The sequence below is a fragment of the Silene latifolia genome, chromosome 8 (assembly GCF_048544455.1).
Source record: "Silene latifolia isolate original U9 population chromosome 8, ASM4854445v1, whole genome shotgun sequence".
In the NCBI taxonomy this organism is placed as follows: domain Eukaryota; kingdom Viridiplantae; phylum Streptophyta; class Magnoliopsida; order Caryophyllales; family Caryophyllaceae; genus Silene; species Silene latifolia.
The window spans coordinates 6,808,199-6,880,102 of NC_133533.1; the positions used below are offsets into that span (position 1 = coordinate 6,808,199).

At 36.6% G+C, this 71,904-nt stretch overlaps 7 protein-coding genes, 1 long non-coding RNA gene and 1 other non-coding gene across 10 annotated transcripts; 5 read left to right on the forward strand and 4 right to left on the reverse strand.

The window, feature by feature from the left end:
* Window positions 1-906: 906 nt before the first annotated feature.
* On the forward strand, window positions 907-1,013 carry LOC141597693 (small nucleolar RNA R71). Its single transcript, XR_012522914.1, has one exon. It is a non-coding gene; the product is annotated as a small nucleolar RNA R71 (small nucleolar RNA).
* Window positions 1,014-6,710: 5,697 nt separating this feature from the next.
* On the forward strand, window positions 6,711-8,316 carry LOC141594041 (uncharacterized). Its single transcript, XR_012521986.1, has 2 exons — window positions 6,711-7,913; window positions 8,066-8,316. It is a non-coding gene; the product is annotated as an uncharacterized LOC141594041 (long non-coding RNA).
* Window positions 8,317-11,782: 3,466 nt separating this feature from the next.
* On the forward strand, window positions 11,783-12,172 carry LOC141594530 (protein S40-2-like). Its single transcript, XM_074414541.1, has one exon. It carries the CDS (start codon window positions 11,783-11,785, stop codon window positions 12,170-12,172), a length of 390 nt encoding a protein of 129 aa, XP_074270642.1.
* A 10,064-nt stretch (window positions 12,173-22,236) lies between these two features.
* Window positions 22,237-23,233, reverse strand: LOC141594042 (protein S40-2-like). Its single transcript, XM_074414255.1, has one exon. It carries the CDS (start codon window positions 23,038-23,040, stop codon window positions 22,567-22,569), a length of 474 nt encoding a protein of 157 aa, XP_074270356.1. The 5' UTR covers window positions 23,041-23,233; the 3' UTR covers window positions 22,237-22,566.
* Window positions 23,234-23,916: 683 nt separating this feature from the next.
* LOC141596200 (exonuclease 1) lies at window positions 23,917-31,470 on the reverse strand. Of its 2 annotated transcripts, XR_012522407.1 has the most exons (15): window positions 31,225-31,470; window positions 29,306-29,425; window positions 28,518-28,641; window positions 28,202-28,339; window positions 27,639-27,848; window positions 27,376-27,553; window positions 27,223-27,293; window positions 26,910-27,024; window positions 26,508-26,704; window positions 26,349-26,403; window positions 25,824-26,248; window positions 25,686-25,737; window positions 24,454-24,676; window positions 24,189-24,337; window positions 23,917-24,098 (listed from the first exon to the last, which is right to left on the reverse strand). XR_012522407.1 is itself a non-coding variant. In XM_074416302.1 (14 exons), exons 1-14 carry the CDS (start codon window positions 31,383-31,385, stop codon window positions 24,253-24,255), a joined length of 2,154 nt encoding a protein of 717 aa, XP_074272403.1. In that variant the 5' UTR covers window positions 31,386-31,470; the 3' UTR covers window positions 23,917-24,252. The 2 variants fall into 2 exon arrangements, 1 of the variants encoding a protein (XP_074272403.1); XM_074416302.1 differs by having other exon boundaries at window positions 23,917-24,337.
* Window positions 31,471-32,702: 1,232 nt separating this feature from the next.
* On the reverse strand, window positions 32,703-33,778 carry LOC141594531 (transcription factor GTE1-like). Its single transcript, XM_074414542.1, has 2 exons — window positions 33,125-33,778; window positions 32,703-33,009 (listed from the first exon to the last, which is right to left on the reverse strand). Exons 1-2 carry the CDS (start codon window positions 33,776-33,778, stop codon window positions 32,959-32,961), a joined length of 705 nt encoding a protein of 234 aa, XP_074270643.1. The 3' UTR covers window positions 32,703-32,958.
* A 5,131-nt stretch (window positions 33,779-38,909) lies between these two features.
* LOC141596205 (eukaryotic translation initiation factor 4E-2-like) lies at window positions 38,910-43,967 on the reverse strand. The gene is made up of 5 exons (XM_074416309.1): window positions 43,523-43,967; window positions 41,073-41,238; window positions 40,858-40,983; window positions 39,510-39,575; window positions 38,910-39,123 (listed from the first exon to the last, which is right to left on the reverse strand). The coding sequence occupies exons 1-5, from the start codon at window positions 43,819-43,821 to the stop codon at window positions 39,073-39,075; spliced, it is 708 nt and encodes a 235-aa protein (XP_074272410.1). The 5' UTR covers window positions 43,822-43,967; the 3' UTR covers window positions 38,910-39,072.
* A 2,165-nt stretch (window positions 43,968-46,132) lies between these two features.
* LOC141596204 (protein SRG1-like) lies at window positions 46,133-53,903 on the forward strand. Its single transcript, XM_074416308.1, has 4 exons — window positions 46,133-46,476; window positions 48,447-48,694; window positions 49,523-49,841; window positions 53,470-53,903. Exons 1-4 carry the CDS (start codon window positions 46,210-46,212, stop codon window positions 53,734-53,736), a joined length of 1,101 nt encoding a protein of 366 aa, XP_074272409.1. The 5' UTR covers window positions 46,133-46,209; the 3' UTR covers window positions 53,737-53,903.
* A 12,068-nt stretch (window positions 53,904-65,971) lies between these two features.
* Window positions 65,972-69,090, forward strand: LOC141596201 (protein SRG1-like). The gene is made up of 4 exons (XM_074416303.1): window positions 65,972-66,341; window positions 66,704-66,951; window positions 67,833-68,151; window positions 68,724-69,090. Exons 1-4 carry the CDS (start codon window positions 66,081-66,083, stop codon window positions 68,979-68,981), a joined length of 1,086 nt encoding a protein of 361 aa, XP_074272404.1. The 5' UTR covers window positions 65,972-66,080; the 3' UTR covers window positions 68,982-69,090.
* The last annotated feature ends 2,814 nt before the right edge of the window (window positions 69,091-71,904 follow it).

Sequence of the window (71,904 nt, forward strand, 5' to 3'; positions counted from 1 at the left end):
GAGGCTTGAAGTTGGCTCATTTGAGTAGCCAATTGGGAGATTTGGTTGTCCGTCATTCGTTGAGAGGCTTGCATTTGGGTTCTAAGTTGGTTGATGGATGTGGTTGTCTCTTCTTGTTTTTGGGTGGTATGGTTGATGAATTGTGTTTGATGATTCATCATTTGTTCCATCATGAGTTCCATGTTTGACTTTGGTTGGGTGGGTTGTTGGAACGGTTGGAAATTTTGTTGGAAAGGTTGGGTGGTTTGTTGGAATGGTTGGGTGGTTGGTGGGTTAAGTGATTGAAATTGTTGTCTAGGTTGGAAGGTTCTTCCTTGGAAACCCGGTGGACCTTGATTGAATGTTGTGTTTTGTTTTTGAGTTTGGAAGTTTGGTTGTTGTGACTTTTGTTGGAAGGTTGGGTTTTGGACATTTTGAGAGCCATAAGAGAAGTTTGGGTGGGCTCTCAATCCGGGGTGATATTGGTTGTTGTTAAACGCTTGCTTGGCCGGACTAGACTCCCATATCCCGTTCACTTGCTCCATACAATTGCCATCTCCAACCACCAAAGGACACTCATTGGGTGGGTGTCCTTGGTCTCCACAAAGCTCACAACTATAGACTTGGTTCCTCATAGAAGAATTGCTAGATGTCTTGCTTGAGCTCATCAAGGCTACTTGTTGCTTAAGCTCTTCTATCATCTCTTTCACTTCCACATTGTTGGCCGATTCGACCGTTGACTTCCCCTTTCTCTTGTGCCTATCATTGTTCCAATGAAAGGTGCGAGAAGCCATTTCTTCGATAAGCTCTTTCGCCGTCTTGTGATCTATCTTATCCAAAGCTCCCTTCCCCGAGCCGGAATCAAGGTTCATCTTCATATCATTGTTTAACCCTTCATAGAAATTGTTGATGAGCTCATCATCTCCAATACCGTGGTGAGGACATAGCCTTTGGAGGCCCTTGTACCTCTCCCATGCTTCATAAAGGGTCTCATCTTCTTGTTGGGTGAACCCTTGGAGCTCACTCTTGATTCTTGCGGTTCGTTGGGGTGGGAAATACTTGTTGAGAAAAGCCTTAGAGACATCATCCCAAGTCCGAAGAGAGTCGGGTTCACAACTTTTAAGCCATTCCTTGGCACTTCCCCTCAAAGAGTAAGGGAAAAGCCTAAGACGTACGGCATCTTCCGTGACTCCATTGGCCTTGAACATGTCACAACTATCCAAGAACTCGTTGAGATGCTCGTTGGGGTTTTCGGTGGCTCCCCCTCCGAATTGATTCCCTTGGACAAGTTGTAGCAAGGTGGCTTTCACATCAAAATTGTTGGCTTGAATGGGTGGCTTCACAATACTTGGATTCACCACCTTTTTCGGAGCCAAGTTATCTCTCATTGGAACCGCGGCCATTGTTACTTCCGTTTCCGGTGTTGCAAAAGGATTTTCGAAAGTTTCAAAGACCCGTGGTCCTTCTTGAAGGTTCTCAATTACTGGATTTTCTTGAGGAATCGGTGTTTCTATAAGCCCTCTTCTACGGAGTGAATTTAGTCTTCTCGCGGTTGCTTCGATCTCGTGGTCAATCGGTCTAATTGGTTGACCTCTTCGATTTCTTCTTCTCATGCAAGAAGTCCTACACACTCAAGAGAGAGATTAGTAACCAAAGACTTAGTCTAAACAAGAATGAAAACAATTAATATCTAGCCGAACTCCCCGGCAACGGCGCCAAAAACTTGATGGTATCAAGCTATACCTCGCAAGTGCACGATTTTATCGTTGTACACTATTAAGGGTCGATCCCACAAGGAGTTGAAAAGATTACTAATTGTTCTAATCCTATCGTTTAGCTAAGTCAACAATAAGGGATGAAGGTTATACTAGGGCAACTAACAACAAGGTAAATCAAATTAAATAAAGAAATAAGAGAAAGAGCTAGACAAAATAAATAGATGGAAATCAAATAATTTAAAAGCGTAAGACTCGGTTCTCCCCAAACAATTCGTAATTCCACACAATCAAATCTCTAGGCTAATCACAAGGGTAGTTAGGTGAGGAGGTGACGACTCTAATTCGCCTAAGACCCCCCCCTCTCGGGTTCGAAATAGGACACTAGTGCTACCCACCAACCCCCCTCTCGGGTTCGAAGGTCGGAATCCCTAACTCAATACCCGACTACCCCAAAAACATGCATTATTCCCAAGGTAGTCCAATATTTGCTAAGGTCATTAAGCCCCGTCAATTCCCGGGTCATCCCACTCCCTCTCTCGAGGGTCGATTTCAAACGCTAGATTAGAGGTGTTCTACCCCGGTTCTCCCTTTCGGTCTCAACCAAGGTCAACAATAGGGTCAAATCATGGGTATCCAAATCACAACCTAACCAACTCTCGTTGGTGGTCAAGGGTCGTAAGTCAACACTACCCAAAAGTCAACCCATAAACCAAGTCAATCCTCTAACCTACCCTCACCAATTTCCCCAAATAATTAGCCTTTAAGAAATTCAATTAATGGAATTACTCATGTTGGGTCAAACCGAGCCCTAGTGGAGGACTACTCACTAATCATGATCCTAATTGCAAAATAAACAATAAAGATGGAAACTTTGGTCACAAACATGGTGGGAAGATGAAATTCACTACTAAACATGCAACAATCTAACAATGGGTGAAAGGAAAGATGATTTAATCTAATAATGAGAGTGATTAAACCTAAAGACACAATCTTTAACCAAATCAACTCAAAGATTAAGTCTTTGAGGACAACTACCCAAGGATGAACAAAAGAAAGAGAAACAAGGGAAAGATCAACAATGAAAAGATGAACAATGATGAAATTAACAACAACAAACAAACAACACCAACAATCTTAACATAAACAATCAAACAAACATAAAAGAAGAACAAAATGTAAACAAATGAAAATAGGGAGAGAATTAATACCAACAAAATAGTGAAAGAGGAATTTGGATAGAAATAATAAAGAAGGAAATCCTTCAATCTTCTTACAAACCCAAATTCAATCACTAATTGATTGAAGAACTAGCTTAATTAGGGAATGATTAGTGAAATAATTAACAAGGTTTCAAACTTGGAAAAGGAAATAATTCAGATCTAGGGTTGTGTGTACAAAAGGGTTTAAGAGGGGGTATTTATAGGCTTGTACAAAATTAGGAAGAAAAGAGGAAGAAAAGCCCAAATCCCGTCTTCTTTGTGTTTTCTTAGGTCCACCCGGCACGGTGGTCTTACCGGTAAAAACGTGCAAGGTTTAAAAATAGCTGGCATTTGTGTTTTTGCGGTGGGCGATTCTTCGGCTGCCGCAAAACACACTCTTCAGACTTCTTCTTCTTCTTCATGGTGCGTAATCTTGGGTTGACCGGCTGCCGGTGCTCTACCGGCAAGCGAGGCCAAGCTTGTTTTTCACCAAAATCTTCAATTAATTCCATTTGTTGTGCTTTACCGGTGGACCGGTTCGGCCTGCCGAAAGCAAAGCACATTCCTCGCCTTTTCTTCAAAATCTTAAGTGATTCTCTGGGGTGTGTTTTGCCGGTGGCAGACCATTCACGGTCTCAAGCAAAACACACTCTTCACCATTTATTCCCCTCTTCTTCATGTAAAGGCAATGGGGTGCCTTTCTTGCCCCAGTTTCTCCATACTTAGGTCGTTTCCTACAAAAGGACACACGCGGTAACAAGTACGGGTATTGGGCACAATATGCAAGGAAAAACACCTGAAACCGACTCGATAAGAGTCGGTATGCATAAAAGAAAGAGGGAATTAGAGGTAAATTAATCGTATATCACTCGCCACTTCGAACGACTATGCGGGTATCTGTTATTAGGCTAGGATCTGTCTTGGGCCTTATTAGGTCATTCTGTATTAGGTCTTAAGGAGTGCTCCCTCCGTCCCGGTCATTTGTTGTCCTTTGATTTTGGCACAAAGACCAAGGAAATAGGAGGAGGCCAATTATTAAGTGACAAGTGGACTAAATTGGGTGTGAAGGATCAAATTGCTCTTCAAATGCATTCCTAAAATAGAAAGGACAACAATTGACTGAGACACTCTAAAAAGGAAAAGGACAACAAATGACCGGAACGGAGGGAGTATTATATAAACTCTTTAAGCCTCTTCATAGCATTCATGTTTATCATACCTTCTGAATCTGTACGTAATTTGAAAACTCCTTACACATTAATAACTTGATCTCTCCCTTCTGCCTTGTGGACATAGCTAACACATCGTTAGTGAATCACGTAAATCTGTGTGTTGCTTTTTTTATTGTTTTTATTTGTCTTTCTTGCTTCTGTTGTAACAAATAGTTTTTATATTTAGTTAGTTGTGAGAGTGCGGTACCGAGACTTGTTATTGTTATTCCGTGTACATACCTAAGAGAACATCTTGATTCATCAATGATTAATTTGCAAAAAAGACATTTAATTTCCCAATAAGATGTCTTGTCCTAACCTTTCTTATGGAATACTCCCTTGCTGTCAATTATAAATTGACAATTACTCAAAAATAATGCAAAGATTGCTTTCTAGTGCATGCAAGAGTACAAATCAAATTAATTAGTAGACTTATTATATATTTCTTGACGTAATATGATAACAATTGCACAAGTGCACAACATTTACTTTCTTCTTTTAACCCTATGTTTGCGGCAAACCCAGCTAGTCTTCTTTTGTTTTAGATCTTTTTTTAGCATAAGGTGCCCCACCAAGTAGCAAATCATATACTTAATTGAGCATTGTTAATACTTATAAGTAAACAACAATTATTGGCTTCGATTTGGATTTAGTAAGAGCCCAATGATGAACTTAGGGAAGCTAACAGAAGCGCTCGTATCTACTGACCAAGAAAAAGTCAAAATGCAAGAATCAACGTCATAAAATACTTGGAAAATTTTATGAGTATCTTAGAGAAGTTCATCTTAACATGTAATAACTTTTTCGACCATTATTTGGTTATATCTTTTTTACGAAATGTATAAGAATAACATTCTAAAACGTTATAAAAATTATAAAACTTATGAAGTACATTTGGTGTATTATATCATCTTACACCATAATTAATGAGAATGCACTATTTTTAATTCACTTAAACCATGTTTTGTCAAGCATCATGATGATGAAATGTATATACTGTCAATTCTAGTTTTTACATTGGTTGGAGAGTACGGTGACATAATACAATCTCACAATTTATCAGTTATTACATCAATAAATCAAAAATTGTTAAGAAATAAAAATATTATTGTATTATATAAGTATCTCTCTTGGCTAATCTTTATCATTTTCATAGTCATATTACTCATATCAATTAGTCTTGTTATAGACAGGTATATCCGTCTATTACTATAAACAGGTCAAATACAATGAAAATGGTGACATTTTTTGCCTCCACCGCCCTACTTATTGTTTGTCCTATTAAAAAAGTGGTATTGTATTTAACCCGTCTCATACTCATGAGAATTTGTGTACTCATATAGCCCGTTTTAAGTGAATGTATGTATCATATATAACATGTTACTCCAACTTAGCATTTAATTCGAAATAATATTCTCTGAACAAAGTTCCCAAAATAACTTGTAACTTATGCTAAATATCTACAAAGTCAGTATCTTTCCATTAATTGGATATTTGCATGGCTGTGTCCACATACATTTGTTTGTTGAGCACATAATTCCAAAGATACAACTTCTGGGCTCACTAACAAAATACAAACTAACAAAAGTAGCTCAAGTAGAAAAGATCTTAACTAATAAAAGATAGATATTTTTTTTTTTGGCAATATGCTAAATCGCGAGTATACGTGATAATCTGCAAATCACGTATACGAGATCAACCACCTTTTGTAAAGGATGGTAGGTTTGAAATCTAGAAAACATAGTCTTAGTCTAAATACCCATACGAGATTGCTCTTGATGGGTTTGAACTTGAGACTCTGGAAAATCTCACTCAAGTTTTAACCTAAAACTCCACCACCCTTTCGGATCAACTAGCAAGACTTGTAATTTGAGTTCTAAATAAGTTAGAACCCGAGCAATATTAAATGAGCTTATGTTGAGTCACACCTAATGGTTTGGCTCATCATATAATTACTCAAGACTAATTATAAGGCTAGTGTTGCTAATAATGATTTGGCACAACAAACTTTCCTAATCCCGATTAGGATTTTCCTTCCACTAGCAGAAAAATGTCATACAATTCCAAAAATAACCTATTATGAAGCAGTAAGTATGTAGATTAGACAACCAGTTGTATTAGTTGTATAGAAAAGAACCCGAGCATTATAATGTGTTTACGTGAGCTTAGACCTATAGATTATGAGCTTTGTTTAAAAGAATCTGAGTTCCATTATAAAAATATTGAACTTAAAAAATTATAATAAAACTCAAAATAATATATAAGCTCAATTCGATTTTAATTTTTGACATTAAAAAATGAAAATATAAATAAAAAATTATAAGAGCTCGAAAAAAATACACATAAGTGTTAATAATATGAAGTCAACAGACTTGCAAAGTCATACGAGCAACAAACTCTAGTATTTAGGCACATGCTTATTATCCTTTGTACTTGCTTTTATCCTTTGTACTTCAGTCAAATATTGTTGTAACCTATCCTAGTTTATAGGCTTTAGTTAGCATATGTTTAGCTAGTTCTTAGCTGTTAGTTTCTCTCTTTATATTGTATATATACCAACGTATGTACTCAGTTTTCATTATCAAATAATATACATTCAACCTTCTTCTTTACATGGTATCAAGATCCTTTTTCGATCCAACCAAACTACGCTTTCTTCAACCTTGCTCTCGTTCTCCTCATGGCATCCAACAACAACATGATCCCAAACACTCATGAACCCACCAAACCCCTTGTTTCCCTGTCATTCCCGACCTGCACAAAACTGACCGCACTCAATTACCGCACCTGGCAATTCCAAATAACCAGGCTCCTTCACGGCTACGAACTGTTTTCGTACCTTGATGGAACCACCCCTGCTCCGGCCCAAACCATTATCCCTGCCCCAACTGACGCCAAACCAAACCCGGACCCTATTCCCAACCCTGCCTACCACACATGGTTTCGTCAAGATCAACTAATCCTTGGCGCCTTAGCCGGGACTCTTGATGATTCCGTCTCCTCCATAATACTTGATGCCACTACCTCACACGAGGCCTGGCAAACTCTAGCTAAAACTTACGCCAACCCATCCCGTGGCCACATCCTTCAACTTAAGGACCGTCTCCGTCACACAACCCTAGGTGACAAAACCATATCCGAGTATATGCTCTCCATCAAGGCATGTACTACTCAACTTGCACACCTCGGGAAACCCATGGATTCCGAGGACATAACCACTCACATAATTAACGGTCTTGACCAAAAACGTTACAAGTCTGTTATAGATGCCGTCCGTGCTAGGGACGGACCCATTAGCTTCGAAGTTCTTCATGAAAAATTAATTCAGGAAGAACTCATCACCAAAAACCAACCACTGGACACCACTCCCTTCACCCCATCGGCCCATGCAGCCGTGACCCGTCCCTACCACAACAACCAGTCCCGCGCCTACAACCAACCCACTGCCCAACCACAACAAAACCGCCAACCCTATTACAATAACACTTACACCCGTGACAATCAACCCAAACCCTTTAAGGGTAAATGCCAATTTTGTCGATCCACTGGTCATGTTATAAGCAGCTGCCCCGACTTTAAACGTGAGTATCCCAACGTCACCTTTCCACCACCACCCACTCGGCAGAACCGTCCATATGCCCATACCGCCACCGTCTCGAACCCGTCACCCTCTTCTCACCTTATTGACAGTGGTGCTTCTCACCATGTCACTAATGATCTCCAAACTCTCTCCCTTCACCAACCCTATGACGGACCCGATGATTTGATAATTGGTGATGGTACATCTCTTCCAATAACTCATACTGGTTCTTACTCTATTTCTACTCCTACACATACACTTGTTTTTAATAACGTTCTTGTCGTTCCCACTATTTCCCAAAATTTAATTTCCGTATCTCAATTTTGCACTGATAATAATGCCATCGCTCTTTTCTCACATAATTCTTTTTGTTTTAAGGAAATTACGACGGGGGCGAATCTTCTTCAAGGGTCGTTCCTTGATGGCTCATACCTTTGGCATCCACCACCACGGCCTAAAGCTCACACGGCCGTCTCCTCCAACAGCAGCTTGTGGCACAACCGTCTAGGGCACCCCTCATTAGCTACTCTTAAGTTCTTAAATTCTCAGTTTAACTTTCGTCTTTCCAATTTTTCGCATTGTAATTCATGCTTAATCAATAAAAGTCACAAGCTCCCCTTTTCTGCTTCCACCTTGACATCACACGAACCACTGGATTTAATTTTTTCCGACGTTTGGTGCTCGCCTGTCCCGTCTTATGACTCATTTAAATATTACATCATATTTGTCGATCACTTCTCCCATTATTTTTGGTTATACCCGCTCAAACAAAAATCCGATTCATTAGTCACATTTAATCGTTTCAAAGCAATAATAGAAAACTACTTTAAAAAACCCATTAAACAATTCTACTCCGACAATGGAGGCGAATACAAAAAAATGACCCCCACGCTCCTTGACACGGGTATCAACCATCTCACTTCTCCACCTCACACACCCGAACACAACGGTTTTGCTGAGAGACGGCACCGTCACATAGTTGAAACCGGTCTCGCTCTCCTCACTCAAGCGCAAATGCCTCTCAAATATTGGTCTCTTGCGTTTTCTACAGCTGCATACCTGATAAATAGATTACCTTCATCCACCATTAATAACCAATCACCTTACAAAATTATCTTTCATCAGCATCCCAATTATCAAAAACTTCGTCCTTTCGGGTGCTTATGTTACCCTTGGCTTCGTCCATATACTCACCACAAACTTGAACCCAAATCTCACCCTTGCGTGTTTGTTGGATACTCCACCACCCAAAGCGCATACTTGTGTTTAGAACCTGTTTCCAATCGTCTCTATACCTCCAGGCATGTAAGCTCAGTTAGATTGATTAAGGTTATACAATACTCTTGTACAACCAGTTGTATAATAGTATTTGTGTATTATGAAGTGTTTATTGCATAACCTCAAATGAAGAGGTTACAAATTAAATAGCAATACAATTATTGGTGACAACATAGAACTACCTTGTCTTGTAATATACGGAGTATTACATATTGAATATTCTAAGCCTAGCCTTGGACTCATCCCTTTTAAGTATGTATCTTCTAATAAATCCAAATAAATGGTACATTAGCTTTATATATATGCTTCTTTTTTAAGTACGAGCTTGTTAAAGGTATATATTCCCTCCGATCAGTGGCGGAGCCAGGAATGTAAGTCAGCGGGGTGAAAATTTTTCAGTGGGGGCGAAACGGTAATATTATAAGGGAGCCTAAAAAAAATTCGAAAATTATAACCAAAAAATTCGAAATTTTCAAACACCAGCGGGGGCGACCGCCCCTGCTAGCCCCTCCCTGGCTCCACCAGGAGTACTTTTTATCCTTTAATTTCCGTTAAGCGATCAAGAGATCGCAGATCAAGTGTGTTTGTATTAGCGTAAGGTTGATTGACATGTCATACTACACTATCTTAGAGTTTCACATCATTTATAATTGTTCATCTAAATTACATGATTATTTCTCAATTTCGACCAGTTCACGTGTGAAATTAACGTTTCGTACTATGAGATAAGGATTACATTAATATTATATGATTTGAATTATTTTTTGAAGTTGGACCCTACTCCTAATTCAACCAATCCAAAACAATGTATTATCAAAGATGACCTTAACACTTAATTGCCAACAAGGACCCATGGACCATTAAGAACAAAACTTAGCTAGATATATGAGGACACAATAGATGACAAATGGCTCCTTCTAAGTAGCTCAACATCAATTTTTTTACTAGAAATAGTTGGAAGTAATTGGGAAGTGTCACACCAGAGACACATTGAAAGCACCAATAGAATATGCCAAATTGCCAAGTAATATGTGAAATGAAGCCAATACTACCCACATGAATAAACAAACAATCCGGGGTCCGCAAGTAATGGGTAGATTATGACACCCTCATAATAATAATGATAGTGTACTCATCACTCAACTATCCCATTTTACCCAATCAACCATCTTATCATGGATTTTATTCCTATTTTTTAACCATTTAAATAACAATAATACCCCTCCAATTCACAATATACCTCCCATTTTATTTTGGCACAAAAATTAAGGAAACACACTACTCCACCACATAATTAAATTTGGATCACACAAATACACTACCCCACCATACAATTAAATTTGGACCACACAAACACTTACCAAAAAAGGAAATAGGGAGGTTATTGTGAATAACCGAAAAAGGAAATAGGGAGGTTTATTGTGAATTGGAGGGAGTAATTATTAGAGTTATTTAACATTAATACTTGTTAAGCAACCATTTAAACTAAAAGTTTAACCTGATAGTTGGAGTATCAAGATCAAATTTATACTCTAATACCGCCCCTTTATACGAATGCCCTTTGGGCTTGAAATCTGGATGCTGATGGTTGGAGACCTAAGATCAGATTTATACTCTAACACGTCCCCCTTCACACAAATGCCCTTTGGACTTGAAGTGTGGATACAACTGCAAGACTCATCATATTTGATACTAATATTCCACTTTATACTTGAGGGGAGTGAGATTCGAACCCGTGACCTTTTGGTCACACAGGCTCTGATACTATGTCAAGAAACAATCTCAACAAAAAAACTTAAGCCAATGGTTGAAGTCCTAATATCAATTTTATAAACAATATTCCAAACTACTGACGGTCTTCTCAAAATACTCCACACTTTAATTTAACTCACAATAAACCATACAATTGACCCATCTTCTCATATTACACCGGATAACCGGCTACCTCTTTATCCCACTTATTCTCATTACTAACTTACCAATGACACACCCAACCCATATTTGTCAAATCTCCTCACCATAACCGCCACCGTCCACCACAATCACAACCACCAACACCCTATTTAATAAAGTTTATCTCATCTATCTAAATAATGGACTCTCCATTTTTGAATATATAACGTACATGTTTTTTGAGGTAATTCTACTTTAATTTTGTCAAAAATATTATCGTCCAAAAATTATAAAAATTATATCATTAAATTTTTTATGAAAAGAGCTTTTATATAAATATACATACATTTCATGATATTTTTGTTTATATTTTAAGATATACTCCCTCTCATCCAGACCAAAGGTTACTGTTGCTTTATCACACTTGTCGAGGCACGTTTTGTAACGTGCATATCTTTAGTTACACATTGTTAAAAATTATAAAAATTTGATATTCTTATAGCATTCATGACGATAAATCAAACAAGATCTCACATGACTATATTTTGTCTTATAGATTATGAATAATATCAAAGATTCTCTACGACCATGAATAGTAGCAAAACTGTAATTTTTGGTCTGGATGGGAGGGAGTATTGAAAATAAAATGGAATGTCTCGAAAAATGATAATGACTTATATAAAAAAAACAAAAGAAATTAATATTTAATCCGTCTTAACTATAAAACGAATACTTCTTCTGGAGAGAGACTAAGTACATTCACAAATTTGTGTTTAAATAATATGCTCATTAATATACTCAATAATATTCCCACCTATAAATACCCCATCTACTCCTCTTCATTTCTCACACATTTTCAACCCAAACCCACCAAGAAAAACTCCATAAAATCCTTAAACACAAAAACACATAAATTCAATTACAATGGAATTTCAAGAATCAGATATTATGTTCTCAAATGAATACTCATCTTCTAATCAAATTAACCCAATTGGGTATTATAACTCGGTTACGACCTCAAAACGAGGTCGTAACCGAGTTACTAAAAAGCAAAATGAAGGGCAAAGGAGCCCAACTGTTCCATTGAACATCCCTGGGAGCTCTTCTTCATCACCCTCTTCATCTTTTCGTTACGATGGTCACGGGTTCGATTCCTTTAGCGATGATTTTCTTGATGATAATGAATTAGTTCCACCTCATGTTATTGTGGATCGAAGATCAAGTGGTTCTAACATGAATGGTAAAGGGAAGAAGAAGAATTTAATTCATTTCAGGAATTCTGTTCTTAAATTGACTGGTTTTCTTGAATCTTAGCATTTAAGTTTTTTGGGATTTTTTTTTTTGGGTATTTATTATTAATTAATGTATTTTCCTGCAAAATGAGGAAAGGTTATTTTTTTTGTTTAGTATTTGTAGTTTATTGAAAGGTAAGACGGTCTCATAGAAGAATTTGTGTTACTGAAAACGGGATAAAGAAAATAGAAAAAAGAGAGATTGATATGTAATTGTATTTTGTTAGATTATATATACTCAAATACAAATGTTTAAGAGTACCAATTTGGGCGGATTTTCTTATTTTCCGTAATTTATTATTTATATACTTGTCCGTTTTAATTATTTGTTTACTTTTTATTGTTTGTGACAGATATTTTAATTGAAATAAATGACGAATAAGAAGCACTTCATTTTACTAATGTACAAAGTACAATCTATCTTATGAACATCTACCTAGTATAAAAGTTGGGTTCTTTCTTGGATTTCTATTGGTTGCTTAAATTCAGCAGTGGTGGGGCCCAACAAAATTTTGGTGAATTAATTACTCTCTCTCCACATTTGCTGATATTTTCGTGTTTAATTTCCGTCTTGAAGAATAGTTGTTATTTATTCCGTGTAAATATTCTACCGACTAAAAAAAATCTACATACAAAATCTATTTACAAAACAAAATTACAATAAATTTCTATGATAGCTTGACAAAAGATTAGAAATTACAAGTTATGTCGACCCCTACCAAAATTTCATGAATTAATCGCTCTCAGAAATAGAGAAATTCATATATTTGGTGTTAATCGGTCTAAATAACGTCTAATGATTAATTTCTTTGATATAAAAACGATATTTAAAATCTAAAATCGAAAAATTAAATAAAATTACATTATTACGAAATAAAATATTACAAATTACATAAATAAAATCTAAAAATCATAAAGTAAATTAGAGACAGATGAATACAAATTACAATCCGTTTTATTCATCAAATGTTGGACGACCTTTGCTTCCATTTTGTTTTGCTTGACATCAAGACGAGAAAAAAAAACACAATAATGTAAAAAATAATTAAAAAAAAACAAATAATTTAAACAAAAATGAAAAAATATAAAAGATCTCTGAGATCGGTATCATACCACTCATCATCGAGATTTAATGAAAACTCGGTAACAATAACTAAATGCCGCCATACCACTTTTTGTGGGGTGACATTTTAGTTAGCTGCCAATAGTAATCATACCTACCTCAAGACTAAAAAAACTGAGTTCATTCACCCCCATTCATCATCGATATCGAACCTTTATAAAATCTCAGAATGTCCACAACTGTAACACAATAAGAATCGGAATATTAATATTAATACTGTAGTTCATTGAAAATACATACAAAATAATGATATTAATTATTAACATTAATTATTAATTATATTTAAGTAAATTAATTAATTAAATTAAAATTACAGATTATCAAATAACTTCCCACACATCATACCACATTACCACTACTACATCCACAATCCACAATCTGCCATTATCAATTAACTCCCCCACACTACCCAAAACCCGTATTTAACTCCCTCCATATAATCATCAAACCTTTCAAGCCACTTATTTCCAAACAAACAACACATTAACAAAATACATTCAACAATGGAACAACCGACCCAAAAACGATTCTTTGAAATTCAAGAAGGAGACTTCAATGTATACATAAAAGCAAGGGTGATAAGGAAATGGAAAAAAGACGATTGGAACAATCAAGGAAAATGGTATTTTCATAAAGTTGAATTCTTATTGGTTGATGAAGAGAAAAATGTTATTCAAGGATTAATCACAAAATCACTTATTAAGAAATACGATGGAAGAATTCAAGAAGGGAAGACATACAAAATTGGTAGATTCCAAACAATTCGTAAAATAACAACTAATTAAAATTATAGTCAACATCAGCCAAAACTAAATTTATTAACATAATCGTCTCAGATTACTTAGTAAGAACATTCATATTGGTTCCAAAATAGAATTTATTAAAATAATGGTCTCAAATTAATTATGGTCTCAAATTAATTACAAGAGTAGAACTGATTCCGTAATTTAAACCCAGGAAAAATTCTAAATAATGCGCTGCAAAGGAAAAGACAAAAGTAAGCATCTCATAAGATTAAGTTTTAGATACATATCTTTCTATGCCTCGAAAATTATGTCAGAAGTAGATCTTTTTAGAATACTTGAGTCAATATCCCATAATATCATTATCATTATATATATATTTATAGGACAACCTGAAAAATCAATAAAAATAGTAATTAGATTGGCAAATTCCTTCAATTAAATTAGAGGGAACAAATTAAAAAAAAGATATGAAAATTAGTGTGACTTAACTTTTGTGAAAATATCCCAATCATCATTACTCCCTTTCATCTTTATGCTGTAGATGAGGCATTGAAATAAAAATACTTAGTATGGGTGAATCAGAATATTACATCAAATTTAAAAAAAATGAAATTCAACAATTGTTCAATGTAAATGACAGTAATTGTACTTATCTCAATAAGTGTAGACATACTCTGATTGCTTACCATTTGAAACAACCTAAGAGAAATAAAAACATAATCGTTAGAACAGAAGATTTAAAAATAATTAGACAAAATTGGGTCTGTTTTCAGATTCTTTAGGATTATGGTTTGGGTCAGTTTAAGTTTCAGTTCGCATATCTGGGTATTAAGTCGCTTGACTCGGGCATGGACTCGGGCATAGACTCGGTTGACTCGGGCATAGACTCGGGTTCAGACTCGGGTTCAGACTCGGGTTTAGACTCGGGTTTAGACTCGGGCTTCTTAGTCGGGTTGGTGATTTCAATATTTGGGGTTGAATTTCAACATTTGGGGTTGAATATCAACATTTGGGGTTGAATATCTGAGTTTCAAACCCAGAAATTAGTTATCAAATTGAGGTGAAGACAAGAACATTAACACAAAAATTATACAATGAACATGAAATAACAAATAAATCACATAAACTGAACATGCACAAAATTTTATTTGTTAATTCGAAAATGATAATCAAAAATCAATGATGACTTAACATCCTTGAGACGAAAAAAATCACAGAAATTCAATGTATACACAAATTTGAACAATTCGGATAAATTAACTTCCTTGAGACGAAAAAAATCAAAAATCATTATCAAACATGTCACAAAAATTAAGATCAACAAATTTGTCACAAATATAAACATCATAAACAAACCCTCATACAATATTCAATCATAATATTGAAATTAAAACGAAATATGGACAGATCTATGAAACCTTTAACAAAATTCAATCGAAAATTTGAAAAAACTATCAAGAAACATGATAAGTACAACAAAATCAACATGAAAAAAGGAATAGATAAACGAAAATGAAATTGACATACCGAATAAAGGGCAGAGACGACGGGAAAGCAACTGAGAAAGGCAGTAGACGACGGCAAAGAAACGATGATCACATGATTTTAATCGTTGATGATAAATCAGAGAGCGGCTCCATTTGAGGAGATTTATGAGAAATCAGAGAGAAGTGGAAGATGTGAGGTGAAAAATAGGGTAAGGGGTGATTATAGAGAGTGACGGCCGAAAAATAGGGTAAGGTGTAATGAGGGGTTGAACTGAGTATATATATAAGAGGATTTTAGTTAGGGTTTTATGGGATCGTGTAGATGGGCTGGTCATTATTTACACAGTTTAGGGTATTATTGGGCCGGCTCTTCTTACCAATATTGTTATTTATTGGGCTTTGTTTGTACTTAAAAAAAACAATGGGCCAACAAATTATCTGAAATTGGACCCGTCACTACACCTTGCACGGGACGTAGTAACAATCGTAATAACATATACGTCGAATATTCAATTGTGGATTTTTTAAATTGTCACGAGATTGCAAATTTAATCATGCTCATTTATATGGTTTCGTATCTAATTTTAGCGATTGTTACTACATCCCGTGCATTTTTTGCACGGGTATAACACTAGTTTTATTTTATTTTTTGCAAGTGTTAATTAAAAAACTGGATTTGAGTGTTCCAAATGAGTCAATATAGTTGTTGAATTGGTGATATTAGCTGAATTTTATTTTGCAAGTATTTAGATTGTTGTGAATTTTCCTTTTGTTATTGAATTGGTAATATTAGATTGATTATTATTTTTTAAATGAAACGAGTTATATTTTCTCTTTAAAAAGATGAGTAATATTTATCGTTGTCATAAGTGTGCTTCTTCTTCCCTTTACCATAATATTGACCACTCATGATCAACGAGCTCTGAACACCTGCAGACTTGACAAAGCCGACTTAATTTAAATTACTGATTTGTATTGACCCAATTGAAACGGGAGAACAACCTAACCTAAAAACGATCCGAATTGAAATGACTTAAAAACAACTAATTTTCAACAAAAATTTTATAATTATGACTCGAATTGACCTTAAACCACCCAATTGACCTAACCCGGGGATAATTCGACCCAAAAAAAGCGCGCGAAACATAGACCGACCTGAATAACCCATTTACCGGGTCAAAATACTCTTTTAAGTGGGTTGATAAATCATATACTTTCCATCTCTTCTCTCATCCAAAAATAATTGGGCCCACATGACATCATAGGAAGAAGAAAAAGACGTTTCAACATTGAAAATGAAGTATTAGCTGTATTTCTCGTTAACTTGTGCGATCGAACATGGAAATTGGAAACATTCACAATTTGTAGATGATCTCTAGGGGAATTTATCACATATTCTTGATTCTTGAAATAAATACGGAGAATTGGATAAACATATTCTTTTGAGGGGTTTCGAAAGGTTTTAGTTTCAAGACGATAATATACACTATGCAATGTCATCACGTGATTAAGGGCGAAATTAAGATTTCAAATTGAGAATGAAAATTGTGAGAGATTACTGATTAGTACAATAATCTGAAACGAAACAACACAAAATGCAATGTCCAACTTAAATATGCATGGTTTCAGATTAATTTTTAGATATACATTCGATTGATCTAAGGATATATAGTGTATTTTAGGTTGAATGAGAAATATATGCACTAACCCAAGATCGAATAGTCAATCGAAAATGCACATATATCGAAATGACTATTAGAAAGACCCGATATCCAAGTATACATAAGATCAAGTAGGAGAGGTGTCAAAAGGCCAGGTCGGGCGGGTGGGATCTCACATGGGTTTGGGTTGGCTTGATCATCCCTAACTGCCGGGGGGTTCTTAAGTAGTCGAATCAGGGTTAGACTAGCTTAAGTCAAGCCCTAACCTAACCCATTGACGAGTTGGGGCTTGGGGGTGAGTTGGACTTGACAGGTCTGGTCAAAATATGCTTATTTTTCAATTACTTTTTTTTTCCATCTCAAAAACTCAAGAATAAGGTGGGGGCGAGTTGGGATTTGGGCGGGCCGAGTAAGTGTAGGATTAAGGTTAGTCGGGTCCGATTGGGAGCCGCTCAAACAAGTTGAGAGAAAGGGTGACCCGAGAAAGCGGGTCGGGTCAACCCATAATATTGACCACTCTATGCCGACTAGTAATTTGGAAACTTGACAAAAGTCTACGTAGTAATCTTGGAGCTTGACTTTGTAACTAAAATGTCAAAAAAATATTAATTCAACTTAGCCAAGTCACCAGGCCACCAAATTTACAAGTGTTGAACAAATCAGTAAGAAGCCAAATTATTTTAATTCGACCTCACCTTTTTTGTAGTTACGCGTTGCCAAATCATGAATCATTGATGTAATAATTTATGTAAAAATTAAACCAAGTCAACTATTTGATAATCAAACAAAATAAACCAAAATGACAACAAAGCCACGTGTGTGACTTAAAATTGCTTAGACAAAACATAACGCATGCTTAAATGTGATGGTTCAATTGGATTGTAGGGAAGATTAGAGAACGTTACTACTCGTACAGTCGTACGTGACATGCAAGATAGCCACAAATTGGAATTTATCATTACTTTAGTGTTAAATTTTCATGGTTGTAAATAGAGTATGTATTAATTCAATCATCTTCTAGTTGCGTGAAATGATTGTAATTTATTTGTGGGTCCGTTTAATATATTTTATAACTTATAAGGTACCACTTTCTTTTTTCACGTTTGCCAACACGTGTTTTACGCGCTAAATATCGTTAGCTACGTATTTGCAAAAATTATAAAAGTTAGATATTTTTAATGTCTTTCAGTAAAGATTTAATCAAACAAGATCCCACATGAATATATTTCCACTTACGTATCGAGAGAAAATCGAAATTGAATACACAATTGTGAATAGTGTACAAAAATCATATTGGTAGAGTGGAGTTGAATGGAGGAAGTATTCAATAGAGTGACATAAAATTCAATTCTATGGATTAGTTTCTTGTAACAATGTCTATTTATATAACTTACGACTTAGGTTATTGCTCGTAAATGTGGAGTTTATTGTTTAGAACTTTGGATACAACTCTTAGGAGTCTCAAGCTGAATCCAATTTTATGGGGATTATTAGTGTTTGCTGTTTTTTAGATTACAAGGTTGTCACCTTGACAAAACTGGTGATTATGTGCACATTTTGCAGACTATTATCATGTATGATCGGGGATTATCAATCTGGTGTAGACTAGATAAAAATATAGTTATTACGTGCTCCCTTGTCATAAAACAAATGTCCATGATAAATCGGGAAATAAGACTAGAACTCGACAATAGTGCACGCCAACTCAACCTGACCCAGCTGGCACTTTTAGGCCCACATTTTCCAGCTTGTCAAACCCACGTGCCAGCCCTACCATCCGCCCTTCCCCTACCTGTGTCGGGCCAAGGCCAAAGATTTCCGGCTCAGCCTGCCTTCTCGGTAAAAAATCAAAATAAAAATAAATTAACCTTATATGGGTCGAGCCCGTGTCAGATAATATGGAGCACAGCACAGCTTGACCCAGCTATTCTTTAGTGTTGTGCTCGTGCTACTAACTAGCAGCTAGCCCGACCCAACCCGCACCAATCTGGCCCAATGTACAAGTGTACAACCCTAAATAAGACTAAGGCCATGTTCTTTTGACTTAATTTCAGCTTGTTTAAGTTCAGTTAAGCTCTATTCAGTTGAGTTCAGCTTCAGTTCAGTTCATCTATTCACAAATTAACTCGATCTTACTCTAGTTCATCAGCTCATCTATTCAGAAATTAACTCTTATTTCACTTCAGCTCCATTAAGTCCATTTCAGTTCAATCCATTAAGTTCAGTTCAGTTCAACTATTTTCAACCGAAAAGAACAGGGCCTAACTCATCTAACTATATATACAAATTATCTATAGTGCTATATGGACTAAAGTATAATATCAAATTAAAACCGTCTCATATAGTATATTTAGGGAAATGATAATGTCACTATACTTTTTTTGTTAATGCGACAACAATATAAGCTAAGGCTGACATTTTACTATTTACTGTTTCACAAATATGAGTGACATTAGTAGTTTCGCAGTGGCCTTATGCCTTCTCTATAATTATGTTTCTTTAAAAGCTAGAAACATAACTAAAATAAAGGTCAAAGGGGCTAAGACTTTGTTCATTTGAACTAGTTCATTTTACAATAATTCAGCTCAGTTCAATCGCATTCAATAATTAATTCAGTTTAGATCAGTTTAATTTAGTTCATTTAATTGATTCCAATCTAAAAAAAACTTGAAACAAGTTGTATATGTCGGTGGTTCAGGTGGAATCCAAGAGCTCTTATTATTATTATTATTATTATTATTATTATACTTTATTGCTATTATTAACTAATAAAGACTATCTCTATTATTGCTATTATTATTATTATTATTATTATTATTATACTTTATTTATATCTTATTTATTTTTTATATATGTTTTTTTAATTAGTTTATATCCGACTAATAATACTAACCGAACTATGGCTATACACGCGTATACTCGATTACTCGGTATATTTTTTTGGTGTCAATTGTCAAACAAAGTAAATATGATGAAATTGTCAACCAAGATCAAATAAATTCGATCAAAATCTCAGCTCAATAAGTCAAATATTTGATGATAAAGACATTATGTTTTACTCTAGTATTTAGTCCAAAATTGCCTATATATCTCTCAACTGAATTATTCAATAATACAGATTAATTCAAGTAGTATTTAATTAAATTAAATAGACTTACTGTAAAGTTTACTATTCCGTAATAGTCAAGGAACGAATCTTCATCAACCATTGTCAACATTGACACATATTAATCATTAATGCAGGCAATGTGGATAAGTAGCAGATATAGCAGCTTCATTACTTGGTAAATAATTCTTATCTAAGACGGTAATATCTGTTGTAATCGTAAAAAGGGGCATATGAGTATGTTTTATTCAAATGAAAGTGCATTTCTATACGACTATACGAGTTTATCTCTATTTCATTTTTGTCGAAACAAGTTTAGACACGGTAAGATAATTCGAGTTGAGTCAGTTTTACCTGATTTATATTACATAGACAATTTATATATTTCAAATAATATGATCCTGTTCTCTTCTTCGAAGAACATAGTACTTCGAAGAGAACTAAAATAATACTAGTGTTGATCAATAAAATATTGAGCAATTATATGTTGAATTCATTGATATTGATGTTGTGTCATAATCAGTGTCTTTGCCGACGTAGATGTATTTGTGATTTTATATTCGTTCTGTGACAAAAGAAAATGATACCATTATTAACGAGATCAGATTTATAGTTTTTGAATTTGTTTTTTTGTGCTTAAAAAAACAAGCAAACCGCTTATTGCTTTATTTATATCATTTTATATCATATAATTAAAAACTAGTTTAGATCTCGCGCAATGAATACGTCGGTATTTATAGAGTTACTAATATAGACCTCATGCAATATATGCACGGTATTTATAGAGTTTTACTTTTTAGTGTATTCTTTATAGAATTTAAATTGACAATTCACTTATTTTTCCTATTTCTCCTTAATTTATTTTGATTAAAGAAATAAATAAAAGTTTAAATCGTAAGAAGTAATAAAATGAGTATTTTTTTGATTTTTTTTGTTTTTTTACCTTGAAATTAATGATGTTAATTTACAAATATTTACCAATATAACATATTTTTTAGCTCCAACTTCTTGTCATAAAAAGTCAATAAATTTTTATCAATAAGCTCTTTAAAAAAAAGAATTTCTTATCCTAAAAAAATCGGAGATAAATTTGTGCAGAATGTGACATATTAAATGTTATAAATATTTAAATACAAAAGATTACATCCACTTATAACTTATCATTTCCACACATATAATATATGCTAAAAATATCAAACACTATTATAGAAAATATTTTTAGGCGGGAAAAGTTGGAGTTTCGCCTATTTATTTAGTAAATAGGAGATTCTTAAATAAACTCGATACAACACATCCTTATGTACCTTAATCGATCGTTCTAATTTCATTTCCAAAGATTTTTGGACTGATAGAGCGATATATCACGAAATGTATGTATTCAAAATTCTTAAATAAACTCGATACACACATTCTTATGTACCTTAATCAATCGTTCTGATTTCATTTACAAAGATTTTTGGACTAATAGAGTAGCGATATGTCACGAAATGTATTCAAGTTTCTCTCATATACTCCAATAGACTATCGACTAATGACATGTCAACAAAGTTTCCGAAACAATGTTTTAACTGTTACGTACAAGTAGAAGATTTCATCCAAAATAGGAACTAAGTTTTATGAGAGTCTGTGTCTCTGTCATATACGAAAAACATGTTAAATAGACTTCTTTTACCTAATTGACGAACACAATAGCTCGGCTTTTTATCCCAAAGTGTCAATGAAATATTGCTATAATAGATCAATTAGTCTTGTTGAAGACGAGTCGGAGCAAGTGACATGTAATGTCACTCACAAAACGAATAGGGGGACAAGGTGGGGGCACCTCCATGTGCTTCCCTCTCTCCTCTATTTGGGTCATTTGTGAGAGAAAATGGTATCCGTCACTCCAAAGTGACGGATACGTGCCGTCACAAATGAGATTTTGTGATAATAGATTGACAAACAATAGATACATAATATAAGAAATCTAATTAAAAATTACATTCATTATATTTTTCAAGTTGACTCAACATTTTCAATGGAAAAAAACCCATCTAGGAAAACCCTTGAAACTTGTAGGAGTACAAACTTATCCTTACACTTACATTTTTTTTTTTGCCTTATAACAAAATAAAAATAACTCTAAATAATAATGGAAAACATAATTTCCTCAAAAATTCCCATAAAAAATTATGATTAAATTAAATTTTACTAGTTATTTTTCTTTAAAGAAAATCTCCCAATACCCCGTCTATTACAGGAGCCATTGAGACACTAAAATAACGTTATTTCTGTAATGTAATGTTGTCAATCATCATCTCTCAAGAAAACCAGTTAATCTAAGAATCGAATTCCTAACTTCACACAAATTTCTACCTTTAAGAGGACTAAAAGACCTTGCCATTTCTCCATTAAACCTTCTTTCAACTATCAAATGAGGAGGTATTCTACTCCATTGATCTTCATTATCATCGGAATAATCCTCATCAAATAACTCAGAACACTCCACGTCATCATCGTCGTCGTATCGAAAAGAGTTGTTCCCTAGTGGTATATTAATAGGCAAAGATGAGCTAATACTCCTCCTTTGCCTTTGTACCTTTGGAATACTCTTCTTACTCTTCAACATTATCAAACTTGACCCATTTGATGATTTCTTGTACCCCGGCCCATTTCGACCGTTATTGTTATTGTTATTGTTATCGTTATCGTCACTACTCTCCGTACTTTGATCGGAGGAATAGTCCGAAAACATAAAATCGGATTCTTGAAACTCATCAAAATCCATAATGCTATATGGAATGTTTTTTTTTTCAATATAAACCAAAAAATGATTTTTTTTCTCGGGATTTTGAGTCTGGTCGATTTTTGACAGGTCTAGTAAGGAAAAAGGGTAGATGGGTATATATGATTATATGAATTATGGATAAATGATGGGGGTATATATAAGGTGGTAGAAATAAAAAAAGGGTAAGGTGGAAGAAAATGATTGGATAAAAGTAAGATAAAAGAGAGAATATTATTGATTGATAAGGAATCAATATTTATGCGTAGTGAGTACACTTTTGATTTTGTCTTTGGACGGCATTAAGTGTAGGGACATGGCAATTTACGTCTTCTTGTGGCCTACGGCTTCGTTGGATATCTTGCTTGGTGTTTATGGATTCCGTTAATCATTTTGATGTGTAGCTTGTATTGGATGGTTGGACAAAACTATAAAATTTGTCACAAAAGTATATAGATAACTAAGATAAGATTTGACAAATGGATTAATCGGGTCGAGTTACAATCGGGTTTGCAACTTTCAAGCATTCCAATTAGATCGGGGTGAGTCATTTCGGGTTTAGATCATTATCAAGTAATTTAGGGATAATGGTCAGTTTGCAACAATAAACATTTAGTCAGGTCAAACTCGTTTGGGCCAATTCGGGTCATGCTCGGGTCCTCGGTTCATGTGTCAGGTTCAGATCATTATCAAGTAATTTAGTTGATATTCCGTAATAAAAATCAACTTGTATTATCTTTGCGGATGGGTGTTGATGATTGCTATGGAGTAAGGAGTATGGCCTTGTCTCATCTTGTGACATTATGTTATCGAGCCGACGAAAAAAGAAATTTTGTTATTGAAAAAGTAGGGAAAATGTTGATGTGTGAAAAAATAACATTTTTTTTTTTGACAATTGGGCAAAAATTTATTAAATAAGAATGTGGACTGTTCAATATTCGTCCGATACAAGTGTTTTTCATCGTCAACAAAAACGATTACAATCATCTCAAGAGTTTGCATCAATGATGTGAACAAGTGAAGTACACCAAAAAGTACAGTTATGTCCAGGAATGAATCAACTGTCAGGCATGCAGTAAAAACAATGGCAGCTCGGTAAGTTCCAGGTCGATAGATACGACTTACGGTAAAAAGCTTGTGTATGTATTTACCTCTGAAAAACAGGAGGTGATGAGAGCCGAAATGACAGTTCTTTCTGCAAATGAAGTCGAGTTCTTATCGTCTCTTCCCTGGTGCTCTAGCGACCTTGCTAGTATTCGGCATATAGGAAAAGTTGGCTATATCAGCAGGAGCCACTGATCTGTGAAAAATTTGCATTGCAGCAGATCAAATGAAAACATGCGAGACTGTCTCATAAAAGACTCATTGACAGATTGATTTCTCAAGTGAAGATACCTGAAGTTGGAGAGTTATTACCTTAGAGGACATACGTTTTTAACGTCTTTTAATGGGGGTCGAAGTCCACTGGCACGAGAACCGGATGATGCAAATCTAAACGATGAAATAACAGACACAAATTTATCCATGGACTTCTCCGATATATCAGAGTATTGTCTCAAATGGGAAATTTTACACCCGAATTTTTCTTCTTCTGGCTTCACTTCTGTCAGCTTATCACTATCAGTTGAATTATCAGTTCCTAGACCAATAAACAACATAAAAGAATTAGATTAAGGATTGAAATGAGAAATTCATCACTTCAAAAAATCAATCCTTCAGAGAAAGTAACAAAGCGAAAAAGTCGAGAAGTTCAAATGCCGACAAGAACTGTCAAGCTGAACTAAAATCAACTCCTTATCAAATATCAAAATATCAACTCCTTTAACAGACCATTACACCTTAAAACTGTAAAGCTGAACTAAAATCTTCCATAAATTTCATTCAGAGAACAGTTTATCATGTTCTTTCACGATAAATTGCTTAGCCCATCACAATGACATTAATCAATAACTTGGTAGAGAAATCTGGTAAACGTTCAGTTTAAGCTACCTACAAGGCATGCAGTTCAGTTTGATTTCAACATCTGTCACATAAGAAATCGCTACCCTTTTTCTTTGTATGCTAAAATCAAACTTTGAACATGTAAGGCCTTGCTTGGTGGGTCTAATCTCCGATACAATGTGACAAGCAGTGGTGTCTAAATGAGAAGCTGCAAATGTTTACTATGTGACGTGCAACGGAGATTACATGGGCTTAAGTTGAACAATGGTCATTATCTGCAGTGAAGTGTCTAATACACTCACTATTTTTTTCCTCTCGCTTATATACGTTATTCTACAAGTACAAGATAAGATCCTATTTCGTAGTACGAGTCAACAACGGAGACACGACAAAAGTGAAGTGTCTAATCATCCACATCAAATTAGAAAATGAGGAACATTACACGCAGTATGACGATATTGCATATCGATCCCTTTTAAAAGCAGAAAAATATTGTTGGTTTATCAGAGAATACTTCAATAACACTATCTTACGATCAGCTTGAAAATGAGGTCCTTCATATAAAAGTCGAGGGCATTTTAGTGTGGATGTACAGAAGTTCGTTGAGCGAAGTCAGTAGGTGTTTAGTCATCGATATTAACACCAATGTGGCAAGATAGCAGCACAACTTAGTTTATCAGAAAGTTGAGAGGCAAACAGAAACATACTAGTTGCTTCTTGAAATCTCTCTGTCCGAGCAAGCTTGTTTTCTGCACGTTCCTGCAATATTAGAGTACGGAAATGATTACAAAAACAGAAATATGGTACTTATACAGCAGAGACGGAACAAAGAAAATGATGCCAACCTCTATGTAAATTTGATTAGGAAAGGCTTTTCTTTTCGTAATTCTGTCATCATTAAAGTCATTCCTTACTAAATCAGTCTCTGGCATTATCTTCTCATTTTCGGCAGCACCAGAAGAGTTTTCTTTGAATGAACTCCGGTTGTTTTCATCAGTCTCTAATGTTCTTCTCTGTTTATGCTTAAAGTAAGAACTTCTAACGACAACCTTCTTACTTCTACTTGATAGATCGTTGTCATCAGGTTTTTCCAGAAAATAAGAACTCTTCAAAGTGGCGCTCTCCCTTTTACAGGTAGGGCCATTTTCGTCTACTGTACTCTGTTGTAGAAAAGAATTTCTGAGATCATCATTAACCCCATTACGTAACACACTACATGGTTTCGGAATTGAACGACATGATTGCTCCAAAGCACTCCGGCTCCAACTTCCTGTGAACATAATACTTCATTAGTACATAGATTTGCATTCTTTTGAGTCATGAATAATCATGCAACTTAAACTACATTTCAAAGATTGTAAGAAACAAACCCTCCAATCGGGAATGTGAATCTTCAATCTTTTTCCCAGAAAGCTCAACTTCCATCTGTAGTGCATCAAGGCATGATCCAAATGAGTTTGCATCATAGCATGCACAAATTTTGCTGAACTTCCCGTCAATTAATAGAAAAACTTTCTCTATGAACTTACAGAGTCCTGAGAAGATTTCACATCACTTTGATACACTTCATCAGACGAAAATCCGGACAAACCATTTGTTCTGGGATCAAGCGAGTCTTGGTGAACTTGCTTTGGCATAGTTGGTGAGGATCCATTTGCCAAGTCCGAATTTGTAGGTGACGATCGAGGGGCACTGAACTTTCTCTTTGCTTCCAGAGAAGCAAAACCTTTTTTCAGTTAAGGAGGACTAAATGGAGCAACATTTAGTATAGCTCATACCACTCCAGTCACCAAATATCGCCTAAAACTCACGGGAATAGGTCCAAATAAAACATGAAATTACAAGGAAATGGCTGTACAACAGTAACAAGACGCAAAGATTGGGCTGAAAAGGTTCTTCAAAAATCATTATATTTATTTAGGCAAGGATACAGAAGTAATTTGTCAGAACATTTTTCTGGACAGGCAGATCGAGCTTCTTGCTGTTGCTCTCGGGCCTAAAGTCCTTAACTTGGTAAGACAAATCATCAGTTGAATTTTCTTTGCCCTGCAGTGGAAGGACAAATCCAACAACATTTTTTAAGGACTTGAACTAACCTATGTTACTTACACATTTCACTAGAAAGTTTTGCATAATTTTTTTTAGGTTTCCTTAAAAAGTGTACTTGATAGTTGATACACCCTCTTCCTCGATATTTTAACCGTATCCATAAACTCTACAATCCCTAGTTGAACGAAAACGTACCTGAAATGGCATTTTACTGATTGGATCAAGTTCCCCTTCGGCTATTGCTTTAGCTATATGACGCGGCAGTAATGTAAGATCTAGTTAAGGAAAATCTGATGTAATCTCTGCAACAAGATGCATGACAGTATGAATTAGCAAAGTGAAAAGGATATGGTCCTAAGAAATCCGAGTCCCCTTCAATGGCCTCTGAGATATTTGAGAGATGCACAATGTCCTCTTTATTTGTATCATAGACCCTCTGATGCCGGAAAGTCCACACCGCTTTCTTGAAAGATTCTTCATAAAGCGGAGGAACTATCATAGAACTATATTTCAAGTGTTTGATTACCTGACAGACGGACATTATCATCATCAACAAAATCCTAAATTGATTAGGTTTGGCTAACTGCGATGAAAATCCATGTCGTCTTTACCTTTTGATATGTTTTGTACTTGCTTATCAGAGCATGAGCTCTTTTTAGCCCCATGCCAGGTAGTGACGGTAAATAGTCACAGCCACTCAATATACACATTTCTAGTAACATGTCATTAGAAAATCCAACGAAACTCAGATCCCTGTTGTGTTCTAACTTCTGAAATTGAAACTCAACACCTTGTCCGTATTTGTCCATCTTGTAAATAATCTGCAGTCAACATAACAAGATAAGAGTAATATTAGATTTGTCGAAATGACATCTGAGAAACCGCAGGAAGGTTAGATGTATTTGACACAGCATAAAGGTAGTGCCCAAGTCTCTGACTCTGCTATTTTCTGAAAAAGCCGCATGTTTTTGTCTGAAAATGAAGTGTCAAAGTGTCATGCCCATGTCAAAGTGTCAATGTTGAGTACGGGTACATGAGGTTATACAAAAATGCCTAATCTTTTAGTATTATTTTTATTTACCACTTGATCTATTGCCCTGAATATCTGCATGCCTTGTAATTATCGTCCTTATTACGATGAACTACGATATAAGATACACATACTTGAACTTACCCTTGGGCAACCAAATGCAATGAGATCTGAGTCTTCCGTAATTACAGCATCAACCTGCCTAGTAGTTGCCAAGAAGGCCATTTGTGCATCTGCTTCATAAGGAGCCACTATGTATGAAATGCCTTCACGCTTCAATACCTAATGAGTGTAAGAGTGCATATTCAGCGAAAAGTATTCAGAGATAAAAGGTTAACCATATTTAGTTAGTCAGTAAGGCCACTGAAGCTTTGAATATTTTCAGGAACACATTAGTTTACTAGAAGAATTGTCTACCATCAATCAGCATTCCACAAGAAAAGAAAAGACCTTGACGGACCTGTATCAATTCAAATGCAATTGCTGGCGAAATATCAACAGCCTTTTGGTAACATTCATATGCAGCAGAAGAATTTCCACTAGACTCGTGTTGCATAGCACGTTCAAGATTCTCCTTCCTAGACCTGCGTAAAAAATTTACATGAAACAACTTAGCAACTACTCCGTATCTAAAAAGCAAAAAGATCACTTCAGCACATAACCAAAGTATGCACAAAGTATAAGGCATGACCACAAAGCAAACTGTCGCACATCAATTACTTTCTCGAAAAATTATAACTATACAAGGCACTTTTACAGAGCATGAAACGGGATTTGTATGTATATTAACCAAATTTTGAAAATGACATTGGACCACTTAATAATGACCACAGTAAAAGAAAAGACAATTCTATACAAGGCTCAAATCTCATCTGCATTCTGCTTGGAAAAAAAAGAAGGGAAATGTCACACAAATCTCATTTACCAAAGATATCATTAGACAAATATTGTTTACTAAAAAAATATTTTGAACAACGGTGTTATAATGCAAAAATTAGGATGCTCTCGAAGCTGTACAGTTGAAAAACATTTTTCTCAACTGCCGATTTTTAGGAGAAATAAAGCACCTTGTAACTATGCAGGAGGGGACTGAAGAATCATTTTCCACAATAAGGTCAGCTTAGGCAGCTAGTACATCACCAGTAAAGTCAAGACACAAGAAAACTACAAAAAGTTAATGACACAAGGTAACGTAATTGAAGCAACTATACAGGAAGGGCGGAAGCTAAGTTCAAGTGAATAGCAAACCTTGCACGCTTATTCTCCTGCTCAGTTTTCATCGGTAGAAAACCTCCATCAAAGATAAGGATAGGCTTTACACCATAATGACGCAATAAATTTACTCTGTGCATACAATAGTCGATGTGCCTGAGACAACGAAAAAACATTAGGACAATGAATAAGTTGAATCAGAAAGAAACAATGCTACAGCTTTAAGTAATAATAATTCTACTGAAATTTTAAGAGTTCTGTGTTTCCTAGTTCCTACCATAATACGAAGTATTGCACATAATTCTATCACACATCCCCATCTTACTTTTCATAGCAGCAAGCGCATGCATTCGAACAAGTTACAAAAAAAATATATTTCGAGAAGAGTGTGTAATTATGGTCAAGCAGGTTGCCTCCACTAGTATATATATTTTACATTACTGTGGTCAAGCAGGGTGCCTCCACTAGTATATTATACAGTCTAACAAACACAGGAATTATTACATAAACAAATAGCAAAGCGAAGATAATAATTTAGGTTTCCGCCACAAGCTTATGATACATTAAATTCCAGCTTAACTATGTGATAAATCCATACTGAAAACATATCAAGATTCAAGACTAGTGCTAGGACTGTCATTATCACACTTCTGCAATTTAAGTTGAAGAAATAACTTGATCAGCAAACGAAGATCAATTCAACAAAGCAAAAACAATGTTTTGTAGTCTATCCCCTCATCAAATCATATATGCATGAAGAAATGCCAGACTTCCTGTGCTCGAAAGACAAGCTATCTTGGATAACCTCCTTATCTGACTGACCTCCTTAGCCATAGCAACAAATTGGTGAAGGCCATACAATTACTGATTGGTACCACGAAGAGCCCAAACAGCCAACTCGGACTAAAAAAGGATTATCAACAATTAAGAACAGTATCTTAATAATCTACCATCTAGTTGAAGCACAAAGAAAATCTAAGTCTAACATACGAATTTGTCCAAGGAGGACCATCTCAAAATGTGGGAAAACAAAGATCATGTTGCCAAAAGAAATATCTAAGGAGCTCCAAAGTTGTTATGCCTACTGCATCTCCACATCAGGACTCGCTACTTTCAGCTGGAAGCTCCAAAAATCTCAGCTAATGAAGAAATTTACAACATCTGCAACACATAATAGAATAATACAGACACAGGACTTCCCCCCTGCTGCCCATAAACAAAATACTGCTGTGGTTTCTCCGTCTTTCATCCTCTCCCCAGACTCCCCTCCCCTCCCACCTTCATGCAAGTTATAAACCAGTGGATAGACGCACAACAAATTTAGCTAGCAAAATCGTGAGGGGTCATACCATACCTTAAGTTCAAATCCCGTCAATATAAAAAATGCCCTTGTCGCTTCCTTTACACCAAAAGGCAAACAAAGGTCCAAAACCGATTATTACCAGAACTACATTCTACAAAAACACAAATGCTTTGTGTATGGCGGCCTTACATTAACCCAATTAAAGCAGCCATCTATTCAACTTGTACTGATTCAAAACACCAAAAATTGATATTTTTCATCACAGATGACATACTCATATACCTGATACCACCGCACATTTTACAATGACATAAGAATAACACCAGAAATCGGCTATAGAACCCGATAAAAGTAACAATAACAACCTCCAAATTCCAAAACCCCGCCAAAAATTAAACCATTTCAGCACAACATTACACCTCTAATCAATCAGTAACAACAAATCATCAACAAAAACATCAAATAATTCACAATCAATCCTGCCACCAAATTAGCACAAACAACTAATCAAATACCTAATCAATTAACCAAATGCCTAACCCATTTCATTAATCAGATTTAATTCTCAAAAGGGTATCAACAGAATCAAACTTAATACCCAAAATCTAAACTTTAATCAAAATAAATTCCAGAAAAAATGTTGAAAATATACCTAGAAGTTGGGATTCCTTTACAAAGTTGAGTACTACAAGATAAAGCACCTTTATGTAACCAAGAATAAGTATCAACAGCAACACAACATCCTTTTAAATCTTTGACGTGTATTGGTGACATTATCGATTTTAATTGCGGTAATAAACCTTGAATCCCCATTGATTTTGATTTTGTTTTCTGGGTTTATTGATTGTAAAAATTGGGGAAGAAGAATGGGTTTTCTGGGTGGGGAATCGGGGGGATTGTGTTTCCCTCCTAGTCTCTTCGTATGTATGTTGTTTATTGGCGGGAAGGATTCGGAACGGAATGTCGGAATTAGAGTTGTTTACGGGTCATCTCGTTTAGTAGATCTAAATTGTACAATAAGTTGCAGATGAGTGACTTGTTAACCCATTTTAAAGTTGCTAAGAATACCGGAATTAGAGTTATTTTTTGGGTCGTCACGTCCATTCCATGAAATTACCAATATCTTGAATTAAATGCGGTTGACCAAACTATATTGGTATTGACTTAAAAAAAAGGTTGGTGCTAAATTTACCTCAAAATTTGATACGAGTAAATTATTTGGCGGAAATGTTAAATATGTTTCAAAACATACGTTACTAGTATAGAAGCAAGCGTAGTCACTAAATATGATGAATTATTTGGCCACAGTATACATTGTTTGCAAATCTCCAAAGGATTTTTTTTTTTTTTTTGACAACGGTAAAGAAAGTGTTTTACATCGTGGTGGTACGGCTCACTAAACCATACCTATAAACAACGGCATAAAACACGAAAATACTACTAATAACATAATCTAAAACAACAAGGTAAATGCATCGGTTGGCAATAATGTGTTTGTGGCATACGACGGCAGTCAGGCCACAGACTTGGACTTCAAAAACATCTTTTACACTCTTCGATAGACGAGCAACGATGGCCAGAGGAAGACATCCATCTTTGTTTGTCTTGATTGATGAAGTTTCGGAGAAATACCTACAACAAAACCTAATGAAGAGTCTCGGAGATTCATCTCCTTGGCTGTGACATACTTCCTCAGTATACCAAAGAGCCCCCATAATCTCGTCTATTATACATCTGGTGTCCTGTCCCCTTATCCATGGGTCTTGTAGGACGAATGGTACATTGCATGCGGTTTGTGTTGAGCCTTGTTCTCGGTGGTATCCAGAGAGGTTTATAGTAAGGGGGATTTTCAAGTGGTTTTTGCCACTGTTACCCAGTTTGTTACCTGCTTTTCAAAGCTATGAAGTCCGGGTCAGCGGGGGTTATGGTGATTTTGAACTCAAATCAAGAATAGCGCAACTTAATCACATTGCGAGTTAAGCTAAATGATATTGTACAATTTTTAAGAACATAGAACAAAACTGCAATATTTTCATTTCATGAAACAGACATCATTACATGCATTTATCCTTCTACTTCACCAATTAGTAGAGATTAAACCAGATCATAAATGTACAAATATGACCAAAACTATGTACAACAGCTTAATACGAGTTGCAATCGAGTTACATAACAAGCATGTCTCCGTCTCAAATCTCAATCAAGCATCTCCCCATCTTCCAAAACGATGTCTTGGATAAACAGATCGTCATCTTCTTCATAGCCCAATCGGTACTCTGGCTTGATGAACAGACCCAATCGCTCCAGTGGGTTTTTCGCTCTGCCTGATTTCGATTGAATCCAAAAACCATGAGACCCATTACTATTGCTGCTCCTCATCAACGCCTCAAGTTCTCATGGCGCCCAAATTATCATCAAGTGTAATTGATCGTTCCATCTGTCATAGACAAGCAACCGAGTTTAGATATAAGGTTGTTAAGCATTCATTACCAACCAACAAATAAAGTTTTATGTACTGAGAGTAACTTGTGAAGTAGTCAATATGTATTTACCTGTTCCAGAGAAGCGCGGGCATCGGCTCTCTCCTGTTCCCGCTGCTTTGTTACTTGATACTCTTCCGATTTCATTGCTGCTTCAACAATGCATGTACTTCCGTCACGGCTGTTTTGCTCGAGGATTGGCTCTTTAACCAGTTTTGGCTTTACGGGTAGCCAAAGGATGTCAAACACTCGACTTAGTTTCATAGCATACAAGTGCACCCAATTATCAGAAGGGTGATAAAGTGTAACGTTAGAGAATATCAGTCTCACATCAGCTGCAAACTCATCATCATCGAGGTACTTATTCTGTTGTAATTTCCGCTTGATGGTTGCAAAGTCCATGGGATGCTTAACCACTCGAAAATAGTCCCCGACCGCATCTGGATCCACTGGATGAAGGAAAGGCACACTCCATTTTTGCTTCATAAGTTTGGTAAGAATACCCTGGCAATGGTCCAACTTGGGCTTCTTTCTTAGTGAACATTCAGAAGAAACTTCAATTTTACGCTTCTTATGCTCGGGTTTTGGTGGTATGTCATCCGCAACTAAGGATGACTTCTGAAGGGATTTTACTTTGGGCGGTTTCAGTTCAGCTCTATGCTTCTTTAACAGCTTTTTAATGTTGTTCAGAGGGTCGGTCGTTCGACTTCTACATATTACCTCCATCGTTATCTGCCTGCAAAAATCGGAAGTCAGTAATCTATAAAACGGGTAACCTTAAAAGGCCATGTAGACAAAGCACGTAGGTGAAGAAAAAACCATGCGTGCATTACGAATGCCACATTGGCTTAGAAAAAAGCCACGCACACTCTTCCAATTGCCACGCACACACTCCACGCATATCAATTTATTTAACCATTATTTCTTTTATTTAATGAAATAACCTTTTAACTTTCCTTTCATCATTACTATATATACTCAGTAATTATGTACCATATTTTTTATTTTCCTTTCATTCATAAAATTGAGAGAATTAGTAATAGAATTTTTCATATATATAACTATTATATTCACCCTAATTTTCAATTTTATTCAAAAAAATCTATAAAATCTTATTAAAAGACTAATCTAAAAAATGTGACATGGCAAGTTTAATTGTGATGTGATAACTTTTAATGTGACATGACAAAAAAAAAGTGACATCAATTACCAATTTAAGAAAGTTAAAAAATGTAAGTTAAAAAAATTAAGGTATAAACACAAAAAATAAAGAAAAAAATATGGTAAACTATTGATCTCCTCTCATAATTTTTGTATTTATTTACCTTATTTATTTAGCCATTATTTCCTTTATTTAATCAACTGACCTTTTAACTTTCCTTTCATCATTACTATATATACTCAATAGTTATGTACCATATTTTTTATTTTCCTTTCATTCATAAAATTTGAGAGAATTAGTAATAGAATTTTTCATATATAAATATAACTATTATATTTACCCTAATTTTCAATTTAATTCAAAAAATAGCACCTAAAGTAAACATAGAAAAGTAAATTAATTGTTTCGTTTTTTAATGTTCTTATGTTTTGTATTAATTTGTTATTATTTTTTGTGTTTGTATTAATATTGCACGGGAATGAATTTCCAACTTTATTCAAAATTAAGGTATAAATTAAACACAAAAAAGAAAGAAAAAATATTGTACACTATTGATCTCCTCTCATAAATTTTGTTATAAATTCTGTTATTTATTTACCATATTTATTTAACCATTATTTCCTTTATTTAATGAAATGACCTTTTAACTTTCCTTTCATCATTAATATATATACTCAGTAGTTATGTACCATATTTTTTTATTTTCCTTTCATTCATAAAATTTGAGAGAATTAGTAATAGAATTTTCCATATATATAACTATTATATTCACCCTAATTTTCAATATTATTAAAAAAAAATAGCACCTAAATTATACATAGAAAAGTAAATTAATTTTTTCGTTTTTATTATTCTTATTATGTATTGTATTAATTTGTTATTGTTTTTTGTGTTTGTATTAATATTGCAGGAGAATGAATTTCCAACTTTATTCAAAAAATTGGTAGGTAATGTATAGCTAAAGAACTAAATTAATTATTTCGCTTTTTGTTTTTATTATATTTTGAATTAGTAAGAATATTATTAGTTATTTTTTGTGTTTATATTAATATTGCAGGAGAATGAATTTTCAATTTTATTCAAAAAATTGGTATGGTAGGCACAGTATGCATAGAAAACTAAATTAATTGTTTCACTTTATATTTTTATTATATTTTGAATTAATTAGAATTTTATTAGTTTTTTTTTTGTGTTTGTATTAATATTATAGTAGGATGTGGCTATGGATCTTCTTTATAGATTTTTACTTTGTTTCAATGACTTTCACTTTTGTCGGTTTTTCTTTTTTTCTATAATGGTGTATTTGAAATATCGAATGGTAGCAAAATTCTTTAATAAGTTGTTGACATGTTGTTACATTATTGTCCTTCACTCTTTCCTACACTTTAGTCTCCTTTGTAACACTTATGTTCTATTTTTATTTCGTCAAACAGGTTACAAATCAAACTGCTAGCCAAACTGTTAGAGTACGATGCACATATGTCAATTTGATCTTATCATAGTGTTATAATATGCATAATAAATGCTATGCATAATTAGTAATTAGATAGAAACCGATTCTTATTCTCCAATTCATTGTTCCAATTTAAATTCTTCCAGACCTTTAAATCATTTCTTTTGTTTTCCATCAAATATACTATTCTGTAACTCACAATATTTTTTGGATAAATAATTTTTTTGAATGATTTGTTTATATTTTATTTACTCATGAATTAGGAAAGGCTAATATTTCGTATGAAGTATAATAGTATTGTTTTGATTAGGGTAAATTGATAACTTATAACTACTATGATACCATTTTTTAAAACTTATACCTAAGATAACTTTTTTTTAAAACTTATACCTAAAATCCTATTTTTTTCTAAAATTAATACCAAATCTCAAAAAAATACATGAAATAACCATTTTACCCTTATTAAAATAGTTCACCCACCCTTTCTCCATCACCTTGACCCATTAACACCCAAATCCGCCATAACCAACACCACAAAATGGATCCTTCCCTACTGGCACCACCACCACCACCAGAGCCACCATCGACGCCTTATCATTGTCCTTCCGCCGGCAACCCCCTCTAACTCCATTCCCGTTGCGTCGAATACGCACATCCCCACAACCTTAACCCATTTCCAGCGCCTCCCCCCATGGTGAACACCCAATTTTGAATAATACACTAAACAAATCTGCCAATTTTGAATTTCATTGCAAAAAAATAATTAAAAAATCAACTTTGAAAATTCCATTTCTAAGTAAACGTGGCTTAAGACTAAAGACTAAAAGACTTAAGAATGGTGGTAGATTGATTTATGGTGAGAGAATGAGGAGAAGTAGCATAATAAGAGGTTAAATTAGGGTTAGGGATTTGGGGTTTTCGGCGTATGACGGGCTGACGGTGGTACAAAGGGGGGGCGTCGACGGGAAGATAACAGTGGGGCGGCAGTGCTGACACCCATGGTGGTGCCGGTGGGGGAGGAAGTATTGTGATGATGGTTATGGGTTTAATGGTGAGGAAAGGGTGGTAAGGTTTAATTAACAAGGGTAAAATGGTCAATTTATGTCGTTTTTTGAGATTTGGTATTGAGTTTAGAAAAAAGTTGGATTTTAGGTATAAGTTTTAAAAAAAAGTTATCTTAGGTATAAGTTTTGAAAAATGGTATTATATTAGGTATAAGTTATCAAATTACCCTTTTGATTATAATTCATGTCACATGAATTCGCATGTCATATTAAAAATATGCAACATTACATTTAAATATGCCACGTCACATTAAATTTTAATCTAGGTGGCTTTTTGGATCCTACGTGACTCTGTCTATGTGGCGTTTATTTGTCATTTTAGGTTAGCCTTTTAATTATATTTTATAGATTAAACAAATGATTGAGAGAGAGGACTACTCCATATAAGTTATCAAATTAAACACTTAAACACAATCAATTATTAACGATCCCGTGATTTGCACGGGCTCCAAAACTAGTTATACATTATAACTATCGCTAAACTTTTGATACTATGATTAAATTAGGGAATTTCAAATACTCCCTTTCAAGAAATAAATTATTTACGTTTCATTAGAGTATGTACCTACTCGATCCTAACAAAAGAACAACAACGTAAACCAAATAAATCACCCAAAACCTAACTTAAAACTGAAATAAGCAACAACAATAAACAAAATTAAACAGAACAAAATTAAATTAAATTAAATTAAATAATAACAACAAAAGCTAATGGGAGCTTGGATGAAGTATGAACTTCTTGATTAGGGTTTCGAGAGATGAATTACGAAGTGTAAAATTGAGAAATAATACTGGAAGATACTCTAATACTCCTTTCGTGAAACAAATTCTTTACGTTTCATTAGAATACCTACTCGATCCTTGCAAAAGAGAATAAAATTACCCAAAACCTAAAACAAAATTAAAAGCAAATAAATCACCCAAAACCTAACTATGCAACCTAAAATTAACAACAACAACAACAACAACAACAAATAAACAAAATTAAACAGAACAAAATTAAATTAAATAATAACAATGAAAGCTAAATAAACAATGTCATACCTTAATGAAGAAGATTATTAGAGAATAAAATTGATTTTCTTTGTTAGTGAAGCTTGGAGGAAGTATGAAGTTCTTGATTAGGGTTTAGAGAGATGAATTGCGAATTGTAAAATTGAGAAATAATAGTGAAAGTGTGAAGAAGTAACGAAGCTTCAAGTTTATAATGTTTATGAATGGCGGTTTGTATATTGATTGTAAGAACCACGCTACGCGGTTTTTTTTGAAATTTGAATAGGAGACTTGGAGTAGAATTTGGAATTGTGTTGGTATTTGTATTCGGGTCCGATTGAGTCGAGTCGGTTTTATTTTTAGTTTGCATGTTTTTTTAAGGGATTTTAAGTTCAAGTCATCAAAATTATGTCGGATAGGGTAAGGCAGATTATTCTAGATTGTATTGTGTGTGTTCGATCGGGTTCGAGTAGTGTTTAGTCGTATGATTATTTTTGTTGGGTCAACTTAACATCAATGTTTTTTTTTTTTTTTTTTTTGGAGCAAAACATCAATGTTGATATTTAAACAATTATTCGAGTATATTCGATCATAAGCTTAGAAGATTTTTTTTTTCTTTGGTGGTGTTAGATTATTGTTTTCGGATTTATAATTTTTCATATTATTGAACTTAATTGAATGAACTCGTTAATTTTTTAAGTCATTACAGATATAAACTAACTTATAAAAGTCATTTTACCGAGTGATGATATTCACGAGAGTCATGGCCCAAGCCGAAAATCGGTACCATAAAAGTTGCTAATGTGTGAAAAACTTTACACTATAAAAAATATCACCAACAATTTACTATAGTGAACCAATAGTGTGTTTAGTCAAGCTCATATAATCATATTGGAACTAATCTGAGTTGCAATTTACAAATATGTAACTTACACTTCTAAAGAATGACCATGCTACTTCGCTATCGTAGTCGATCAATCTTTGCATTAGTCTAAGACAGTCCAATCGATTTCACTCCCTGCGGATTATTCAAGATAGTAACGCGATAATAACCAGAGAAACAAACGACCAAAGATAACTATCGATTGACAACAACGTCAAATAACGACATAATTGGACAAAGGATAGTAATTTATGTTCCACAACATCAACAAAACACATAATTGTAAACGGAGGTCACACGACTTGAAATTCAAGAACGACTTGCATAGAAAACCAGAGAGCATCTTAGCGATTACAATGGCTGGGGTCTAGAGTTGCATCCATTAGTCATTACATCACATATGGTTATTAGTAGCAACAACATATTTTCTACTTTATAATCTCGGTAGCTTGCACGAGTCACAGGTCAGCAATTGTATCTGTTCTTCGCACCCCTATCAAGCTTCTTCGCGTCATCCTGTATATGCCCAAACATTCAGAAATGAGTTGAGATACAAAATTGGGATATTACTATTACAAATGTACAAAGGGCTCTCAGAAATGGTAAGCTAAAGGAAGTCGGAAATGTACGCAACCTTATCAGTCAACACTATGTTAAGAACCGAGAGACTGTTTGTTTAAAGCTAAGCCAAAATTAAAATTGTGTCGAGTATTATATGGGATGACTAGTCAATTTGGTTCTACTCCTATCATATTTTAAAACGGAAGAATAACGGGTCTTCGCTCAAGGAAATGAAATAGAACTATACATCATATGTAATTTAAATTAAAAAAAAAAACAAAAAAAGAGATCAGAATATCAGAATTCAGAGGGAGACTGTTTAAAATGACGAGCGAGCTTACATGAACGATGAAACCCATGTTGTCACTGTAATCCATGAACTTCTTCCACTGCCGTCCAATGCTCAGCTGCAATGCAGAGAGAAGGAATGTAACGATCTATCTTACTTGGATTGGACACGAATTCACGACTCCAAATCAAGAATATAACTATAACTTTGAATCAGAAGTTATTTAACTGAAATTGACACAAGCTTGGCACATAAGGCTTGAACATATTATACTAAATGCTTTGTGGAGAGTCTGTTCCTCCACTTTTGTCCTACATACCACCATTTCCGATTCTTCTAGGAGCGTCGGAGTGGTAAGGCAGATTACACGACCCATAATTGTCAGTGTTGTGTAAAACATGAGACTCCAAAAGTGAAATGATGAAGTTACATACTTCATCATTCCTTTTATACTGTCCGATTTAAATAGCAATGTTTCAATGGAAGAAGAACGGAAAGGGAGGGGAACAATGTCGTCTGTTTGGTTAGCAAAATTGAGACAGGATATGGAGGAGTAGGGAACATAGATTAGGATGAAATGTCATTGCTCCCTCACTTTCGCTCCCCTCCTTAGTCCTCCCCTTCCCTTCCTTTCCTTTCCTTTCACCTCTCCTTTTGTATCTAAATAAGGATGAAATATCATTTTTACCCCGGTGTTAACGAGCCGAGCCGAGCCCGAGCTTGGCCTTGCTCGGCTTGTGCTCAAGAACCAAAACTCGAGCTCGAGCCGATCACGAGCTTACCCGAGCCTGAAAAAAATGCGCTCGTTATAAAGCTTGCGAGCTTTAACGCGAGCTCGAGCCAAACTCGAGCCCAAATCGAACCTATATAAAATTGTTTATTTTTCTATTTTTTTGTTCCGATATTTTCAATAATAAGGTTTGAAAGTTATATGTAAAAATGTTTGGCAAATCAGCGAGACATTTGATACGTGTGATACAAAGATATAATCATGATAAAATATTTTTATAAAATATGACCAATATCTTACGTAATCACACAAGTTCGAGCCGCTCGCGAGCTTTTCGAGTCGAGCCAGCCTTTGTTCGGCTTGACTCGTTAAGCTTTCGAGCCGATCCCAAGCCCGAGCTCGCTCGCACGAGCCGAGCTTTGACCGAGCCGATCTCGATTTGCTCGCGAGCTGTCTCGTCTCATTAACACCCCTAGTCTACCCATTATCATTACCATAATGGCACTCAGCTAAGTGTAGTATAAGGTGCCGTTTTTATTCTAATAAACGTAAGGAGCCAATTGTTTTTGGATGGACCAAAAAGGAAACAAGGACAATGCGAAACAAATGGAGGGCGTAGCACAAAGCACACTACACTATCTGAAACCAACACGTGCAGTTGTAAGCATACCTGAGCAGCTTCATTAGCAGCGTTCTTTGTCCAAATGGATATTTTGTCTTGCTTGTTCCTCACATTGACGACTGCTCCACATATCTCATCTCCATGATCAAATTGTTCTCCGATCATTGCCAGCAACTAAAATGATTCACCAAGGTTAGCCATCAGAGGCAAAGATGAAATTTAAAAAGCTTATAAACTACGATAAGGTAGGTCAGTTGACATACCGTGTAAAGCCAGGAAGTATCAGATTTCCCCCTCGAATACACAGCAGTCCACTTGCCTCCGTTAGCACAAATTGGATCCTCCCATTTAGGTTCAATTTTCTTGTTGAAGCAATATAAGTCAGATCCTATACCCAACTTGCTAGGATGATGTATGTTGTTGTAAACACTGCAGCAGCAAAATTTATGAGTATTGTGATCAATAATGAAGGCCAGAAACTAGGAAGCCTGATTAAGGGTAATAGACTGAGATTGTGGAAACATCTACATCAAAAATAAAATATGCCAAAGCCCAAAACTAGTTTGCAAGCACAACGCAGTATGACTTTGTGGTACAACCTACAGGCTACAGCTACGCAATCAATATCAGAAGTGTAGAACCCTCCTACCATTTCATTCCTCAAAAGAATTGACCACTTTAAAGATCCCGACATGTGCATTAGATATGTGCAACAGAATGACAGCAAACTAGACAGAAGAGCATGCAAGCACACACGTTGCGCGCGCGCACACACACAAGCAAAAAGATAGCAGACCAGAGCAGGAGCATGGTATAAAATGTGGGGACAGTTGCTGTTATGGTAACAACTGCATCATCCGAATGTTGTGGATGATGCAGCCCATGGTTACCGAATTCGCTCGGTACCCTACGAATTGGGAATTGTTAAAAGCGAATTTTATCATGTTGCTTACTGAAAATACATATAACACATTCTATAAGAGCGAATCACGAATTGGTAAGGACATATTCATAGCGAATCCGGTAACCATGATGCAGCCATTGATAACATTCAACAAATGTGGTGGTTTAGGTGTCTGGCTTTTGCTTGAAATCTGAAATGTTGGATAGTTTTATTTTTTCACAAATACATACACCATTAGAAACTACACGGTTAGTAAAGATTGTCAAATATTGGAGAAGTATAGTCTACACTCTACACCCCATTTACCAATATGTTTTCGAAAATAACAGGTAGTAAAGATTGTCACAGAATTACAGAAATGTTGGAGAAGTTCAGAAGTATAGTCGATAATTTGAACTGTCGGTTGCCGTGAGGCGTGTGCCGTGGCAGAAATAAATTGCGAAATATTGGAACGGCAATCTGAAAAACGGATGACATTTACCAAGGGACGGATGAAGGAAAATCCATAAGAAGAAATAGAATAAGAGCTCACTCAACAGTCAAGAGTTGAACATATACAATATACATTGCTTTCACACAAACAGTATCACATTTGCCAAATTTCTACTAAGGGACATGTATAATATCATACTGAAACAGAGGACCACAATTTCTCAGCTTTGGCAAAATTGAACCATGGAGTCGCTTATCATGAGAAATACAAAAGGGCACGTACCAAAAGGTTTTATGGATAGACGTAAGTCAAAGATTAAGATATAAGCTGCAAGGCACATCCAGTAGTACGTAGTTAAGTTGTTTCAAAGAGCGTCTTAATCATCGACTTAAAGACATAGCTGTATATCTTACTTAATGAGACTATCAAAACATATATCTTTTGCTCAACCTACGACGCAATGGCTAACATTTCTAAATGCAGATTTAACTTATTGATCGTTCTAACCTTAAAGCTACAACCACACCCATTTCATTATTACAAAGACCAACAAAACCCACCAAATTAAAAACTTCATCAAGCTACAAACAAAATCAATTGATAAGAAATCAAAGGCAAATTACCCCAAAATTGTTCGACAGTGGACAAATCAATATTGCAACAATCCCAATTCATTATTTCAATGAACAACAATACCCATTATGTAATAAACTTCATTAAGCTACTAAAACTCAAATGAAAAAAATCAAAATTACGCCAATATTGTCACAAACCCTAATCATTAACAAGCATCACACAGAAAGATAAGAACCATAAAGCAACAATTAAACCCAAACCCAATTCACTAACTTCATCAAGCTACAAAAAATGAATTAATGTAACAAAACCCTAATCACTAACTTTACAAATCGAACATCACAGAAAATGATGAAACCCATAAATTAACAATTACACCCAAACCCAATTCATCATTTCACAAAACAACAATACCCATCAAGTAAAAACCTTCATCAATCTAAAAAAAAAAAGCAATTGAAATAAATCAAACAAAATTACCCTTAAAACTGTCACAAAACCCTAATTATCAAGACCAAAAATCAACAATCAAACCCAAACCCAATTCATTATTTCACAAAACAACAAAACCCATCGAGCAAAAACCTTCATTAATCTACAAAAAATTCAATTCAAATTAATAAATCAGATTATCCCCAAAATTGTTCACAAAACCCTAATCATCAAGTTCACAAATCAACAATCAAACCCAAACCCAATTCATTATTTCAAAAAAGAACAAACCCCATCAAGTCAAAGCCATCATCAATCTACAAAAAAAAAAAAAAAAATCAATTGAAGAGAAATGAAATAAAAATTACCCCCAAAATTGTTCAACGGTGGAGAAAGTATAAACAGGGCGCATAGAACTACCCCAAGCAGCTTGTTTAGATTTACCAGAAGGATTATCAAACCAAAAAGTCCATGAATTTTCAAGTGGATGTGAAATTGTCATCTTCTCCAGATTTTCATTCAATGAATTTGTGTTATTTTCATCATTTTCACAATCATCAATGATTTCTCCTTCTTCTACATCTCCTTCGAATTTCTCGTTTTGAGCCATTTCTTCTTGTTGTTGTCTTGATGTTGTTGATTTTTGAGTTGTTTCTTCTACTCCCATGTTTGCAGTGTTTTGTTTTGATTTTGGTTAATGTGATTGGGTTTGGACAATGAAAATTAGTGTGTGTGTTTGTTTGTCCTTTGGGTGGTGGTTTTAGTGAAGCCCAATTAAGGATTTAGGAGGCTTGCAACCAGATATTGTATTGCTATATACTACTCTCTCCTATTCTACATAAACTTCCCTATTTTCTTTTTCATCTATTCACAATACAACCGAAGATGTCTTAATCTAGTGGTTAAGACGGAGTTATTGTGGACAATAGGTCACAGGTTCGAATCCCCCCTCCCCTCTATTGTAATATGACTAAGTGGTAAAGTTTTATACTTATTTTAATTACTTCACTCCACCTCACCCCACAACAATACTTATTTTAATCAACTTACCCCACAACAATACTTATTTTAATCACCTCACCCACAATAATACCCCACAATACCTTCCCTCTCTTCAATTACCAAACCCCACTACAATACTTTACCTTATTTTAATCCTTCTTCCTTAATTCTAGTGCCCCCATGAATAGGGAGGCTTATCTAGAACAATTAGTCTTGCTAAAGACGGGTCGGAGTAAGTGACGGGTAATGCCACTCACAAAACGGATAGGGGGACAAGGTGGGGGCACCCCCATGTGCTTCTCTCTCTCCTCTATTTGGGTCATTTGTGAGAGGAAATGATATCCGTCACTCCGAAGTGACGGATATGTGCCGTCTTCAATGAGATTTTGTGTATCTAGAATAGGAGGGAGTATATAGGACGGTCTTATGAGAACTACTATCGAGTACTATATACTCCGTATCATGTATATTAGGGCTGGTCAAATATGCATGCGGGTTCAGGCTGGACCTTCTGAGGCTGAACCTGGAACCGGCTCGAGAGTGAGTTGAGAGTGGGTCTAGTGCAGGTCTAGATTGAAGATGGGTTGAGGGCGGGTCGGGCAACATTTACTCGATCAGGGATTGACCTGGTAAACTCTTGGCCAATCCACCTATATAGATAGTACCCCTATGTTGTTTTTTTTATATATACTCCCTCATATTCTCAATAGCATATCCCTTTTATTTTGGCACAAAGACTAAGGAAGCATATTACCCACCATATAATTAAATTTGGACTACACAAACACACTATCCCACCATACAATTAAATTTCGATCAGACAAACATTTTCCAAAAATAGAAATATGGAAGATATTTTTTTTTTTTTTTTTTTTTTTGGTTAACAGAAGATATTGTGAATAGATGGAAAAGGAAATATGGTGGGTTATTGAGAATATGAGAGAGTATGTCATTTGATTCCACTTTTCGAGACACTCTATTTTCTTTTCAATATTTCTTAAAATGTATGGAAAAATATCATGAAATATATACTCATATGAAAGCTCTTTTGTAATTTAATGGTATACTCCCCAGTTCTTCCGTCCCGGTCAATAATTATCTATTACTCCCTCCATTCAACTCCACACTACCACTTTCTTTTTTCACGTTTGCCAACGCGTCTTTTACGCGCTAAATATCGTTAGCTACGTATTTGCGAAAAATATAAAAGTTAGATATTTTTAATGTACTCGTAAAGACGAATAAAACAAGATCCTACATGAATATATTTTCACTTATGTATTGAGAGAAAATTGAAATTGAATGTTTAACTATGAATAGCGTACAAAATAGATAATGGTAGTGTGGAGTTGAATGGAGGGAGTACTTTTGACACAAAGATTAATAAAAGAAAGGTAAGTGCATTTGAACCACACAAATCACATAACCCTACATGCACATAAAAAGTGGCCCACAAAAAGTTACCAAATATGGAAATAGCTAAATGTTCAATAATACACAAAATGAAAATAAATAACTATTAACCGAAATAGAGAGAGTCATATTTAGAATTTTTGGACTACTATATTTAAAAAAAAAAAATTAAAGAGTTACCTTGAAAAATAAAAACGGAGGGAGTATTTAACTGATTTTACACAAATGTTGATGTATATGAACGTCTCAAGGGATATCAACTTGTTTTTTGAAAATATACAATAGTAGGTGAGGAGAATCTAAGGCCATGTTCTTGTCGGCTGAAACGAGCTGAACTGAATTGAATGAAGTTGAGTTGAACTGAGCAGAACTAAGTAAGAGTTAATTTTATGAAGAGATGAGTTAAATAGAACTGACTAAAGCTGAACAGAACTGAACTGAATAGGCTAAGCTGAACTGAAATGAGTTGAAATTAAGACAAAAAGAACAAGGCCGAAGTCGTATAATTAAAAATTAGGCAAAACCAAATATAAAGGTTAAGAGCAAAGTTAAGATTTAATTAAGATTAAGTTAAGATAAACTCAATACCTTCCATTTTCAAGGGTGTAAACAGTAAATTATAAATTCAAGAAGTACTAAAATGGAAGAAGCAACAGTACTAGGTAAATCGATCCTAGTACCAAGTGTTGTAGAGCTAGCTAAAGAAAGTAATAAATTGTTTACAGTTCCAGATAGGTACGTTCGTAATGATCTAGATGACGGTCCAATAATCGAACAAAATCAGCTTGATGATCATAATAATGATGATTTACATCTACCTGTTATTGATTTGAAGGGTTTGATCAATGGAGATGATGTCGAGTTGAGGAAATTGCATTTAGCATGTCAAGATTGGGGATTTTTCCAGGTATTTTATGTCTAAATTCATGTATTAGATCAGGCCATGTAGTCTTAGTCTTGCTGTCATTGTTGTTGAACTCCCGATTTGATTCGGATTGTAGGATCTTACGATTCTACGATACAAAAAGTAGGGTCGGATCTTTATTTTGTACAATCTTTTGATTCTACTTGTCGCATCTTAAATACGACTCGATCCTTTATTAGTAATATTTCCATTTTTTTGGTATTAAAATTTTATGTGACTTTTATGATAAAAAAAAGAGAAAAAGGAACATACATCGGATGTATTACCTCAGATTTTACTTGTTTTTGGGCATTTTTCTATTTTTCATGAGCTTATTACCTCAAACTCAATTTGTTTTTGAGCATATATGTATATTTTCTGAGCTTAATAAAGTTTATAATTTAGATTTTAATTTTTTTTCCATCAAAACTCAAATTTATGTAAGTTTTATATGTAATGTTTTTGAGTTTTATTGTAATTTTTTTGAGCTTAATGTTTTAGTAAATGAACTCAGAAACTTTATAGTAAAACTCATAATTTTTAAATCAAAGCTCAATAACTTTATTATAATGCCCAGAAAATATAAACTGGTGGTAATACATCGGATGTATAATCCACTTGACCACTTACTATAAAAAAAAATACTATAGAGTGGGATTAGTTTTTCTTTTTCTTTTTTCATTTGGGCTTTTAAAGATTGTGATTTTCTTTTGAGAGTCTTTTTTTTTTTTTTGCCTTGGTTCACTTGATTGTTCGATGGTAATTTGAAAGTCTTTGCCTTTCTTTTACTGCTCACATCCGCGGGTATGTTATGAGTTGACTTCGATTAATCTAATTTCCTTACCTTATTAAAAAAAGAAACGGGACAATTTATGGGCACATGATAAGATAATAATGTTTTGAGATTTAAACGCGAGATGTTAACATATTCTGATAGCATGCATAATTATGTATTTTAGTTAATTTATAGGATCTTACGATTTTACGATCCGATACTATCAAATCAATCCTAATAATCTCATCGATTCAAAAAAGGATCTGAATCCTAACAACATTGCTTGCTGTCACGGTCGTTTCTTTACATTGTTCTTGTTTGGGTGTCTTAGTCATTTTGCTATGTTTTCATTTAAAGTATTGTATGTACAAATCACTATTACGGTTGTCCTTATTTGTCAGTCTGAGTTATTTTGTTATGTTTTCATTTTGAGTATGTACAAATTATTACACAAAATCTCATTATAGACGGCAACTATCCGTCTATAACTAAAGACGGTCCAAGTAACATACCACATTACGCATAAGACAAACAACAACTTGTGTGGTAGAGCCCAAAAATATCACCACTTTAAGGCTATTTGACCCATCTCTTGCTATAGACAAATATATCCGTCTATAGCAAGACTTGCTGAAATTATTACTCCTATTACGTAATTAGGATGTCCTTATTTGGGTGGTGGTGGAATTTAGTAGCGAAATATAGTCAGGTCTGGTGCTTTTTAATCAGGTCAATTCAGCTTCGAGTGTACTATAGATTGTTTTCCTTGAGTTGACATAGTCTTGTGATAGACAATCCGTCTGGTTTGCATCGCTTTATTTCGCATTATAATAAGGCACTCTCACAGTCGGTAAGACGCATGGATGGTGGGGACACTCCCATGTCTTTCCCACTCACATCCTAAATGGGTTTTTGTGAGAGGAAATGGATCCGTCGACCATTTTGCATTTAATACGTCATTCGAAATAAGAATTTGTGATCGACTTAAGACGGTAATCAAATGACAGTTATGCAAAAATTCATTAAAGGTAGAATTTGTAAAAGCAATGGGGCTTTTCTTCACATCACCCCTATGGTAATTGGTAAAACATACGTGTTCTATGAATATAAGATCGTATATATTGGCTGAGATTTTCTCGGGAGCTTTAGATAACTGGTGGTATAATCTATGAATTGATGTCAATGTGAAATTGTACAGTTGGTGAATCATGGCGTGAGCGGGTCACTTGTCGAGAAGGTCAAATTAGAGATTCAAGAATTCTTTAATCTCCCAATTGAAGAAAAGAAAAAGTATTGGCAAAGGGCAGATGAAATAGAGGGATATGGACAGGCCTTTGTTTTATCAGAAGAACAAAAACTGGATTGGGCTGATATGTTCTTTCTCACTACCTTCCCTAAACATGAACGTAAATCTCGCTTATTTTCCGTCCTGTCGTCTTCTTTCAGGTTAGCACTTCACCCTCGGCCTTATTTCTCTCTTCGATTCATGCTCAATAATAATAATCGTCATTTGAATCATATTAAAAATAATATTTATCGATTTAAGATTCGTGTAAAACCGAATATCCTAATCAGAACTTGAATAAGGTAAAACACGCCACGATCAATAACGTGTTTAGTGTTTCATGAAGCCCATAAAAATAACATCTAAAATACGATATTGAGTATGACATTTACCTACCCTATAAATAGCATTGGTAATAATTCTATTTGATGAAACTAATTCGACCTTGATTAATTAAATCCAAATAACACCAGTACAATCTGATCTAGTACAATGTGATTTGAACCAGACTTAGAACTCGAATTGAATCCTAATCTTGATTGACTCAAGAATACCAAAATTTATTTGAAACAAGAGACCTTGATATACCCTCGACATAAAATGACCCAGTGACCCGGCTCATAACCGAAATGACCAAATTCAAAATAACATAATGTCGGACTAACTTGCACCAAGAAAACTCGAATAAAACCACCCCGATTGCAAGGTAGAATAGCAACGCCTAGTAATACCCGACTATGATATTTAGGACTTTGACTTAAGGTGTAATAGATTTGTACTCAATTCGTCTTGATTAATTCTATACGTTTGTTTTTTGGCACAAAGACCTAATAAAGTAATTGTGGCACCACACCAACAATAAAAACTTAAAGATTATTCCTTGCATCACTTGCCATATCGTACTATGTCTCTTGAAAAATTGCACTGTTGTCACACATGGGGACTTTCATCTGACGCTCAATATCTCTCAAAATATATAATTCGTTCAGGAATGCATTGGAAGATTACTCGGTCGAAACGAGAAAACTTACTATCATAATCCTGGAATGCATGGAAAAAGCACTTGGAATTGATAGCATAAGAAAAGCGTTTGGAGAAGGACATCAAACAATGAGAATGAACTACTATCCAGCATGTCCACAGCCTGATAAGGTTATCGGTTTAACGCCACATTCGGATGCAGTCGGACTGACTATCCTCCTTCAAATTAATCATATGAATGGCCTCCAAATCATCAAAAATGGCAAATGGCATCTTGTAAAACCCCTTGACAATGCCTTTGTGATCAATGTCGGGGATATTTTAGAGGTACTCACTTTTCTCTTCAAATATCTGATTGTTTCGGTTTTGTAAATTTCGTATCTCAGGTGTTTTTCTCATGTGTACAGTACCCCTATGTTTTTGAGTTTTTTTTTCACATATACCCCCTATTTTTTCTAATCCCCACTTGTACCCCTATACTTCTCACTTTTCGTCAAATGTAGCCTTCTTATTTTTTTTCATCCATTCCGTCAATTGATTCTGTTAGCTCTGTTAGTGGCGGCTGTAATTTTTCTTTACTTATACTCCCTCCATTCAACTCCACACTAACACTATCTAATTTGCACAAGTTTTAAGAAGGAAATAAACAATGAATAAAAGTACAATAGCTTTATGAAAAATCTGCTTTATTAGTTGAAAAGTAGATTGGATCAGCAATACAATTAGGGATTAAACTTCCCACCAAAAATTACAAGTGTTTAAAAAGCCCATCAAATGAGCTGTTTTTTTTTTCAGTTTTCCCCCAAAGAACATCAACTCACAATTTGCATATGGATAAAACCTGTCTTATTTAAGTACTGAAACTGCATTCACCACAAATTTGTACACCAAATATATTACAGCTTCTCTAACAGAGAAGCAAATACAGTCTGAAAAAAAAAGTTCTCCAAAAAAATTACAGTCCTTCAACCATAAATTACAAAACGAAAAGCTAAAAATTACACAATCTTCAATCAATGGGTGCCAAATGCCTCTCTGAAGATTCCAGGCATGAAGTTGCCATCTATTTGCTTCAGCAATCGAAACAAGGGAAGCTCACCCGTGGTGATATGAAGGCAGCTGCTCCCAGGTTTGGTGTGAAGGACAAAACTATCTCAGAGGAGATCGCAGAGGAGATCATGTGAAGGACAAAACTATCTTTTCAGTGTATCTTGCGACGATGGCATCATATTTAATTGAGCCTGGTGATTGAGGCTCCATTACAAGTTTCAGAGGCGATCTCAGAGGAGATCGCCGAACATCATCAACAGGAGATCTACGAACATCATCAACAGCAGCACCGACCTCAATCTCATGTTTCTCTTCATGGCGAGGCGTATAAGGAACACAGAAACCAAGATCGTCAAACTCAGTTTCCCCAACTTGAGTCCCTAAATCATCCGGACTCAAAGAATCAGGGACACAAGTTGTAGGAGGAGGTGAATTAGGAGGAGGTGACTCATTATGGTTAGGATTAGGTGAGTTAAGGACTGATTTCGATTCATCAAATTCATCATCTGATGAACCAAAACGGTACCAGTCAAGAACGCATTGCAAGCACTCTTTGGAACAATTTGCATGTGGCTTTTTCATCATGAAAAAAGTTGAACATTTGAGAGTAATGACTGATAAGAAGAGATTTGTGAAAGTTGAAACACAGATCTGAAAGTTTAGAGAGAAGAGAGTTAGAGGCGGCGTGTATTAGAGAGGGAGACGATTGAGGGAGATTAGGGTTAATGGGGAAGGATCTGGAAGAGGGGAGTAAATAGGGAAGGGGTAGTTGAGGGGATAGAGTAAATGTGGATAACCATTGGATTTTTTGAACGGTTTTGGGGTATATGGGGGTGGGCCTCAGATTTTTTTGGAGGGAGTAATTAGTGGGTTGGATTGGATTAGGGGAAATATTAGTGGGTTGGATTGGGTTAGAGTGGGTTTTGATGAAAAATTAGTGTGGGTCAACAATGGCACTTTTTGTAAATATTGAGTTTTGATTAAGATAAAATGGGAATATTATTTGCCAAATAAGGAAAGTGGTAGTGTGGATTTGAATGGATGAAAATGATATAGTGTTAGTATGGAGTTGAATGGAGGGAGTACAAGTTAGGAGTTGTTAGTGGATTTTAGAAAGAATTGCAATTGGAATTTACATTTTGTTGGCTATTTTTTATTAGTGTCTCAAAATTAGAGCTTAGAAGACGATGAATTGAAGTGAGGATGACGGATGGGGGTGTGATAATGGTGGGAAGCTAACTAACGGAATCAATTGACGGAAAATATAGTAAGGTTACATTTGAGAATTAGTGAAAAGCATGGGGATAAGACCTGGCAAAATGGGTCAGACCCGATTGACCCGACCCGAAAAGGCTGACCCGAGATCCGAAAATGACCCGAACTTGCTTGACCCGAATATGACCCGAAACCCGAATCGACCCGACCGACCCAGACCCGACCCGAACATTATCTGACCCAATGTTGACCCGACCCGAGGTGACCCAATCCGAAAAGACCCGACTCATAACTGACCTGATCCCAAATGACTTAAAGTGGCCTAAAATGAACCGAAACGACTAGTACTAACCCATATTAATACTATATATATCAAAACAAAGTTTCATTGGTTACAATAATCCCTAATAAATAGTTAAATTTGCAAAATAGTATTTCTTAATCAAAATAGTATTAACTTAAGGGGGCGTTTGGTTAGGGGTATTCAGGAAAGGAAAAGGGAATCAAAATCCCTCATTCTCTTTGATGGTGTTTGTTTCATCATTTTTCCCATTTTCTTACCCCCCTCAATTCCCCTCTATAACCCATAACCTCTCTAATTCCATTCACCCCACCCCCCCAAGGTATGGGATTTCATTCCCTACCTCACTAAACTACCACCACAACCACCACACATGCCCCCACCACTGCCACGACGCATACCCCACCACCGCCACCACAACCGTCGTTACCATGAACCCACCCTAAAATCGTCGTCACCCCGAACCCACCCGCATACCCCACCCTATTGTTCCTCTCCGGTGACCCGCCCTAGTCCCACGAACCCACCCTAAAACCACCAGATCTGGTGTTTTGATGGGTGGGGGAGGGTTTTTTGAGTTTTTGGGACTTATTTGATGGTGTTTTAAGGGGTGATTATGGTGGTGAATGGAGATTTTGTATGATACACAAAGGAGAAGAAGTAGTGCTGCGTGAGGGAGGGCTGTCTTTCTAGTGGCAGGTACGGCTCGCCGGCGGCCGACGACCTTATTCTTGCCGGCGTGGGTCAATTTGGTGGTGGTTGGTGTTGGGTGGTGGTGGTGGGTGGTGGTTTGTGGGTGTTTATGGTTTTTCTTTTATTTTGCTTGTATTTTAACCAAACAAGAAAGTAAATCAAAGGGGATCTATTTCTTTACCTTTCCTTTGCCTTTATTTCTCTTTCTTGATTTCATTCTCTTTCCCTTTCCCATACCAAACGCCCCCTAAGTGCTTAGCCATTAACTCAAAAGCAACTCGACCCAAAATGACCTATACCCGAAAAAGACCCGACCCGAAATGACCCGACAACAGATCGTCCGAAATTGACCCAACCCGACCCGAAATATGTGACAGACCCGAAATGACCCGACCCAAATTGACTCGACCCGTACCCGACCCGAGTGACCCGTTTTGCCAGGTCTAAATTACAAGTGGGGGATAAAATAAAGGCAAGGGTATATGTGAGAAAACTCAAAAATATAGGGGTATATATGAGAAAAACCCTATTCTTCTAATTGGTCCCTTAAAATTAGAAATACTAAAAAAAACTTTTTATCACCCCTACCCCCCACTAAAAGATTCCATAATTCTTTAATTCCAAATCCGTAGCTAATGTTACTATTAATTTGAGAATATTAACGTAGCGAATTTGTTGCACAATATGTGTATGTAGATATTGAGCAATGGAGTATACAGCAGCATAATGCACCGGGCGGTAGTGAATTCAAGCGAGGCGAGGCAATCAATTGCGACATTCTACAAGCCATCACTTACTAGTGAGATTGGGCCTATTCCTGAGTTGATCACCCCGGAAACTCCAGCAATGTTCAAGAGAATCACTATGGTAGACTATTGGAAGGGTCTTTTTTCTCGTACTCTTGATGGAAAGGCCTATCTTGATTCCATGAGGATCGATGACACGGACGTGCAACCCGTCTAGAAGACCCCCTCGGGTCAAATTTTATGGAATTGATCTTGATCAATTAATTTGTAAGATATCTAAGAATATATGAGTGTTCTCATTGGATTTAATGTTGCCGTTGGTGGTGTATTTGAAATTTGTGAATACGTATAAAACACAACATAATTTGTTGGGAGACGTCCAAATATCGACATATTATAATTAGGGAATATTTTCTCTCGGTTGAGTCGGGTCAGGAGGTACGATTTCCTTATTTTTTGTCACTTGACAATTTCACATGTTAGCGAGCCATGCTTGACCCTTGTCTGAAAATTGGGCCGCACCAGACTCTAACTTTCGCCATCGTTTGAACACAAGGCTTTATCGCTTCAAGCTGTTAGATCGCACATGGGCTTGGGCCGCGCCCATCATCGAGTAGAGGTGGCAATCGGGTCAGTCGGGTTTGGGTCGGGTCACGTCGGGTCGGGTCATATCGGGTTCGGGTCATATCGGGTCAGCATACCCTTTCGGGTCGAGTCGGGTCGGGTTCGGGTCGGGTTCGGGTCATTTCGGGTCGAATGATGTATCGGGTCGGGTCGGGTTTGGGTCGGGTCATTATCGGGTCCGGTAATTAATCGCATTACTATAATTTTTTACCATTAAATTTATTTTTTAACCTATTATTTGGTTTAAATAATTCATTATTAAGTCAAATATATCAATCTAAACACAAAATCACTTTCATTTTGATCAAAATTAAGCTTAATAATTATCGGGTTATCAATTTAATCGGGTCAGTATCGGGTCGGGTCAATATCGGGTCGGGTCTGGTTCGGGTTCGGGTCACTGATAATCGGGTCGTGTCGGGTTACGGGTCGTCATCGGGTCGGTTTCGGGTCACAATATTTTCGGGTTCGGGTCGGGTTTGCTCGGGTTCGGGTCGGGTCATTCGGGTCGGGTCAGACTTGCCAGCTCTATCATCGAGTAGGAAAGGAGGTTCCATTCCAAAACCAATTGACAATAGGTGGAGTAGCCCATTTGGGTTATAGGGGATCACTCATCTCTATTTCTCCGATATGAAAGACCTACATATGATTCTTCACACGCCCTCTCACATGTAAGGTCTTTTTTTCGATCGACAGGAGTGCCATTCAATTTTTCGAACCTATTTCGTCGGGCGGGAACGTCGTAGCTTTTCGGACCCGTTAAATATTGTCATCGTTTTCGTCGGACAGGAACGTCGTCGCTTTTCGAACCCGTCTTCGCCTCACGACCCAGGACTAAACCTTGGCGTCTGATACCATGTTAGATCGCACATGGGCCTGGTCCGCACCCGTCGAGGAGGAGAGAGTGTCTAATTTATAAGTTCAAAGAGATTCCATCCCAAAATCAATTGGCAATAGTTGGAGTAGCCCATTGGATTATAAGGGGGATCACTTTTCTCTATTTCTCCGATGTAGAAAACCTACATGTGATTTTTCACAGAAGCCAAACTATCCCGGTATCTTGTGACCGTACTCCACACCCTTGTCATACATTTAAGTAGAGGTGGACAACATAGAGGGTCAGCCCGGCCCGACATGGCCCAACACTGTCACACGGGCTAGAATTCAGCAGCCCGGTCAGCCCTACGGGCTGTGCTAGTGTTGGGTTTTTTCAGCCCAACCCGGTTTTCAGCCCGTTTTTTTTTTTAAAAAATAAAAAAATTTGTAACCAGCCCGGCCCGCCCCGCCCCTATAGTGTCGTGCCCGGGCCTGACCAAAACCAGCCTAGCCCGGCCCGGCACAACCCGGTCCTATGTTAGAGCCGTGCCAGTGCTGCTCTACCCCAGCCCAGTCCGCCCTTGGCCCGCACCAGCCCGACCCAACCCAGTCCAATGAGCACCTCTACGTTTAAGCGAGGAATACTAGTACCATACTACAATCAATAAGTCTTGGTATAGACGGGTGGGGCGAACAGATGGGTAAAGACCTCTAATAAAATGGGTAGGGGGGCAAGGTTGGTGGGGCACCCCATGTGCTTTCCACTTTATGGCAAATGGATATTTTAAGAGGGGAAATGGTATCCGCAGTGGCGGAGCCAGGGAGGGGCTAGCAGGGGCGGTCGCCCCCGCTGGCGTTTGAAAATTTCGAATTTTTTAGTTAAAATTTTCGAATTTTTTTTAGGCCCTCTTATAATATTACTATTTCGCCCCCGCTGAAAATTTTCGCCCCCGCTGACTTACATTCCTGGCTCCGCCACTGGGTATCCGTTTATACGTATAGACGGATAGTGTCCGTCTATAATGAGAATTTGTGTACTACAATCAACGAAACTTAATCCTACAATTTGATACTCGTACAGTCGTACGTATGTCCAATTAAAAAGCGTAAACTCAATAGAAGTGTCATCTCATCGGCCGACATACCCAACTGCATTGTTGTCAGAATCCCGATTCGATCCTATGATTCTACGATTTAAAAATGCTTGACCGATCCCAGATCCTACGATTCTATCATGTTTGTAGAATCTTACGATCCTAGTTTTTTGAAATTTTCTAGAGGTAGGATCATAATACGATTCTACGATCTTACGATCCTTCGATCCGACTCCATAGTAAACATATTAAAATATATTTTTATATAATGACATGATAAAACCCAAATTTCATGTAATTTGTAAAAATATGTTTACGAAATGATATTAAACTCATTAACTATCAATATTTTGTGTATAAAATAAGCGTTTCGAACTTCAATAATTATATATTTTTACCAAATAAAAAACTATATTTAATGAATTTGTAGAATCTTACGATTCTACGATCCGATTCTACCGATTCGATCCTACCCTCCCCATCGATTCAAAGTAGAATCCCGATCCTAATAACATTGCCCAACTGTACTGTGCCATGGACCATACTGCCATACTGGACGAACCATCATCTTTGTTTGATAGCAAGTAGGCCAGTTTCGATTTAGGGGACATCGTACTAGCCCAATTTATCAGTGCCAGCTGCCCGAGTCGATTCAACTTGGTCTGAAATCAACCATGTTGGGATGACTATAAATCAGTGTAAGGTCGGAATATATACTATCTAGGCGGACTTTAACACCCACAAAAGTTAAAAAAAACACGGTTATCAAATCGACAACCGTCTAATCATAACTACGGTTAAATTAAATTTACGAAAACTCTGGACCAACGACAAATTAACTCTGTAATGGACTGGCATGTGGACTCAAAAAACATTTCATTTATTTATTCGATATCATCTCAAAAATTTATGACGGTCAACCCTTTTTTTCATTTAATCTTTTTTAATTGATTTTTGTAAAAAAAAAAAAAAAAATCGTAATGGACTGGCATGTAGACTCGATAGGCTAGCTCGTCCAGGTAATTCGTCGGGCCGAGTTAGGGCCAAGCCGACCTTTCCTTTGAGACAGCCAGAGTGCCAGTCTAGGACTTGAATTTCTAGGCCCGAGTATTTTGGGCCTTACTTGCCTAACTCGGCCCGTGGCCAAGTCTAGGCCTAATCTCCTCCCTTCACAAAGTATGTTTTGTCAAAACTGTAATATTCCACTGAATCGAAGACGTTATTCGGGTGGGGTACCCCTTAAAGAGGTCCATTGATAGGCTTAAAATCTGACTAGTGCTTAAAGGGATTGGAAGTACTACTCGTATCAACAAAGTTCACTTTCTTTTCTGGTTATCCATGCGAAAGAATTCCACAGTTAAGCGTGCTTGGCTGAGAGTAGTCTTAGGATAGGTGACCTCCTAGGAAGGTTCCCGGGATGCGCATGAGTGAGGACAAAATGCAATGGAAAGGACCCGTGTTGATCTGTGGGCCATTTACACAGCCTAACAAGCTATCGTGAGTGACCGCTTCCGACTCTAGATTTGGGTCGGGGTTAGAGCTGGCAAAAGCTGACCCGACCCGAGGAACCCGACCCGACCCGCCCGAAACCCGACCCGATGCAACCCGAAAATTGGGTGAACCGAAACCGAACCGACCTGACCCGAACCAACCCGATAACCGATAACAACCTTATTTTCTCCAACCTGAACCCGACCTGAACCGACCCGACCCGACCCGTGACCTGATATTTTCTCAACCCGATAGATGACCCGATAATGAACTAGCTTAATAATGGTTTTAATAACACCAAATTGACATTCATCTTAATTATTTTCAATTAAAACTACAATTAATACACCTACCTATTATTTAAACATAAAATTACCATCTAAAACGAAATATATAAGATAAAATATATGCTGATAACCTGACCCGACACTGGCCCGCTAATGACCCGACCCGACATGCCACCCGTTGATGACCCGACCCGAAGACGATCCGACATGAACCGAACCGACTCGAACCCGTCACTGACCCGACATAACCCGAACCCGATATGACCCGACCTGCTTTGACCCGACCCATAACCGACCCGAGTGACCCGATTGCCACCTCTAGTCGGGGTGTTACAAAAAGTACCCCTCACTTAAGGTGAAACCGCACATCGGACCAACCATGCTATTCTCAGCACAATGTTCTCCTCTTAATCTCTAATAAGGTTACATCCTAAAACCAATCGTTGATATGAGGAGTAATCCACTAACTTATAAACTAGCCTCCCAAATTTGAGACAATACACCAACTCACATGGGAAAAGATCTCAACACATCTCTTTAATAAGTAGTCAGGAATTCGATTCCTATCTCTTACGAATGAAAAAAAGTAAACTCAAGAGGGGTCTAATATTATTTTCTACTATCAACGTGTAACCTACCTTCATTGTCCTCTCCAAATATAAAGTATTCCAAGTTTATAGCTCATGAACAAACTATTGGCCTAAGAACTTATATGACAAATTCTTGTTTAAGATGAAAGTATTCGTTTTAAACCATAAGACGAGTTAAATAGGTATCAAATGGCATGACAAATTCCTAAAAAATGCCAATAATTTTGTCCTTATTATCACCCTGTGTTATATTTAGATTCGTTTTATAGATAAATCAGATAGTCCGTGTGACTATATTTGTATTTTCTAAATTATAGTGGCGTGAACATTTTAAAAAGTAAAACCAACAACTCCAATTATTGACTTATTGTAATGATTTCGTCACTAAATCTTTATTCCTTAATCGCCATAACTATTTTTTGGAAAATTGATAGCCAATGAGGATCATTTTATTTCACTTTATTTCCCTATCAATTCGACAATTTCTACTGTTGGTAGGTAGGTAGTTAAATTCGCAAGGTACATTTAACTTCAACGCAAGCCGTCCAATTTTACGAAATTCCTCAATCCTTAGACCATCCCAAGCAAGGTCACGAGGGAGGTCGCGACCTTGTTGAGTCGCCTTATGTTGGAATAAAATTGCAGTAACAATGAAAAAGAGAAGAGATAACCGAATTTGTAGTGACGTGGTAAGAGAGCCACTGCCTTGAAAACTATATTTCCGGTACGACCGTGGTGGCGATCAGCAGATGACCGGTAGTTCCCCAAGGATTTACACTACTGCACTCAGACACGCCCACTCGAGACTGAGAGCATTGGAACGAATGATTTTTCTTAACCCAGAAATTATAGAGATTGAAGAAGAGAAGAAGACAGAACTGTGAGATGTGTCTTTTGGAATGAGAATAGTTGGACTATTTATACACGAAAATAGTCAGCTAAGGAGCCAAAAACACAGCAGTCAAAGAGCAATTAAGGAGAATTAATCAGCGCATTAATCACCATTTAATTGTGTTTGACTATGAACCTGGACATTTCGCACCTCGCATCTGGACACTCCAAAAACACGCACATTTCGCACCTCGCATCTGGACACTCCAAAAACACGCAGCTTTGGCCCAAAAAGATAGGCACAGCCCGCCGCAGGCGATCCCGAATCCCGAATCCCGAATCCGGAATCCGGATCCGGGCCGGGCCGGGCACGGGCACGCGCGCGCGCGCGTGTGCGAGCTGAATTAAGCACCTCGCAAGGTTTCCACAAAAGCCTCCCATGACCCACTAGTGATATGGCATGAGAAGGTTTGTTATATAAACACAAGAAACAAGCCTTTCACTACCAATGTGGGACAAATGAAAAATACTCAAGGCATAAAAAGCCCCTATTTTCCAACAATCCCCCACTAGGGGCGCCACAGAAAGAGAAAGAAGAATTCCTGGGTAAAGGAAGGATTGGATACTTAGGTATCAATATCTTTCGATTTGAATTGACACTTTAGTGAGATGAGGAAACAACTTACTTACAGTGAGAGAATATCTTGCGATTTGAATTCCTAGCTGAGCTTCGGTCGATACCCCCCACAACACATATCATACCTTCAGAATTATGATCGTTCCGCGATTTCAAAGTGCAACGCGCTCTTTTTTAGAGCATTGCGTTTACCTCGATACTAATAGATGTGTTCAGAAGACTTCTCATAGTCTTTATAATCAACACACCTACGTAGGTGGCTCAAGCGCTTCTCAATAGCACTTCTTGCATGAGCCATTAAGGACATAAGTCCAACCTTATGTATGATTCATCAAGTGCGTCTCAAAAGCACCACCAGTTAAGGCTATGAATCATATAACGCCATAGGAATGGAAACTTTAGGCCTAGTCACTCTTGACTTAAGGACTTAAGTCCCATTCCCCTCGACGTTTCAACGACTAGTCTCCTAGTCAATCCCTTAGTAAAGGGATCAGCCAAATTGCTTTCGGACTTCACATAGTCCAAAGCGATAACTCCATTATCAAGGAGTTGTCTAACTGCAGCGTGCCTGATTCGAATGTGTCGTTTCTTAGCATTATAGACACTATTCTTAGCAGCACCTATAGCTGCTTGTGAATCACAATGTAAGGAGACCGGAATATTTTGTCCCCCTCACATTGGTACATCTGCCAATAGGTTTTTCAACCAATCAGCCTCTTGAACTGCCAACTCAAGAGCTATGAACTCCGACTCCATGGTAGAGCGTGCAATACAAGTCTGTTTAGAAGACTTCCACGATATAGCACCTCCACCCATGGTGAAGACATAACCACTAGTAGAACAGATCTCATCGTTACCTGAAACCCAATTTGCATCACAATATCCTTCTAACACAGCAGGAAATTTACTATAATGCAAGCAAAGGTCAACTGTTCCTTTTAGGTATTTTAGTAAACGACGAAGAGCATTCCAATGTTCACTACTAGGGTTATGTGTGTAACGACTCAGTCTACTAACTGCATAGGCAATATCTGGTCGAGTACAGTTCATAAGAAACATCACACTACCTAGGATTTTAGCATACTCTTCTTGGGATACACTCTTACCCAAGTTCTTACATAAGTGTATATTAGCATCGTAGGGTGTCCTAGAAGGCACATCATCAAAGCAGTTAAACTTTTTCAACACTTTTTCCACGTAATGAGATTGACTTAAAGAAATTCCTTTAGAGTTTCGAATGACCTTAACTCCTAGGATCACATCCGCTTCTCCTAAGTCCTTCATCTCAAATTGTGATGACAAAAATTCTTTGGTTTTAATTATTACCTCTAAATTATTACCAACTATTAACATGTCATCAACATAAAGGCATATAAGCACACAATCAGATTCTATTACTTTTGAATAAACACATGAATCAGAATTGTTTACCATAAAGCCATTACTTACCAAAGTGTTGTTAAATTTCTCATACCACTTTGTTTAGGTGCTTGTTTGACCATATAGTGATTTATTCAGTTTACACACCTTATTCTCTTGACCCTCTACCACAAACCCTTCAGGTTGCGACATATAAATCTCTTCCCTTAGCTCACCATTCAAAAAAGCAGTTTTGACATCCATCTGATGTATAAAAAGGTTATGAATAGCAGCTAAGGCGACAAGAGTTTTAATAGTCGATATTTTGGTCACGGGTGAATAAGTATCAAAATAATCAATATCTTTCTTTTGTGTAAAACCTCTAACCACAAGTCTAGCTTTAAATCTTTCTATTGTACCGTCAGGTCTCATTTTCTTTTTGAAAATCCATTTACTCGTAATGGGTTTACTACCTTTAGGTAAATCATCAACTCCCACGCCCCGATTAGACATAATAGAATCAAGCTCACTTTTAATAGCATCTTTCAAAAAATTAGCATCAATGGATTTCATAGCCTCATTGTATGTTTTCGGATCATCTTCTATTAAAAATCTTTGAAACAAACTCATCACTAGAACAAACAAAGTGTAACCATGTTCAGACAAAGAATGTTGAAACAAAATCAGTCCAAAGTTTTTAGGACATCTAGGTCTCTTAGTCCTTCTAGGTTCAAAGAACATGATCAATAGAAGTGCTAGTACTAGCATGTGAAGAGATATCAATAGATGCAACAGGCAAACTAGGAGATGAATCGACATTCTTCTGTAATGGAAAAACATGCTCAAAAAACACAGCATCTCTAGCTTCAGATATAGAACGATCACTCAAAGACATGAATCTATATGCGAGTAACTATTTTGAGCATAACCTATAAAAACACAATCATAGGTTTTAGGTCCAACTGTAGGTCTTCTAAAGTCAGGTAAACCCACTTTAGCTAAACACCCCCATACCCTTAGGAAGCTCAGATAGCCTTTCCATATCTCGTAGGGTGTCTTGTCTAACTTCTTATGAGGTACACGGTTAAGAATATGACAAGCCGATAGAATTGCTTCCCCCACATATCCTCGAAAGGCCGAACTTAAAAGCATAGCATTCATCATTTCTTTCAAAGTTCTATTTTTTCGTTCGGCCTACTCCATTGGATTGAGGTAAGTACGGTGGACTAGTCTCATGTATTAGACCGTTTTTCTCACAAAACTCGGCTAAATAGTTTGATTTATACTCGCCTCCTCGTCGGACCTTACCCTTTTGATTTTTCTATCAAGTTGGTTTTCGACCTCATTCTTAAAACTTATAAACGAATGTTCTGCTTCATCTTTTGTCTTAAGCAAATAAACACGGGTGTACCTTGAACAATCGTCTATAAAAGTGACATAATAATTTTTACCACCTCTACTTGCAACATTTTTGAAGTCAGCTAGGTCGGTGTGAATTAACTCAAGAAGACTCGTTTTCCTAGTGGTAATCGGTTTACTAGGTTTCTTTGTGAATTTAGCCTCAACACGCCTAGCACATTTAGAGAATTCTTGACTCGTCAAACTTGGAATTAAACTCATAGTTCTAAGTTTTTTAATATAGTCAACATTCACATGACCTAATCTACCATGCCAAACATCAATAGACTCGCGATATAAGCGAAGTAGAAGCAATATTATTAGAAACCGAATCGGTGTTCAATACAAAGAGACCCCGGAAAGATAACCCTTGCCCACAAATTCCCCATTACGCGACATTACCACCTTGTCGGCCTCAAAAACAAGTTTCAACCCACTTTGTTTAATAAGTCACTGGACACAAGGTTTCGACGTAACGAGGGTACATACAAAACATTATTTAGAGCAAGTGTTTTCCCAGAGGTGAGTTTGAGAAAGATCTTGCCTTTGCCTTTGATCGGAGCGGATGAAGAGTTACCCATGAAAACGCATTCCCCATCGCCTACCTCCTCGAACTCAAAGAAATAACCCCTTATCGCAGAGGTGTCTAGAAGCGCCAAAGGTGTCCAAGACCCATTCAAAGAACATTACCCACCACATTAGCTTCCACAACCACAGCAGCAAAGAATGATGTCATCGATTCTGATTGGCTTCAGCAGATTTCTTTTCGGAGCATTGGTAGGCTTTGTGACCGGCTTTTCCACGCAGACATAGCAAACAATCGGCCCTTTGGTTTCGAATTTTCGCCACTTTGGTTTGGTGTGCTTCCCCTGGACCATTTTTCTTAGCAGGACCCTGGTTCTTCCCCTGACCAACCTTGGCCTTACCCTTACCCTTGAATTTTTCAACATTGGACGGACCACTCGACTCAACCAGATTAGCCTTGACAGAAGCATTTACAGACACACTAATGGTTTTGTCTTTGAGACGATTTGCCTCCTCGGTCCTTATGTGACTCACTAATTCTTGAAGGGAAAGGTCTTTTTTCTTATGTTTCAGATGGTTCCTATAGTCAGACCAGGAAAGGGGGAATTTTTCCAAAGAGCACATTTGCTAGAAAAATCTCATCTAGTTTCATCCCTTCATTAACTACGTCGCCAAGACATTTAAATTCTCATAGACATGTACTTGTTCCATTATAGGTTTGTCATCTACCATTTGGAACCCTGACCATTTCCCAACGACATACTTCTTTTTACCCGCATCATCAACCCCATATTTTTTCTCAAGTAATTCCCATATGGTTTTAGCAGATTTGTGAACCATAAACAAGTCAAATAGGGTATTAGTCATAAGACTAAGGAGGTGAAACCTAACTGTTTTATTATCCTTATCATATTTTTTAATAGCCTCATCATTTGACTTGACTACAGAAATTGCAGGAGGTGTGGTCTCAACAGATGATGCAGCAATTTCGATTCTGAGGGGGTAGGCGGGTCGAGAAAATAAAACATAATCAATTTCATATTGCTCAAAAAACATCGAACTTTTGAGACCAACGTTTATAGTTCTGACCATCTAAGGGTTCGACTTTTGACAAATCAGGAGCATTCTTTGACATGATCGACATTGTTACAGCAAGACAATATAGTTTTCAAATTGTTGGAATAAAATTGCAGTAACAATGAAAAAGAGAAGAGATAACCGAATTTGTAGTGACGTGGTAAGAGAGCCACTGCCTTGAAAACTATATTTCCGGTACGACCGTGGTGGCGATCAGCAGATGACCGGTAGTTCCCCAAGGATTTACACTACTGCACTCAGACACGCCCACTCGAGACTGAGAGCATTGGAACGACTGATTTTTCTTAACCCAGAAATTATAGAGATTGAAGAAGAGAAGAAGACAGAACTGTGAGATGTGTCTTTTGGAATGAGAATAGCTGGACTATTTATACACGAAAATAGTCAGCTGAGGAGCCAAAAACGCAGCAGTCAAAGAGCAATTAAGGAGAATTAATCAGCGCATTAATCACCATTTAATTGTGTTTGACTATGAACCTGGACATTTCGCACCTCGCATCTGGACACTCCAAAAACACGCAGCTCTGGCCCAAAAAGATAGGCACAGCCCGCCGCAGGCGATTGCCAAATCCCGAATCCCGAATCCGGATCCGGGCCGGGCCGGGCTCGGGCACGGGCACGCGCGCATGTGCGAGCTGAATTAAGCATCTCGCAAGGCTTCCACAAAAGCCTCCCATGACCCACTAGTGATATGGCATGAGAAGGTTTGTTATATAAACACAAGAAACAAGCCTTTCACTACCAATGTGGGACAAATGAAAAATACTCAAGGCATAAAAAGCCCCTATTTTCCAACACCTTAACCAACAATTAAGCATGAGATTAGCGTGACCTTTTGGTTGCTCTTGACCTTATAAGGTCAATTTGTGACCTCTTTGGTTGCTCTTGACCTTATTAGGTCAATTGATGACCCAATAGGTGTCAAATTATCATTGGTCGTAAACAAAACAAAAAAGGTTGGAAGGTGAAAAATGATTGAATTGATGACCTAGGTCGCGACCTTCTGCTTGGGAGGTGAAAATGGGTCAAGGTTAATAAGGTGGGATTAAGAGTAAAATCGGGTCGCGACCACTGCTTGGGGATGGTCTATACAAGCCAAGCTAGAATGGCTACTAGTTTGTACTACTCGATTGTAGTTATAACACGAGTTAAACGGGTTATTTAGGTTGGTCAATTTTGGTTACGTTTATAATTTTTGGTCTATATGGTTCGTGTTATTTTGGATTATCTTCTAATTTAACTAGTTTCTTTCTGATTCGATTAGACCAGTTTAGGTTAAGTTAACCTATTAGAGAAGTCGATCAATTTTGTTAATGCTAATGTGAGGGCACATGCAGATTTTAGAAAACATGGGTTTCTAATATGAAAAATTATAAAACAAAATGTTATAACGTCAAATAAATTTGAGAGACCCGTTTCTAAAAGTTCGTTTGAAACTCCAAAGAAAAGGAAAACTAACATCTTATAACAATGTTATGTTTTCCACAAGTCTAAGAAATATGACCATGTGTCTATTGCAAAACAAAAGACACAACGAAGAAGGAAAGGGATGTTATTTTTGGACATTAGCTAATATCATAATATTTGTGTAAGGCGGATTTATATAAAAGTATATTAATGATATTTTAGTCATATGAAAATTAGGTAAAAGTCAAAACCAACGCCCTAACCCTTACATTTCCCTTTTATAAAGGGTTTAAGACAAGATAAGATGTATACATAATCAAAATCTTTTATTTTTACTGTTAATTTTGTTTAAGACTGTCTTACCTTAAAACCTCATACAGCGTCTAAAATAAAGAGGGGGTAAAATGGAAGAAGCAACAATACTAGGTAAATCGATCCTAGTACCAAGTGTTGTAGAGCTAGCTAAAGAACGTAAATTGGTGACGGTGCCAGATAGGTACGTTCGTAATGATCTAGACGGTCCAATATCGGAGCAAAATAAGCTTAATGATCATAAAAATGATGGTTTACATGTACCAATTATTGATATGGAGTGCCTAATCATTGGAGATGATGTTGAGTTGAGGAAGTTGCATTCAGCATGTCAAGAATGGGGATTTTTCCAGGTATTTTATGTTTAAACTCATGTATCTTGGACCTTTCCACGGCCCGGGTAGGGTCGGATCGGGCCTAGAAACTCGGGCTGCCTCTATGGGAAGGGTCGGGCTTGGCCCTAACCCGGACCAATATGGTTTTTTGCCGCCGGCTTGGGTGGGCCGAGCCTCATATGGGGGACATAGCCCGAACCGGTACATGGCTGGGCCGAGCGGGCTACTGAAAAATTGGCCCGACAACACTGGTAGCTGGCCCGGCCTTTGTTGTTGGCCAGCTCTACTTAGGCCATGACAACACTGGTAGCTGGCCCGGCCTTTGTTTTAGACAACTGGTGATATAGTCTATGAACGAATATTAATGTAAAATTGTACAGTTGATAAATCACGGGGTGAACGGGTCACTTGTTGAGAAGGTGAAATCCGAAATTCAAGAATTCTTTAATCTCCCAATTGAAGAAAAGAAAAAATATTGGCAAAGGGCAGATGAAATAGAGGGATATGGACAGGCTTTTGTTGTATCAGAAGAACAAAAGCTAGATTGGGCTGATATGTTCTTTCTCACTACTTTCCCTAAACATGAACGTAAATCGCACTTATTTTCCGTCCTACCGCCTTCTTTCAGGTTAGCTCCTCCGCCTTTGGCCTTATTTATCGATTTAGGATCCACGTAAAACCGGCTAGTCGGAACTTTAACAAGGTAAGACACGCCACTATCAATAACGTGTTTTAAGTGTTTCATCACTACAAGATTTCTGTAATCGGACGACTCAAAAAAGCGATTGATGCAAATAGTCGCCAAATTGGCGACTGAAAAGGGAATTCGGGCGACTGTTATCAATCGCGACTACCAGTCAAAAAATTTGGCAACTTCTTTTTAATTCGGGCGACCGAAATAAGTCGCCAATTTTTTGCTTTGTGGGCCTACGTGGTCTTATAATGAAGGATCCACGTAAAACTGGCAAATCGGAACTTTAACAAGGTAAGACACGCCACGATCAGTAACGTGTTTAGTAGTGGTTTCATGAAAGCAATAAGCACACAAAAAAAGTACGGAGTAACATATAAACACGACATTGAGTGTGGCGTGCCGAACTTTTTGCTTTGATTGTGTACAATGTAGAGGCCTACGTGGTCTTATAATGTAGGATAGATACAAGATGATAAGTCTTTTTCCCTACCGGCCTAGGGCCTACCCTATCAATAACCTTTGGGAATAATCAAACCCAAGTACTGTACGAGTGTACGACCCAGGTCCCTCGAATTGACTTGATCCGAACCTAGATTGACCGAAGAATACCAAAATGATTAGTTTGAAACAAGAGGCCTTGATATATAACTACGGCACAAAAAATAACCCAACTCAAAATAACACTATGCCAGACTAATTTGCACCAACAAACTCGATTAAAAGTACCCTGATTGCAAGGTAGAATAATGACGCCTAGTACGTAATTGTGACATTCATGTAATCTTAATATCTCTCAAAATATATAATTCGTTCAGGAATGCATTGGAAGATTACTCGACTGAGACGAGAAAGCTTACGAACATAATCCTGGAATGCATGGAAAAAGCATTAGGAATTGATAGTCTAAGAAAAACGTTTGGAGAAGGTCAACAAACAATGAGAATGAACTACTATCCAGCATGTCCACAGCCTCATAAGGTTATCGGTTTAACGCCACATTCGGATGCAGTCGGACTGACTATCCTCCTTCAAATTAATCATATGAATGGCCTCCAAATCGTTAAAAATGGCAAATGGCATCCTGTAAAACCCCTTGACAATGCCTTTGTCGTCAATGTCGGGGATATCTTAGAGGTACTCACTTCTCTCTTCGAACTTGTACTATTTCCTAGACACGAATATTTGATTGTTTCGGTTTTTCTCATAATCGGGCCAATTTTAGCAAGCCCAATATTAGGTTTTACTCTTTTATATACGCAACACAGGATTAATTTTTAAACATTTGTCATGGGTGAAATGTTAAAAATATAATGATCGGAAAATTTAATTTGATTCATAATTCATAATTCAGTCATAAAAATGAACCAAACAATTTGTATAATTAGGAATCAAATTTGAATTTTTTATATTAATTCCGAACTCATACCAATTTACAAGTCAAAAAACATCCAACTCTGGCCCTCCAGTTGCATAATGAACATTGTACAACTACTATACATCTATCCGACCTTATGTGTAATTTTTCTGAGCTTTTTAAAAGTTTGTTATTTTTATGGTTAAGTGTGTGAGTTTAGAAAATTTCCAGCATAGCTCAGATTCGGTAAAACAAAACTCGGAAACTTTAATATCAGGCTCGGATTCTAAACCATACAACTGGTGGTATAGTCTATTAACTGATTAATTTGGTGGACAATGTATGTATGTAGATATTGAGCAATGGAGTATACAAAAGCATAATGCACCGGGCGGTAGTAAATTCAAGCGAGGCGAGGCAATCAATTGCGACATTCTACACCCCATCAATTACTCAAGAGATTGGGCCTATCCCGGAGTTGATCACCCCTGAAACTCCGGCACAATTTAGGAGAATCACTATGATAGACTATTGGAAGGGTCTTTTTTCTCGTACTCTTGATGGAAAGGCCTATCTTGATGCCATGAGGATCGATGACACGGACGTGTGACCCGTCTAGATGAGGCCTATCTTCATTGTCATATTCTAATAAAACCGTCTTTTAAGTCCATGAAGATAACAAGAGGTATCATTTGGTAACTAATGAATGGATCACAAAATCTCATTGAAGACGGCGATATCCGTCACCAGCTTATGACGGATAACATTTCCTCTCACAAAATACCCATGAGAGGTGAGTGAGGGAGCACATGGGGGGTGCTCCACCTTGTCCCCTCTTCCTTTTTGTGAGAGGTTTTCAGCTTGTGACGGGATTAGCCCGTCACAAGTAAGACGCTTTGTGAATGGATTGAGAACTCATTCCGACCAACTGACCTGAGGTGTGGACCATACCGTACGAACCTTTATCTTCATTTGATTGCGAGTGGGCCAGTTTCAATTTGATGGAAATTGTACTAGCCCAATTTAACTTGGCCCAAATCGATCAACCTTGCTACGACGAAGATGACTTAGTAGGGTCGGAACGTATCCCGGCTTGAACAAAGAAAGCGTTTCATCATAAGAAAAAGTGAAAATTGTCAATAACCACCTAGTATTTATCGTATTTTACAAATTACCACCACATATTTTAGTTATTACAAATTACCACCTACATTATACCGTATATATCCCATCTACCACCGTATTCCATTTCCGATCATCGTTTTACTTGAGTCTCGACTCATTAAGTTAATAAACTATAGACTGACCAAATTACCCTTCCTTTAATTCAATCAAAATATGTACAACTACCTAAATTAAAAGAAAAACATCACCCTAATAATTCATCATCATCTTCGTTCCTCAGCAAATTGCCAAAAGCTAAACTAAAATCACAACACCCAAATTATTTTCATCATAATCACCACCACCCCTAAACTAAAAGGTAAACAACAACATTCATCGCCACCTTATCACATGTCTCACCGCATCTACTCACCACTGCCACCTAACCACCACCTAACAACCACCTCACTACCACCCTTTGCACTCTCAACCAAAGTGTCCCGCCTCGCCGCCACCGACACATATGCAGTGGCGGAACCCGGCTTGCAGAAAATGAGCCAGGATCTGTGAGATCGCAAACAAACGGTCCGTAGTGGAACCATCGAACTCACCTGCTGAATTACTCCCACCGTAACGCCGTCGTGAACAACACCGCCCTGCACGCGCTTAAATTAAAGCCTATATTTCTGTAAATGATTGGCCACATTCTCCCTAGTTAACCCATCAACATTCAATGTTGTGGGAGAATGATTCATTCATGGATTGTGGATTGTGGATGGTGTTTGAGAGGATTTTGGTTTTTTTGGGGGGATTTGTTGACTATAGTGGTTTTGAAGATGAGGTGGGGGTTTCGTTGTGGTGGAGGAACAGTTGACTAATGTGTATTGTATAGTGGCGATGGCGAGGAGATGGTGGGAGGGATGGTGTGCACTGCACTGTACTACTGGACGGAGAAAGGGGGTGGTGGAGTTGTAATGTAGGAAGAATAATAACAATTCTAAGTAAATTAGATACTCTAGCTCATCTTTGAGATTTGTTTAAGATTGATGAATAATTGTTTGATATTGATTCTTCAAATACAAATTGATTTTGATTGTATTTTTGGGTAAAGTGTTTGATTTTGTTTGTAGTGAGTGCTTAGAGTGAATAATAAAAGTAAGGGTGTTTTGGTCATTCCATAATTTATTCACTTAATGAGTCGGGAATTAAATTAAATGAGGGTCGAGAATGATATATGGTGGGAATTCGGATGTATACAGTGAAATGTAGGTGGTTATTTGTAATAAACGAAATACTAGGTGGTAGTTTGTAAAATACGGTATATAATAGGTGGTAAGTTGTAATTTTCACTAAGAAAAACGTGACCTATAAATGGCCCTCAATTAAAATGAAATAATTATTGCGTATAATTGTTTTAACGGCCTTTTATAGAAGTATAAAACCACTAACTGGTTAATAGGACGGAAAATTCACGTGGTAGTGGGCTACCCCCTCAACTTTAATTTGTCAAATTGCACATGTTATCCTTTATGTTGGATCAGCTAGTCTTGCTTGTGACGGGTTAATCCCGTTACAAGCTTGTGACCTCTCACAAAAAGGGAGAGGGAATAAGGTGGGGGCACCCCCCATGTGCTTCCCACTCACCTCTCAAATGGGCATTTTGTGAGAGAAAACGGTATCCGTTACAAACTTGTGACGGATATCGCCGTCACAAATGAGAATTTGTGATGTTTGATTTGCATGCATATCATGCCCTTTTTAACACTATAAAAACAATTGAACATAACTCTTAGAATGAAATTCGAAATCGGCCAATTTTATTTTAAAATGATTATCTAATAATAATCTTCGATTTGAGGAAAAGAAATTAGAATAACGTTTTTTAGGGTTTTTTTTTTTTACGAAAACTTCAAATCAACCATACTTCGATCTTAAATTTTTGAATGGTCATTTTCGTTTTATCAAGTTATAGATCTCAAAGAGGTAATCAATTTAAAAAAAAAAAAAAAAAATTGCCAGTTCGTATTTCCGGTCTACGATTTAAATCTCAAAGGTATTATGTGCACAAACTTAAAAAGTTGGATACCACGTACAAAATGGCAAAATTCAGGGTACTACATGAATTTTTCGTTAATTAGTAGAAAATAGATGTTTAACTAATAAAAAAAAAACGTAATTTATTTTCGCAGTACGTTTTTTACTTGATACAGTACTTTTTGCACCAAATTTTTCATTTGTTTACTCTTCACTAAAAAAAAACATTAAACCTAATTCTCTCTCCCTTTTCTCTAATATTGAAACCTTAACCATCTTCAAGCACATTAAAATTCTTCTATTATGAAGAATAAGTAACGAACATGTAATTAATTAGTTTATCTTAGTGAAAATTATTAATAACCACCCATTATTTACGGTATTTTACAAACTAC

Coding starts and splice junctions, on each gene's coding strand:
- LOC141594531 (XM_074414542.1), bottom strand. CDS start 33,778: ATGGAGGTAATATGTAGAAGTCGAACGACCGACCCTCTGAACAACATT. Junction 33,010..33,124: donor CCCGCGCTTCTCTGGAACAG/GTAAATACATAT, acceptor TGTCTATGACAG/ATGGAACGATCAATTACACT.
- LOC141594042 (XM_074414255.1), bottom strand. CDS start 23,040: ATGGATTTTGATGAGTTTCAAGAATCCGATTTTATGTTTTCGGACTAT.
- LOC141594530 (XM_074414541.1), top strand. CDS start 11,783: ATGGAATTTCAAGAATCAGATATTATGTTCTCAAATGAATACTCATCT.
- LOC141596200 (XM_074416302.1), bottom strand. CDS start 31,385: ATGGGGATTCAAGGTTTATTACCGCAATTAAAATCGATAATGTCACCA. Junction 29,426..31,224: donor AAAGGAATCCCAACTTCTAG/GTATATTTTCAA, acceptor TCGTTGTCTCAG/GCACATCGACTATTGTATGC. Junction 24,338..24,453: donor AAAAACGTATGTCCTCTAAG/GTAATAACTCTC, acceptor AATTTTTCACAG/ATCAGTGGCTCCTGCTGATA.
- LOC141596204 (XM_074416308.1), top strand. CDS start 46,210: ATGGAAGAAGCAACAGTACTAGGTAAATCGATCCTAGTACCAAGTGTT. Junction 46,477..48,446: donor AAGATTGGGGATTTTTCCAG/GTATTTTATGTC, acceptor GAAATTGTACAG/TTGGTGAATCATGGCGTGAG. Junction 49,842..53,469: donor ATGTCGGGGATATTTTAGAG/GTACTCACTTTT, acceptor ATGTGTATGTAG/ATATTGAGCAATGGAGTATA.
- LOC141596201 (XM_074416303.1), top strand. CDS start 66,081: ATGGAAGAAGCAACAATACTAGGTAAATCGATCCTAGTACCAAGTGTT. Junction 66,952..67,832: donor GTCCTACCGCCTTCTTTCAG/GTTAGCTCCTCC, acceptor TAATTCGTTCAG/GAATGCATTGGAAGATTACT. Junction 68,152..68,723: donor ATGTCGGGGATATCTTAGAG/GTACTCACTTCT, acceptor GTATGTATGTAG/ATATTGAGCAATGGAGTATA.
- LOC141596205 (XM_074416309.1), bottom strand. CDS start 43,821: ATGGGAGTAGAAGAAACAACTCAAAAATCAACAACATCAAGACAACAA. Junction 40,984..41,072: donor ATACTTCCTGGCTTTACACG/GTATGTCAACTG, acceptor GAATCATTTTAG/TTGCTGGCAATGATCGGAGA. Junction 39,124..39,509: donor ACATGGGTTTCATCGTTCAT/GTAAGCTCGCTC, acceptor GGGCATATACAG/GATGACGCGAAGAAGCTTGA.